Source organism: Megascapheus bottae, chromosome 15 (assembly GCF_031878675.1).
Source record: "Megascapheus bottae isolate mThoBot1 chromosome 15, mThoBot2.hap1, whole genome shotgun sequence".
Taxonomy (NCBI): Eukaryota; Metazoa; Chordata; class Mammalia; order Rodentia; family Geomyidae; genus Megascapheus; species Megascapheus bottae.
In genome coordinates this window covers 27,168,814-27,222,791 of record NC_143523.1, presented here as the reverse complement: position 1 = coordinate 27,222,791, position 53,978 = coordinate 27,168,814, and the positions used below count along the sequence as shown (strand labels likewise).

General features: G+C 41.1%; 1 protein-coding gene across 3 annotated transcripts; it reads left to right on the top strand.

The window, feature by feature from the left end:
- The first annotated feature begins 15,205 nt into the window (after positions 1–15,205).
- Positions 15,206–53,732, top strand: Lgi1 (leucine rich glioma inactivated 1). 3 transcript variants are annotated; one of them, XM_090346231.1, is made up of 8 exons: positions 15,206–15,533; positions 15,955–16,026; positions 35,410–35,481; positions 35,572–35,643; positions 44,556–44,627; positions 47,385–47,554; positions 48,377–48,541; positions 52,558–53,732. In XM_090346231.1, the coding sequence occupies exons 1-8, from the start codon at positions 15,319–15,321 to the stop codon at positions 53,391–53,393; spliced, it is 1,674 nt and encodes a 557-aa protein (XP_090202357.1). In that variant the 5' UTR covers positions 15,206–15,318; the 3' UTR covers positions 53,394–53,732. The 3 variants fall into 3 exon arrangements, with proteins under 3 accessions (XP_090202357.1, XP_090202355.1, XP_090202356.1); XM_090346229.1 differs by having other exon boundaries at positions 15,239–15,533; positions 47,367–47,554; XM_090346230.1 differs by lacking the exons at positions 15,206–15,533; positions 15,955–16,026 and adding an exon at positions 15,648–15,899 and having other exon boundaries at positions 47,367–47,554.
- The last annotated feature ends 246 nt before the right edge of the window (positions 53,733–53,978 follow it).

Below are 53,978 nucleotides of genomic sequence, written 5' to 3'. Positions count from 1 at the left end.
TCTGGCTGATATGAATGTATGGGGGTGAGTGAGGCAAGAAGGAGAATTTGGGGACGTAGAGGCTACAGCCAAGGAATACAGTCTAGGTTAAAATACCAATCCTCTCTGTAAATGTAACACCTGGAAGAGTCACTATCATTACTCGTAACGAATATTCTGTGACCTCATTACCCACTCTCTGAGAGGAAGAGATAGAAAAACAGGCTCAGAACAAAAGGCCCAGAATACAATAAAATGGGAAGGGAAGGAGTAGAGGATAAAAATTACCTTTACATTTTTCTTCAGCTGTGCTCTGCTTGCAGAAGGTATCATCCAATTCTATTTATCTAGTAGGCTTTATTTTTCCTTAAAGGGTAATCTTTGTAGTTTAGAAATATTAGCATTCTTTTTGTTTGTTAAATGATATTCTTCAGAAAATCAACAACATGGTTCTTACACAGACATAGAGTGAACATGCATCAGAGATTTGTTCAACTCATTAGTGAAGGATAGAAAGGTGGTTCAAGTTAGTGGCCCTGGAATCATACAGGCACTGGAGAAAGAATCTTGGAATAAGACAGCTGGATTAGATATGAAACTGGTTAATGTCTTACAGACGATGGACCCATAGCTTGGAAGGTTATCTTTTGCACCTTTCAGAATTCATTAACATGTATCCTGGTCCCAAGTCTACAAATTTGTATATAATTTCAGAGTCTGCGCCTTTGATCAGTAGTATGTTAGTCAGTGTTCTGGTCATCACTGGGGCAAAAAAAAAATTACCTGACATAACTTAAGAGATTGGTTTGTGGTGTAAGAAGTTTTAGTCCATGGTTGCTGACTCCAGTGATCTGGGCCTGACATCAGAGCAGAGCTGTTCACCTCATGACAGACAGGAAGCAGAGAGAGGGTCCAGGGACAAGGTATGTCTTTCCAGGGCACACCTTCAGTGACCCACTTCCCCAACCAGTCCAACTTCCATAGTTTTATTACCTCCCAATAGTCTAACCAAATTCTGAAATCATCAGCAGATCCATCCATCAACAAAAGCAGAACCTTCATGATCCACTGAGCCATTCCTAATCCCCTTTCTGGATACTGTTGACTTCCGGGACCAGGCCTTTAGCACATAATCCTTTTAAAGGTATATTCCATATCTAAACCACAACAAATAGTAAACAGGAACTCTCCCTTTCCTTGGCTTCGATAATTGAATAATCCTTGGCAGGTCTGTAATAGGTACTTCATACTAAGAAGACATGCCACTATCCATTTGCCTTCTTTCCACGTTTTCAGTCCTAATGACTCAATTTAGGCTCAAAAATCTTCCAGTTCAGGGGCCAGGAGTTTGGCCTAGTGGTAGAGTGCTTGCCTAGTATGCACGAAGACCTGGGTTCAATTCCTCGGTACCACATACCAAAAAAAGCCAGAAGTGGTGCTGTGGCTCAAGTGGAAGAGCTCTAGCCCTGAGAAAAAAACCCAGGGACAGTGCTCAAGTCCTGAGTTTAAGCCTAGGACTGGCAAAAAAAAAAAATCTAGCTCAAATTCTGTGTTGTCTTTAAACATGCAAGTATCTTCAACAGGAAGGAAAGAAAAATGAGAATGATGAACATTTGTAGTCATTTATTAGAGCTGCCATAGAAAATATGTATCTGCTCACAATTCTGAAAACAGCAAGTCCTAGATCAAATTGGCAGCAGACTTGGTTTCTGCTGCTTTCTCCTCGTCCGGTAGGAATAGTTTTCTTCAGGTGTCCTCAGCAGGTCTTCTGGGCATGTGCATTTCTGGTCAGTCTCTCTGTCTCTGTCTCTGTGTCTGTCTCTGTGTCTCTCTGTCTCTGTCTCTGTGTCTGTCTCTCTCTCTGTCTCTCTCTCTCTCTCTGTCTCTCTCTCTCTGTCTCTCTCTCTCTGTCTCTCTCTCTCTCTCTCTCTCTCTCTCTCTCTCTCTCTCTCTCTGTCTCTCTCTATCTGCCTATATCTCTGTCTCTGTCTCTCTCGTTCTCTGTCCCTCTCAATTTCTAAGGACAGCAATCTTGTTTCTTTAGTCTCACACCCTAACTTTAATTACCTCTTTAAAGGTCCTATCTCCAAATACAGTTGCATTGTGGTTTACAGCCCCAATAAATAAATTTGGGGGAGACACCATTCAGTCCACAACAATATCTCCATGGCACTTCTTTTTGTGCTGGAGTTTCAAATGTATACCTATTTTGAACATTCATCTCAAACCTGAAGAAATGGATGCATTTTATAGATGTGGTTTAGGAGACTAGATCTCTGCCTGAGATCATCATACAGGTAATGCATGACAAGACTGTGGCCTGCCTCTGGGGAGACTTACCAGCTCATTTGAAGAGGCACTTGGGAAGCTCCACAGTTTCCACAATTGCCTTTTATTTGCTACTTGGTGCAATGCCCTGGGCAATTTTCTTCCTAAGTGAAGCCATGAAGGCTAAGGCCCAGAAACAGCCAGTACTATACAAATAAGGATTTCAGAGACCAGAGGTAGTAAGGGGAAAGCCCACAATCTTGGGATAGCGGAGAAGATGGTGCCTGTGCCTGGGATTATAGCCCAGATGAGTTCACACCAGATGGGAAAGACATCTCAGCCAATCTTTGCACTCTCATATGGTCACTCACTCCTGCCACTGGAAAAAATAATTCCCTTCATAAGAAATTACATTTTCTTGGGATCAAGTCTTAGTTCTGTCATTACCTAGGTGTATGATCCATTTTATTTCACCTATTTTCTTCTTGGGGAAATGAGCATGTCAGTTATATAGACCTCGATCCAGATACTGGTGGCTTGCACCAATAATCCTAGCTACTCAGGAGGCTGAGATCTGAAGATCATCCTTCAAAGCTAGCATGGGCAGGATAATACATGAAACTCTTATCTGCAATTAACCACCAAAAAGCTTGAAGTAGATTTCTACTTCCAAGTGGTAGAGAGGTCAGCCATGAGTGAAAAAGCTAAAGGACAGAGGCCAGGCACTGAGTTTAAGCCCCAATTATAAGATAAAAAAGGAACAACTACTCATATAATAATAATAATATCTCATAATCTGTTATGACATATAAATAACACAAAGTAATACACATAACCATCCTCAGCACAATGTACAATGCTCAATACCTACCCAACACATGACATTTTTTTCCTTGTACTTTAAAAAAATTCTCATGATTCTCCATTTTCCCTAGGAAATCTGTCTTGAAAATCCTTGATGAGCTTTTGTGAGAATTTGGAGGGAAAAGGAGAAAGGCATTTCCCACCTGTCTTGGAGAACACAAAGGCTTAGCTGGAATGTTGCCCAGTTCCTCCATCATACAGGCAAACACCTGACATGTACAGGAAAGCCAGGACCCTGGGGAGGTTGGTTTGGCTGGATCAAGACAGAGGCAAGAGGGATTTTAGTGTGAACTTTCTTAACACCTCAGATTGACTCTGTGCTGCTGTTGCTATTCCTGCGGCTTGAACATCCCCTCCCCACTACTTTTTGTTCTTTTGTTTAATTTCTCCTCTCTTCCAGTGGATTGTGTGGTGTTTGAAGGCAGGAACACTGAGTCTTACTCTGTCTCAAATGCCCAAGGCCATTCTGTATCTCACATGGGGAACAAACATAGAGTTATTTACTGACTAAACTAACTATGCTCAGTAAGAGATAAGATTCATTTGATCACAGTAGTAATAGAAAATAATAATAATAGTAATAATAATAATGGTGACAACAGCAACAAGCAGAACACTGATGGCTCATGATCGTGGGGAAGCTAAGATCTGAGGATCACTGTTCAAAGCCAGGCTGCTCAGGAAAGTCTGAGATTCTAATCTCCAGTTAACCAGCAAAAAAGCTAGAAGTGAGGGTGTGTCTCAAGTAGTACAGCACCAGCTTTGAGCAAAAAAAAAAAAAAAAATGAAAAGACAATGCCCAGGCCCTGAGTTCAAGGAGCTAAGCCACCCTGAGTCTGGTTGTTTTTTTTTATATGTATATTTGTGTGCAGAAAAGTTTGTAAGACTCTTATCTTCAGTAAGCTACTCAGAAAAAGCCTGAACTGGTGCTGTGGCTCAAGTGGTAAGAGCATTAGCCTTGAGCAAAAGAATCTCAGGGACAGCTCCCAAGCCCTGAGTTCCAGGACTGGTACTATCCCTCCTGTGCCCCTCCCCCCACATACACAAAAGGAATCACATGATCAACAATTTGAAGACAGACAGAAGTTGATTTAAATACAAATTACATGGTATTGGGCATATCTTGAAACTTGGAGACAATAATCAACTGAGTCCCTTGCCTGCAGGAAGCACATGGAGTCTTTAGCTGCTTCCAACCTCCTGGCTCCACTACTGGAAGCTGAAGGCCAGCTGAAAGGCTGGAACAGAAGGCAGGATTTCCCCACAGTCAACATCCATCCTTGCTCTGGACCTCAGGGCACTAAAGCTATGGTCATAACCAGTTCTCTCACTCCTTTGCTATTTTCTGGGGTCAAATTCCTAGTTTCTCGGGTCATCCTTCCTACTGAAACCAATGGATGTAATGTGGAGTTAAGGTCACAGGCAGCAACGGAAAGCCCTTCGTTCTTCTAGAATGAGAGTACAAAGCCAAACCAAATGAAACAGAACCCCTCTCAAGAGAGAAGACAAAAGACAAAGCCTGAACTCCAAGCATCATCATAAAGTTCAAGTTTCCAAAGCATGAATAGTCTAGTCACATGACTTCCCTCTTACATTCACAGTCTTAAACCAAAAGACAAACACAAAACCAAACACAAAAAAGGCAATGGTCTCCTTGAAAAAAGGAAGAAAGATCTTTTTTTTTAAAAAAAAAATGACTGTAAGAAGAATCTTGGGAGTGACTCAGGAATCAAGTTTAAGAAGAAAGAAGTGTATCTTCTATGTTATATTTCTTAATAAAGGCTGTCTCTAGGGCAATGCCTCTTAGAACCACTTCTCTAAGAACCATTTTCCAAATACCTTTTTTTGGCTAATGTATTTTCATTTTTCTCATGAAAAGTAACTTAGAGTTATTCTAATTTATTCCTAATTTGGAATTGATTTTTGTGTTCAGCCACAGCCTATACAAAGGATGGGCCTACTATGATCTTTCTTGAATTGTTGGTGCTTAGTTCTGATAAAATTCAAATGAATTTCCATAGAAAATATAAAGTAGATATAATGATAGTTTATTTTTTAAAATTCTGGGATCAGCTGATTTTGTTTACTTCTTTTTTTTTTTTTTTGGAAGCTAAACAGAGTTTTATTCGGCATTTAGCATTGAGAATCATACTGACCTGTCAGGGCCTTCTCTAAGATGTGAGAGAGCCTTTTTGTTTACTTCTTAATCTTTTTTTTTTTTTAAGAGTTTTGCTATATAACCCAAGCTGGATTTGAACTTGATATACAACCAAAGCTAGCCTTAACCTCATGATTCTTCTGCCTTTGCTTCCAAGTTCTGGGATTATAGATATGAGCCTAGTAGATACATTTAAAATTTTTTACTTAGAAATACATAATATATACTTTTAAATGCCCAAATATCATTTATAAAGCTTGTCCATACGTTAAGATACAAAGTAAATTTCAATATATTCTAAAATATTTGGTGTTGCTATGAATTTTCTCTGATATATAGATCCATATAGATCCATATAGATCTGATATATAGATCCATTTCTCTGATTTGTAGATCCATTTTTCTCTTTTTTCTTACAATTTTAAAATCTCTCTCTCTCTGTCTCTGTCTGTCTCTGCCCCCACCCCATCGTATTACGAGTCAGGGCCTCAAACTCAAGAGCCACTGCCTCTGACTGGGATTATATATCACACCAGAACTATTATAACTGTTAATGAATAAAATCTGGATACACTGTGCTTTTCACTGTGTATAGCCACATATGCACATGGCCTGATTCTATTTACTTTTTGTTCAAATTTTATTATATGCATTTTAATTAATGTTAATACATGCATCTACCATATACAAATTTCCAGGCCTCTATTTTTTCTAGAGAGAGAAAATGGGAATAGAAAAAAATATTTCCATAAAAATGGAGAGATTGAGGGGCCGGGAGTTTGGCCTAGTGGTAGAGTGCTTGCCTAGCATGCACGAAGACCCGGGTTCGATTCCTTGGTACCACATACATACAAAAAAGCCGGAAGTGGTGCTGAGGCTCAAGTGGTAGAGTGCTAGCTTTGAGAAAGTCCAAGGACAGTGCTCAGGCCCAGAGCCCAAGCCCAGGACTGGCAAAAAAAAAAAAAAAAAAAAATGGAGAGATTGAGGGAAATGGGGACCAAAACATTTCTCAGGGTATCAATGTTTGTGAAGAAATGCACCTTCTATCTGGTGAATGTGATGCAACCCTTATAATAATTACAATAAAAATTATATGAAAAAATGGAGAGATTGAGGAAGGAGGGAAAACAAGATGATTGGGAGGGGGGGAGGGAAATGGGGACAAAAACATGAGAGGGGGTGTCAATGTGTGAAAAGTGATGTACCTTCTGTCTGGCAAATGTAACTATGACCCCTCTATACATTACAATAAAAAAATTCTTAAAAAAAAATGGAGAGATTGAAGCCTAAGGAAAGGAAATGCCTTGCCCAAGGCCACACAGCCTGTCTAGATTTCTCTCCAGAGCACTGAACATCTGTCAGCTTGTTTTGAATTCTGTGAGCAGTGTTGTTCAGGTTCCTTGGGCTAATGGATTATTGATTAATATCCAGGCAAAAAATGCACAAAGAGAACATTTCTGTATTCCCAGTGAAGACAAGCTCTTTTGCTTCTTTTTAGTGGGTGGTATAAGAACATTTGGGACAATCTTCTCTACTGTGTGTGGAGGTCCCAAGAACTATGGGGTGGTAGCAATTCTAGTCCAACAAGTGCAAGTAAGACTTCCTAGCTAGGGTGATGACAGAATTGCCCTTGTGATTTCTTCCTCCTAGGAAGGTAGGACTGCCTTGAATTGATAGCCAAAGCACCAAATAGAAATTATAAGATCAAAAGCATGAGTTCTCCCCCACCTTCCTTCCTAGCTGTCTGCCCAAGGGTCCTCTTTCTATATATTAAATATAAACAATCTTCTTCCTTTTGAAAGTGCTTCCGGTATCCAGGAATTGCCAGGAATTATGTTCCCATTCTCTAGTTCCAGACATATGATACAAAATGAAGTCAGCAGTTTTGATGCCCAAAGTTTTCAGTGTGTGTGTGTGTGTGTGTGTGTGTGTGTGTGTGTGGCAGTAATGGAGGTTGAATGCAAGGCCTCATACTTGCTAAACTGGTGCTCTGCCACATGAGCTATCCCTTCAGTTCTGTTTTTCTTTGGGTATTTTTGAAATAGGGTCTTACTTCCTACTTGGGCATGTGCCTGAGCTGTGGTTAGCCTACGTTAAGCTTTCTGTTGTTGCTGAAATGGCCGTGTTACAGTATCTAGCTTCCCTCTATAGAAATGAAGTCTCACTGACTTTTCTACCTGGGTTAACCTTAAGCTGTGATCCTTCCAAAAGATAAAGTGTGAGCACAAGTTTTTTTCTCTCTGTTTCCTGGCTGCCATGAGATGAGCTACTCTGCTCTGCCTTGTTCTCCCCACTAGGATGGACTGAAATCTCTAAAACTCCGAGCTAAAATAAACCTTTCCAGTCTTAAGTTGCTTTGTTAGACCTTTGATGGAATAAAATGCACCGACTCTTCAAGGACTTAGCTGGTTTCATATACAAACCATCTATCCAGGGTCCACGCTCCTAGCACCCTTCACAGCCATTACCCACCTGCTCCAGTCATCTCAGGGCCTATGGACAGCCCCAATGTCCCAAAGTACACTGAAGTTCAATCCAGACACTGCTTACCCTGCCCTATCTCTTCCTTTGCAAGAATGGCTGACTTCTGAGAGTGCTTTTCCCCTGTGTTCTGTCTGCCTCCTGACAACACTGGTGGTGTTCCAGGTGGGTTCTGTTTCATTCGTTTTATGAAATTCCTTAGAATTTCATGGTGATTTTTTTTTTGCCAGTTGTGGCGCTTGAATTCAGGGCCTGAGTATTGTCCTTGGACTTTCTCAAGGTTAGAGCTCTACCACTTGAGCCTCAGCACCACTTCCAGCTTTTTTCTATATATGTGGTACCGAGGAATCCAACCCAGTTCTTCGTGAATGCTAGGCAAGCACTCTACCACTAGGCCAAACTCCCGACCCCTCCTGGCAATATTTTTAAAGCCAAGTCAGTCAGAACCTCTAGGAATGGGAACAACGTATCAAGTGTTTTCATAAATTTCTCAGGTGACTCCAAAGTTCAAACAAAGTTTGAAATGGATGCTTACTGAGTCTTCACAGCAAACATTTCCAAGTTTAATAGTTGTTTCTATGGTAATCTCCAGTGCCTCCCTTTGAACAGTGACAAGTGCAGAGAATCTTAACCTATGAACTCACCTTTACACTATTGACTGCCTTTCACAACTGCACATGCATGCCTCCCCAATATATAGTCTGTAGGGAGATGGGATTTTTGCTATAGAAAAAGCTTTTACCCAAGGCAAAGAAGGGGTTAAGCTGAAAAGTAGTCCAGATGCATGCTGGGAATTGTAGTACAATAGTGGAGCCTTGCCAAAGAAGAGCTATTGGCTTCCAAACCCTCACAGGGAATCTCCTATTCATCATAGCCCATGAACAAGTCAGCGAGCCACAGTGACTAATACTATAGGACACTACAGGCAGAGAATGTCCAGCTTAGACCCTAGCAGCTGCTCTCAGCAGCTGCAGAACCTTGGGCAGGTTACATAATCTCCTGACTTCCTTTTCTGTAATTATGGGGAAAATAATAACAATACCTGGCCCATGAGGTTGTCAAGAGCATAAGTGAGTTCTTATATATGAAGTGCTTTCACTGTTAGCTGACATAAAACAGGCACTGTAGAAGTTTCCACCTCTCAATTCCTCTCTGCATCAAAGTTCTATTCTTTTAGACAAAAAAAAATATTAGGACACTAGAGTTTATCTGTCCTTTGAAAAATTACTCATAATGCTTTGCTTACATTGTCTTCTGCTCATGTCTCTGTAAAAATCATGTGCCAATATCAACAACAAAAAATGGAATTTTTTCCTACTTTATCAATGCAGAAAATGAGGCACAGAGAAGCTAAGCAACTTGCTCAAGGTCACACAGCTAGTAAACAACAAAAAACAATATTGTGACAGGTCCAATTATTGATCTCAATCAATAAGTAAAGTTTTCTGGGATCAAGATTATTTCCTGGGCTGGGATGTAGCTCAGTGGCAAAATATTTGCCTCATAAATGCAACGTCCTGGGTTCAATCCCCAGAACCAATAAAGAACACACATACACAGAATAGTTTTAAAAAGATTATTTCCTGACCAGTCGTGTGGGGGACAACAATCCACAGCATTTTCTAATGCGGTGTCTTTGTCTTTATCTTTTTGGGGGGGACTTTTAATTTTTTTGTCAGGGTAATGTATGGAGGGATTACAGTTACATTTGTCGGGTAGTGGGTGCATTACTTCTCACACATTGATACCCTTCTCATGTTTTTGTCCCCGTGTCCCTCCTCTTATCCCCTCCCAATCATCTTGCTTTGTTTCTTGTTTTCCATGGGTGGTTGTTTGTTCCTTTATAGTACTAAGGTTTCGACTTCACATAGCCTCATGCCAGGCACGTACTCTAAACCCATTTTGCTTCAGACATTTTTCAGATAAGATCTTTGTGCCCTAGACTGCCATGGACTATGATGTGTCTACCTATGCCTATGATGGCAGCTAGCTAGAATGGCAGGCTTATGTCACCATGGCCAGCTCGTTTGTTGAGACGAGGGTCTCATTAAGGTTTTGCCAGAGCTGTCCTTCAACCATGCTGGGCTTATCGGCATGAACCATCTCACTCTGTCTATTGTATCACTTTCCTTTTTTGTCCCCTCCCTCTCTCGTTCCCTACCTCTCTTCCTTTCTTCCTCCTTACCTTTTGGTTATAAATTAATGGTAAGGCATGCAATGTATATCTCCAGCATGCACTCACACACATGCATAATGCACATAGAAACAAAGGCATTACAAGGCAATAATTATCCTTATAGGAGCAATACACTCAATTTTGTATTCAAAACTGTTTCCTTTTTAAAATTCTACTTGTACCCACTATATTGATTTCCCAACCATCTATTGCATTCCAAAGTCTGGATCTACTGAGAAAGCTGCTTAAAATGACACCAATTTGTTTGCAACAGGAGTCAGGGCCAGGCTTGATCTTTGAAGGCTCCTAATAATGATTTGTTTACTTGTACAATGTGTGTTTCCTAGGCCACACTAGCCTGAGGGGAAACCTGGAATCAGACCCACAGCACAGGCTGTTCCTCTCTTACCATGCTAGCTGTCATCGGCTTTTCCAGAACTTTTCCAGAAGTGCCAACACTCCCCCCCCCCAACCCCGATCCCTCCTGTCTTTCTGAGAATGGCCAGGGAGTGCTGCATACATGTTCCCAGAGCCCTGTCCCTCTATGTCCTTCTTGGCCCAGGCTTGATGCTGGGATCATTTGCCAGTTCTTCTGATGCCAGTGGGGCTGTCATTATGGTTGGGCCACCAAAGTTGAGCTTCTCCCGGAGAAAACCTGAGTGACTTGGTGACTTTGCTTTGAGTGTGGAGGGGGTGCTGTTTGCTGCCCATGGCTCCTATGGCTCCTGAGGCCAGCACCACATGCCATAAGTAGAGAGAGACCCCTGTGACAAGACCCCCAAACTTACATATGATCAAGGGCAATGGACTGAGAAGAAGATTCACCCTACACTCACAAGCCCTTTCTATTTCTCCAGCTCTGGGTCTCATCATAGGATCAAGTTCAGGTACTATCACTCTCAGTCAAACCAGCACATTCTTTTCCCAGAAGGCAGTTTGGTTCCTTCCCATTATAGACTTTTTGTTCTGCTGATAAGTACTTGCTTCCTACTGTGAATATAGATTTCTGCTACCCCATATGTATTTGAAAGCTTTGCTGCCCAAGTAGCAAGAGTCATATGGTCAGAATTCAAGTTCTGTTGCAACTGAGATGATGATGATGATGATGATGATGATGATGATGATGGTGATGATGATGGTGATGATGATGGTGGTGATGATAGTGATGATGGTAGTGATGATGGTAGTGATGAGAATGATGACACATCTTTCATGTATCTTATGTAATTCAATAGCTCCAAATGTTCTTGCCATTGTCCTTATATGACAGAGGAGAAAATTGTGGCTGAGGAGGGTAAAACAGGTCGATGGTCACAGGGCTGGCAAGGTACAGAGCCAGCCCTGGACCCTGCTCCAGCTGCTCCTCTAGAACTCAGAATGGGCATTAGGCCTGCCTGGGCTGGACCTCCCAGCCTGCCTAGGCCTCCTGCCCACTCTGTTTTCATCCCTTCTAGGCCTTTTTCCCCAGGGTCATCATCATGATCTCCAGGTAGGTTGCCAGTCTTATCTGATGAGCTCCAAATTGGTGGAAGCAAGTCTTCATCCTCCCTCATTCTTCCATCACTCCCTAGTCCTGGGGAATTGGGGTAGGAGGCATTGCCTAAAATGAAGACCCCCTCTCAAACCCCAGGCCTCTTAAGATTTCCATGGAGCAACTCAGCCTTGTCTTCCTGGCCCCCTCTTCAGTTCAGTTCTGTAGCATGCTCTCAGAGAGGCCAGCAGCATCCTGCGTGCCACAGTTAAAATTGTGCCTGATCTTGTGGGTGTTTTCACTGAATAAAGAATTCAACTCTGGGCTTTAAATGCCATAGAGAAAGAAAAAGTTACTGTCTTCTCAAAATGCCCATTGTAATTTGTACCAAGAGCTGCCCCCACCCAGGGTTCTTTTTCTACTTGAACTGACAGCTGCAGAGTAAATAACAGGGGTGTGATTTCTTTTCCTCACTCATTGCCTTTCCAGCTCTACCACATCAGAAATGAAAGACTGATGTGTGGACTCAAAGCCAAGGTCTTAATAATTTGATATATGAAAGATGAAATGTAGGAACTGTGTGATAGAAGTTCTCACTTTTTTTTTTGTCAGTCCTGGGCCTCAAACTCAGGGCCTGAGAACTGTCTTTGGGCTTTCCCAAGGCTAGAGCTCTACCACTTGAGTCACAGCACCATTTCCAGCTTTTTTTCTATGTATGTGGTACTGAGGAATCGAACCCCGGTCTTTGTGAAAATGCTAGGCAAGCACTCTGCCACAAGGCCAAACTCCAGGTTCTAGGGTCTCACTTTTTGCATAAGCTACCCTAGATCAGACTTGAATCTCCTACTTTATACTTTCTGCCATAGCTGAGATGACAGGCACAGACTGCAGTACCCAGAGTTTTCTGCTGAAAAGTGGATCCCACTTTTTTTTTTCCTTATAGAGCACTGGCCTAGATTCATTTTAGCTTCCTATGTGACTGAGATTACAGGTGTGAGCTACCCTCAAGATGGAGTCTTGTGAACTTGTTATCCAACCTAGTCTTAAACTGTGATCCTCCTGATAGCAGACTCTAGAGGAACTAGGAATACAGATATGTCAGCTGGCCTGGATTCTATGGATTGTTTTAAATCAAGAATCTGTCATTGTTTCAGCTAGGAATACAGATATGTCAGCTGGCCTGGATTCTATGGATTGTTTTAAATCAAGAATCTGTCATTGTTTTACCCCACGTTCGAAGGCAGCTCTACCACTAACTAACCCTGTATCTGTGTTCTCCCAGTGCCTCAGTTTCACCATCTGTAATGTACAGGAATCAAATCTAAGTGTCCTAAGTTCCCTTCTTTTTTAATAACCATGGATACCATTTTGTTCAGGTCAGATAATTGAGGGGTGGCTCTTAGAATAAAAATGGTCCTCTATAAGATTTTCACCACAGAATTCTTTTCTGGAGCAAGCTTCTCCGGGCACTTCCAGAAGGATTCCATTTACAAAACATCTGACTTGTGGCCAGCTTGTAAGTGACAGTTTTACTGTTTAAAGCAAGGCTGCCCAGAGGTCACGGTTTCTAAAAACACAATCACCCACTCCCTCCTCCACAGATATGACAGTGAAGAAGTAGAGCTCTCTTGGACTGTTGTCCCTCCCTCGCCCCTCCTTGTTTTTTTTTCTATAAGAAATGTATTTGCATGATGTTAATGATAATAACTGACTGGACATTTGAAACATACTCCATGTGATATCACTCCTCTGCCTCAAACTTGTCAGTCTCATCCTGTTCCATTTTCTGGATCACACTGGTCTTTTCACGCTGTTCCCTCAATGCCTGGAACACTTCACTTCTGCACCCCACCCCCACCCCATCCCCTTCCTGGCCTTGTAACTCCGCTCACTTATCCGCTCACTTATCCTTTCTTCGGGGAATTGTCCTTTGACCTCCTTGATGGGGTCAGGTCCTTCTAGATTAAAACTCTGAGGTACAATTTGAGGTTGGTGTGGAGTCACATGAGCACCAGGAACACACTTTCAGTTCTGGCATTGTACACCCAGCCACGGTGGAGGCTCACAGCATTCAGAGGATCCAGGCCCTGGGTTTGAAGCTGTGTCTTTCTACCTTTCAAACACTGGGAGAACTAGATAGCTAAATAGTAACTCAATGAGAGAATGAACAGACCTGGCAGTGCCCTCTGTTCGCAGAGCCCATAGAGTCTGAAGGAGTAATTGGACCAGGCATGGTAGCATATGTCTGTAATCCCACTCAGGCAAAAGGATCATGAGTTTGAGGCCAAGTGAGACAGAGAGAATCTGCAAAAAGAAAAACAAGGGAGTGATTTCGGTTAGCATGGGATCCATAGAGTCTGCTACAAGAGGAAGAAGGCAAAATCCCTATCTTCTCTCATAAACGGAGCTTATGTTATAGCCACACATTTGTTTGAATCATCTTTGTCACAAACTCAGTTTGACAAGCAGCAGGAGAAAAGGCTTCACCCAGAGACCCCCAGACCACCTTGCCAGAGTCTGTGGGCTTCCACCATCTCCTAGGAGGAAGGATCTTCCTGAGGGTCTCCCATCTTCTAGAACCAGACCATTCTGTCCCCCAAGGCCAGGACCTCTCCATTGTTTAAATCCCCCCCCAAGGATGTGTTTTTTCTTCTGGGGTGTTTGTCAGTAACAGCGTATTTTCATATTGGTGGTTGCGGCACCTCTCTAATGTCGTCCTCATTCTGCACACAGGGGACTGTGAAACCGGCTCACCCCCAGCAGATGTGGGATTTCAAAGCCAAGGTCCGCAGTTCTTAGGCCAGCCTTTCCCCCAACTTATCACAGCCTCCTGAGCTGAGCCAGGCCTTTTTCAAAGCCCCAGTTGGCTGCCTCCTGCTGGCAGGGAGTTCCTTCCAGGCTTCAGTGCTACTGCCAAGGAAGGGGGGTGGGGTAGAGGGGGAGAAGGGAGGAGATCCGATTGTACACAGAGGGGGGGGGGTCTGTGCTTGTCCTCTCTCGTGATTATGCATGGGGAGGGGATTAATGAAGAGCTACAATTTGAGACACTTGAGACGTATCAAAAATGTATTTTGTCACATTTACTTCCCTCCCCCCACGTTGAAAGTCTCATTCTCCATGCATTTGTGTTTGTTTTTCAATCATACCACCAACCAGGTGGAGTGAGCAAGAAATAGAAATATCTCAGCTGAATCCAGAGAGAGAGAGAGAGAGAAAGAGAGAGAGAGAGAGAGAGAGAGAGAGAGAGAGAGAGAGAGAGAGAGAGAGAGAGAGAGAGAGAGAAAGAGAGAGAGTCATTTAACTTCATCTTTTCCCCATTCAGGGCTGGCTCCCCAAAGCTAGTTTTTCTTACTAAGGTTGTTTGCTACAAGCAAAGCAAATTCCCAGAGGTTTCCCAGAGACTGCTGCTATCCTGTGCACGATGGCTGCTCCCACCCTCCCGCCCACCCACCCACTAATAAGACAAAATGCCTGTCCTATTTTGGGCCTCCGGGTGAACGCAGAAAGCTGTTTATGTTTCTGTTACATCACTTTGCCTTCGAAGGCTGGTCTGGGCTCAGTGTTTGCCGGTGATGCAAGCGGCTCTGTTCCTCAGCAGTTGGATCATTCCCATCTCACAGCACCTCACAGGTCTCCCCCCACCCCCCACCCCAGCAGTGCACTGCTGAAGCGAGGAGCTGTTCACGAATCAGCTGCAGGTCCCTGTTTTGAAAAGCCAAGATACAGAGAGAGAGAGAGAGAGAGAGAGAGAGAGAGAGAGAGAGAGAGAGAGAGAGAGAGAGAGAGAGAGAGAGAGAGAGAGAGAGAGAGAGAGAGGAGGAAGAAAGGGTGGACTCCTATGTGACCTGTTCTGAGAACAAACCCATCTACCCTCTGAATTCCAGAAGATCTGTTCATGTGTGGGGCTATTTTTTCGACTGCATGGAATCAGAAAGAAGCAAAAGGATGGCAAATGCCTGCAACCCCCTGAAACGAATTGCTTATTTCCTATGTCTCTTATCTGCGCTTTTGCTGACTGAAGGGAAGAAAGCAGCGAAGCCAAAATGCCCTGCCGTGTGTACTTGTACCAAAGATAATGCTTTATGTGAGAATGCCAGATCCATTCCTCGCTCCGTGCCTCCTGATGTTATCTCACTGTAAGGCCCGTAAGCATTTTGATATCTAATTTTATGATTGAAAGAATTCCAGCTGGTGGATCTGGGGCTTTGTATATAGTGATGGAAAGGCATGGAGAGAGAGGGAAAGAGAGAAAGAGAATCCTCTTGCATGCTTGGCCATTTGACAGCCTTAGCATTTTGCTGCAATTCCAAATTTTTGATTTTTGATTAGCTGCAACTGAACATGCTTAGATACCCCCTCCCATCCCATAGCCCTGGGCATTCATAGGAGAAACCTGTAGCAGGATCATCTGTCTTTCTTACTTCATCTGGGAAGAAGCAGTATCGTACTTCATAAAATAGGGTCAAAAGAGTGACTTGGATGCTAAACTGGATTAACATAAGGTTTGTTCTCTCTGTGTGTGTCTTTGTTTTTCTCGTGTGTTTTGTTTTCTTTCAGATCCTTTGTGAGATCGGGTTTTACTGAAATCTCCGAAGGGAGTTTTTTATTCACACCATCGCTGCAGCTCTTGTGAGAAATATTTATATCATGACTATTTTTAATATATAGTGGGATAATGATGATAAATAGTATAACGTGACTCTTTTGAACAGAGTGGGATAAGCCTTTCTAGTAAAAACATGCTCAATATTAAATTTGTCGTATGGGATGCCTTTTACTGAGAAAGATCAGCTGAAAGAAAGGTGGTGGGTTTGCTGCTTCTAACTTCCCACCAACAGTGCAGGTTGCTACATGCCATGATAAATTTGCTAACCTGTGAGGCTGTCTCCTCTCATGGCTATTTATGAAGTTTCTAGAATGTGGTGACAAAAATATCTCAATCCCATAGCACTATTTGACTTTCATTTTTAACTTGGGAACTTTGGTGATTTTTGCCCTGGAGGGTTTGTTTTTTTTTTCTTCAACATTTGTCAATACAGAACCCAATATAACATATGCACTCAAGATGTTGCCACCAGGGGATCTGGTACAGGCTGCTACTCTGTGTGATTTAGCATGTAGTGGAGAAAAGAAAAACCTCAGTTCTTTCTAGGTAATTCCCTAAACCATCATTTCTCAAGAGACTGCTTTCTAAGCTCATCTGATTTATGGCTGGTCCCCTTACAGAGAAGGAAAGAATATATTTAATTTAGGGTTAATGCAACAGGACTCTGCACCACGATGTGTTTTGAGTTGATCACAGGGGAATCACATATTTAGTCTGTGCCTGCACAAATTCAAAATATATACAAGTGGCTGAGAAATCAGATCTCTTCACAGGCATAATGTAACATGTATAGTTTGTTTGGATGTGTAATGTCTGGCTATTGGAGTTTGGGTTCTTAGGGCAATAGGGGGTCAAGAGGTCCAGGTATCAAGCAACGTGTTGGGTGGGTAACTAGAGGGCTCCTCAGTGGGAGCTAGTCAATTGTTGATGCACTGAGTTTGGAGTGTTTTAACTGCATGCTTTAGGACTGGAGTTTTCTGCTTATTGGTTTTGTGGGGTTTTGGTTTGTTTGTTTTCTTGTCTTATTAGCCATTCTGGCTGTTTGAGATTGTATACATATAACTAGAACAGCAAGGAATTGAAATTGGAGAGCCCTCAGGGAACCGAACTCTCACTCCATCACTCACCAGATCTTAAACATGTAATTTTGAGCAAATTGCTGAACCTCAGAGAGCCTCAGGCTCCTTATCTATAAAATGGAGACAACACATATTTTGAGGAGTTCTTACCTGAGATGAATAAAACTCAACTCTTGGCATGATATATAGAAAATCCTTACAAAAAGTCTGAGTATTTAATTTTGATGCAAAGGTAAAAAAAAAAAACCAACCTAAAACTAAAGCTAAACGTCACTAGACCTATTGCTTGGACTATATGAATTCTCAAAGCTGGCTTGACTATTTCATTAGCTTTGCCAAATTGATCAGGTGTTTTCACCTTATGCAACAATTCTGGCTCTGCCCTCTCCCAAGTTAATGTCAACAATTGAGGGGTGGACAAGCCAGTGATGTGACTGCAGTGTTAATGTATTCAACAAATCAAAAACAGGACAGTATTTTGTAGAGGGAAACGTCTGTAATGTACAGAAAAAGAATTTGCTATACCTGAGAAAGTGATAAACTGATCTTATACTGCTTATTGGTTAAACAAATAGGTTGCTTAAAAGACATCTTTTTGATGTTCCCAGATACCTCTACCCCCTAGGATACATAAACTGATTAGGTCTTAAAAGAACTCTCAGTTATACAACTAACTACTCATATTGTGATGTTAGATGGACCTCAGTGAGAACACAGAAAGCCCGGGTGGATCACCGTAAACTGTTAGCTTTATTTTAGTTGGGTGGGCGCAGCCATGACAAACCCTGCTGGGCTGTATTGTAGAAATAGATCCCGGCTGCTGCATGGTAATGTGATTACATGTATTTAGAATCACAGAGGGAAGCCAAGGGATGGGTTTTAAATAGCCCGCACCAAGTGTGTGCCATGCCCCTCTGTCCCATGCTCTGAGTTCCTATGGAACATTCCAGCCCTTAGTTCTACAGCAGGTCAGGTTTCAAAAATAACAAAAAGGCAGGCAGTCTTGCGCTCCATGTCCTCAGTTAACTCCCTCTGGCCAACCTCTGCTGTGTCTTGCTGATCTTAGATAAAACTATCAGGGGTCAATTTTGGTCTCAAGTCACCAGAATCCTGTTCTAAAGGCCTTTTATTCTCCATCCATCCTGTCCAGCACTCCCAACCTACTTCCTCCTATCCTCAAGGACAGGTCAAGCAAGATCATTTTCATTAGAAGGAAATACATGATAAGGCTCTGAATATGAGCTATACCACCATATAATAATTGTGGGAAAACTTACATCATAGATAGAAAGGGTACATGTGTGGGACAAGGCCATCCAATGCCCTTGAACTCCCACTTGGGCTGCCAGTCTGCCACTGGAACCTGAAGAGCCAAGGGTTATCATTTTGGGGGCCTAGATGTCATCCATCATTGCTTAGAAGTTGCTATGAATTCTAATGGCATTTGTGTCCACAGATCCCCAAATGGGCCCCTCTTAGTTTGTGAAGAGAGAGACTTCAGAATCAAGTCTGGAGCCATGTGGAAGGCAGTTGGCTTCATCTTCTGTTTTGTTTTGGTTTTGGTTTTGGAAAGGAGAAAGAAAGATCCCATGCCTATCATTTACCGTATAGATTGTGTATAGATTGTGGTTATGGCCCCAAATGCATCCTCAAGCCCTTCTGTAGAAGTATTGTTAAAAAGTCAGCCTGGGCTACAGAGGAAAACATATACCCTACCTCATTCCACACAGTGTTTCAGAAGAGAGCCTGGTAGGCTGTGGCTGGCAGTTTGTGTTGGAGAACAAGGAAAACAAAAGCCCACACTGTGTGGAGAGGAGAGAAAGAATAAAAACAATCCAATAAAAATTTCTCAGATTAGTTGTGAAAAACCTTTTCTATCTCACTTATGGTTTTAAAGCATGCACACAGACACAGACATTGACACGCGCACACACACACACACACACACACACACACGACCAGTTCGGAAATGTAACTGTAGTTTGCTCTTAGGAATAAACAGTGGTTCTTTCAGCGATCATAACCGAGAGGCGTATACTTCACACAACTCAGCCCTGTTTCTGCTCAGCTATAGGCTGAAGTCCCCAGTGAAGCAGGATAGGCAAGACTTGGTGTCAGAGGATAAAATGTTGCCACAGAGCTGTTAGTTGATGGCATTTTAATGAATATGCTTCCTGCAACTCCAAAGAGGGCTCTACTTGCAGAGAGTGAATTTCAAGTCTAGTTTTGGTATCATACTCAGAAAATTTAACTTAGAAATTTAACTTAGAATATAAAGAAAAACAACTATTGGAATTGTTGGGGAAGGAGGGATGGAGAACTATTCCAGTGAGATCTGGTCTTATTTGAAACACAGAATTGACCTTTCTAGGGTGAAAATAGCAATGCTTTTAAAAATTAATCCACAATTGACACATAAATCCATAACCCATAGAAAATTAAAAACTAAAACAAATGAGAAAGCGTAATAGAACGAACCAGAAATAAGCCTGTCTTTACTAAGGCTTTAATTATTCAGTTCTTGCAAATGATTCTCCAGAGGAAAATGTCATAGCCTATCTTACCTTAATAAGACTGCCAGATAGGTGCTGCTGGCTCACTCCTGTAACTCTAACTACTCAGCAAGCTGAGATCTGAGGATTATGGTTCGAAGCCAGCCCAGGCAGGAAAGTTTATGACATTCTTATCTCAAATTAATCATAGAAAAAACGAGAAGTGGTACTATAGCTCAAGTGGTAGAGTGCTAACCTTGAGCAAAAGGAACCCACGGACAATGTACAGGCCCAGAGTTCAAGCCCCAGGCCCAACAAAAGGGAGAGAGGGGAGAGTGAGAGCAAGCGAGCGAGCGAGAGAGAGAGAGCTCCATCTTTCATGAGCCACACACCCCACTTCCAGCATTTTGTTGGTTAAAGAGTAAGAGTCTCATGGACTTTCCTACCCTTGCTGGTTTTGAACCATAATCCACAGATCTCAGCCTTCTGAGTAGCTAGGATTACAGCATGACCCACTAGTAACGAGCTCTAGCTTAAGAAAAACTGGATGCTCTTCAGTGACTATGGAAGCCATCCCTCTCAGCTGTGAGGCATTGGAGAAGTTGTTAGCTGGTTGTACATAGATTTTGCCTAGTGGCTTCTCCCACAATAATGGACTGAAAAGGAAAATTTCTATAGGTTTTTTTGTCTGCATTTTGCCCAGTGAGCCATAGGTTTGATTGATAACCTCTTAACTAATTGCGGTAGCTGTGTAAACTAACTCTGAACAATATATATATTTTTAATTTCTGAAAGCATGTTTCATCCTCCCACCTACTCATGCAAGAAGCCCAACTATCAGGCTCCTGAACCACCCTGTCCATCTCCAACTGGACAAGTCCCCTCTGCAGCAGCATGAAAGACTACTGCCTCTGACTCCTCCTCTTCCCCCAGCACCAAAGTTTACTGAGGGACAGTCACACTTCCACATGGCCTTCTCCACCTTCAGCTTCTGTTCTAGCCACCTCCATAACCATGACTCCATTCCTCTCCTGTGTCACCACTGTGCTTGGAAAACTTCAATGGTTCTTATGAACAGAGATTGGTGTGACTAGCATGTGGTATACTTCTGTTGATGAAGGGTTTTCACTCACAGCATTGACTACCTCTGCTCCCCACTCTCCCCCACCAGCCCCATCCATATTAGACTGAAATGGCTCATTCTGTGACCTGAACTGTCACATTCTATGGACTTTTCTGTTGTCTCTAGTACTCCCTGCAACGCTCTAGGACCTTTGTGCTTGTATCTGTCCAAAGTCTAACATGGAGGATCCTTAGTAGGCCATGGTGCTGGGAAATAGCCTAGGCCCGTCAACCCAGACACTGCACCTATGTATTTGCTGAACCCATGCATTGCCCACTAAAGACTATCAGTAGAAAATTCTGGTTTATATGTTCATCCTTCCTTACGTTTGGGATACCTATTTGGTTTCACATAGACTAATAGGGTGGGAAGAGGGAAAGTGAACCAAAGCCCTCAAATACAAAAACCTATTTGCTCTTGAAATTTGGACTTCAAATTTCTTCTGCAGACATTTCCAAACTCTTAAAATTAGCAGAATCTTTATGCCTTTCCTGAGACTCACTGCTTGAGTCCTGTTTTCCTACTGACTTTACATTTCCATTGCTACTTGCTGGTTGTATGCTTTGGGATAAGCTTCGTCAAGCCTTCTAGCTGTATGTACACATTGGGGACTAACAACTGATGCTGTGGTGCAGGATTACAGTAAGGATTAAAAAACAAGGCACAAACAGCCTGGTTCCTGTAACTCCATGAATGTTAGTTTAGTGTCTTGACCGTGTAATCTGTGTTTGCCTATCATCCCAGCTTTGAAGTTCAGGGCATCTTTCAGAAATCTTCCCTTCAAATAAGAAGTATTTATAATCATACTTCTCGTAAGAAATGTGGACTACTTACCTTAAAAAAATCATAACTCTCTCACTACTCCATAAATAAAATAACTGGTACCATATTTTGTAAAATGTCAGATTTTTTTTTTTGCCAGTCCTGGGCTTGAGCTCAGGGCCTGAGCACTGTCCTTGGACTTTCTCAAGGCTAGAGCTCTACCACTTGAGCCTCAGCACCACTTCTGGCTTTTTTCTATGTATGTGGTACCAAGGAATCAAACCCGGGTCTTCATGCATGCTAGGCAAGCACTTTAACCACTAGGCCAAACTCCCGGCCCAAATGTCAGATTTTTTAAAATAATGAACACTGGCTAGTCTTCAGCGTGTAGTCCTTTGTGGATATAAATAAGTTCAAACTAGAAGTCAAGCAACATGGCTCTAAATCTAGTTTGGACACCAATGAGCTATGTGATATTTAATAGGGCACAAAATACCACGGAGCCCCTGCTTTCATATGAATTAAATTCCAGAGAGAACTAATTATGGCTCTCAACTCAAATGCTAATGAGTGCTGGGTAGTAAGATAAATGAAAGAAGCATTTGGATATGAGACAATGGGGACTGGTGGTGACTGAGGTAAGACAGAGAATATATGTCTTACCTAAAAACAATAGCTTCAGCTCTTGCTGATTATTGGTGATAGGAATTTGGAACATGGAGATGGGGGAGTCATTATTTTCCCAATAATTTTCAGAATAAAGCATGAATCTGGAAGTAGGAGGAACATCTGTTGGCATTTGAGGACTTCATATTCAATTCTATCCATTATATCTGATTTTCTCTGGTCTTACCATTCCATTATAGTATATTCTCCTCTATAAAGTTACTTTATATAATATAGACAATGGATTGTGAAAGGTAGGACAAAATTATTCTAGCAATTCTAACAAGTATATTCGATTGGTAACTGAAAGAGCCTCCTGATATAAAATTGACTCTTGCTGGGTGTGGTGGCTCACGCCTGTAATTCTAGCTACTCAGGAGGCTGGGATCTGAGGATCATAGTTCAAAGCCAGCCCAGGCACTAAAGAATGCGAGACTCTTATATCCAGTTAACCACTAGAAAATTGGAAGTGGTGCTGTGGCTCAAGGGTAGGGTGGTAGCCTTGAGCTGAAGAACTCAGGGACAGCACCCAGGCCAAGGTCAGGCCCCATGACCCCCCCCAAAAAAAGATATTGATAAACTAATAATATAATGTCCAACCTTCAAAACAGTACAAAGGATCTTACAAGGACTCCCAACCGTAGCTGTTGATTAAAAAGTGTTTCAGTATCTCTTCCATCGAGCAAGTGTTGAGGGGGAATTGTTGGATCTATGGACATAGCAAATGAGCAGGCACTTGCTTTGTAAAGTGTGACTAAAAAACAAAGATTCTCTAAAAATTATAAACAAAAATGTACATGTATAAATCCATATCCTTCTTTGTGATTCTGAAGTTTGACCTCAAGACTTCATGCTTGCTAGACAGATATTCCACTACTTGAGTTATGTCCCAGTCCTTCTTTGATTTACTTGTTCGTTTAGATAAGGTCTTAGTTTTGCTGGGACTAGTCTCAGACCATGATTCTCTTACCCATGGCCTCCGACACAGCAAGGATCACAGACACCTATCACCAGGTGTTGGTGGAAATGGAGCCTTGTTAACTCTTTGCTCTTGCCTGGGATGGACTTGAACCATAATCTGAACCTCCTCTTGACTTAACAGAGAATTATTTGTGAATAGCATTGGCTTCTTCCCTTATTTCCATGGCTAAGATAGTTAGGCTCTTCTTAGATAGAGTTGTTGGAGAGAGTATAAACCACCCAAGGCGAGCTTTCACTATGGACATGGGTCATTTTTATATTGTTTGGTACTAGGCACCTGACTTACCTCCTTTTTTAATTTCATCATCATGATACCCTTTTGTTGTGCTCATTCCCTTTAGTGGTGGGGATCCAACTTAGGGCCTTGTACATACCGGAAACAGCTCGACCCACCAAGCCACACGCCAGCCCTCATCACCATTTGCAATGTTGTATATCGCCATCTCCATTTTCTAGATGAAGTACTGAGTTCTCGGTGACACTTCTCCAGTAGCTGTAGAGGTGAAGTTTAAGCCCTTGGCCTGCCAGTCTTTGAACAGTTCTGTTGACTTCCTTCTCCAGTAGTAAATCACTGGTCTTGACTTTGCAGAGTTTTGTTCCCCAGATCAAATTCCTCTCCAAGGGTCAGTCCTTTGCCATTGACAAGGGCAGTAAGAGAATGTGTCCTGATTCCCAGAGACAATGGTTGAAAGGAGCTTGGAAGCTCTTTGAAAGGGTTGCAGCATTGCTGGCAAGAATGTTTAGTTTCCCTAGGCTTCCACTCTCATTTGTATGTGTACGTTCTGGTCTCCTTGCTTAAAGAACAGAGTCAGAGAAAGAAAGAAGGGGGTGGGAGACAAAACAGAGCAAAATAAAAAGGCCTTATTTACTTTAAAGTTACACCTTAGACTAGTGTGATCCAAGTTTGTATCCTAGGAAACACTTGTTTCAAAAGAATAAAGTTCTGTGCTCAACTCAATTAGAGTTACTGCATATTCGAAACCCTGCCTGGTCACTTACAATGCAATGCACTTTGGTATCAAAAACTTTCTGCAATTTCATTTTTTTCAGTCCTACCATGGAATATCAGTTCTATGGAAGATGCTTTGAAAATGGATGTGTGTGATACTTTTTTAAATATATATTTATTGTTTAAACTTTTCTCTTGATCACAAAAGACTGGATAATGATACATAGGCAGATAATCTTTCCTATCCTAAAAGACAAATTCAACCATCGGTTGTGATAAGGAATACAAGTCAAAACAAGTTTGTGGGCATGGATTCATTGATGTAATATCTGAGGTTCAGATCTCAGCACCAGGTTCTCTACCTGGTTAAGAAGCTTGACAGAGACCTCTTTTAGGGATTCCCAGTAGATCCTCCTTTTCTTAAAGAGAAGTAGATGGGTCCTTGCAGGATCAGGAGAAAAAGGTTCCTGAGCCAGGCACCATGACTCATAACTGTAATCCTATCTATTCAGGAGGCTGAGGTCTGAGGATCATGGTTTGAAGTCAGCCTTGGCAGGAAAGTCTGCAATACACTTAATTAAATACCAAAACAAGCGAGGAGTGAAGCTATGGCTTCAGTGGTAGAGTGCCATTCATGAGTACGAAAGCTAAAGGACAAGGCTTTGAGTTCAAGCCTTAGGACCAGCACACGCACACACACACACATAAAATGTATACTCTGTTTTGATCTAAAAGAAAGTTTCCTCACAGCAATTTCCTAAGTGATTAAACCAACATTTCCCTGGGAATATTCATTTAGTGCACAGTTCAATGGTTACAGGATCTGGTTATCAATAAGATTTCAAACTTGCCTATTTCAAAGGGAATTTCCTTCTGAAAAGTCTAAATTTGCTTAAGGATAGAAGAGACTTGGGGGAAAAAAAAAGTCCTGGTAAATTTCCTTAACCCTCTTTCTTAAATGCATTCACTTTTTTTTTTCTCACACCCAGCTCTCAGCCCCTGGAAGGTTTTGTTGTATTCCACGGAATACATTTTTGGAAATACTGGGCAAGGCTGTTCTGGTTTGCAGCAGACACTGGGCAGAGCTGAGGAATTTGGCTTCACTCATGACTATTAGCCAGTCCCAGCCAAAAGAGTAGGCCTGAACCTGGAGTCCAGGTCTTGCCATTTATAAATGGCAAATTACTTTTTCTTTCTCACCTTGTTTTTCTTTGCATTTTAAGTGGATAATATAAATCCTATATTGGTACAGTCCTTTGAGGATTAAAGTGAGATGCTTGTAGCTAATGATGAGGCAAAGGAAGGCTCTAGATAAAACCCCAGCACCTTTCAAAACTAGAGAGACGGGAGACAATCTTACAAAAACACAGGCCAAAGCCGAGTGCCAGTGGCTCATGCCTGTAATCCTAGCTACTCAGGAGGCTGAGATCTGAGCCTGGGCACTGAATTCCCTGAGATTCCCATCTCCAATGAACCATCAAAAAATCAGAAGTGGCAAATGGTAGAGTGATACTCTTGAGCTGAGGAGCTCAGGGACGCACCTAGGCCCAGAGATCAAGCCCCAGGACCAACAAAAACAAATAACAACAACAACCAAAACAACACAGGCCAACTGAGCACATGTGTGCCAACTCCAGTAAAGAAGTCCTGATTCCTTGGTACCACATACATTGAAAAAAGCAGGAAGTGGTGCTGAGGCTCAAGTGGTAGAGCTCTAGCCTTGAGAAAGTCCAAGGACAGTGCTCAGGCCCTGAGCTTAAGCCCAGGACTGGCAAAAAATGAAAAAAAGAAATCCTGAGGCAAGATGTAGTACCCTACAAAACCAAGACATAGATCCATGCTCAGGAGATCCCTACAAATTTAAAATCTACATCCCAGTCCTGATCCACTACTGACAAAAGAAATGATTTTTGCCAATTTACCTACCCTCTGCTGACCTGTTTCTTCATCTGTAATTAGGGTGTTGGTGGCTCATGTCTATAGCTACTCAGAAGGCTGAGATCTGAGGATTGTGGTTCAACAGCCTGATCAGGAAAGCTGGTGAGACTCTTATCTCCAATTAACCACCAAAAAGCCAGAAATGAGGGTGTAGCTCAAGTGGTAGAACACCAGAGTTGAGAGATAAAGCTAAGAAACAGTGCCCAGGCCATGAATTCAACTCCCAGTACTGGCAGAGAGGTAGGGGGGTGGGGAAGAAGGGAGACAGGGAGAGGAAGAGTACAAATACCACCTCCACTCTAGATTTATCTGAAGCCAAATTACTCCAATCAATTCAGATTGAAGAGGTGGTAGTCTGCTTAAAGAGCAGTTGGATTACATTGAAAACTGTTTTTCAAGGATAAGAATCCAAAAATACCTATCAAATAATGAACTATTTCACTGATGCCTCCCATTTTAATGCCTCCCTGTCTGAAGAGCATATTTTAAAATAGTCAAATGTAAATTATTCACATGGCACATGCATTTAGAATATATGCATTTAGCCAAAGTGAATCATCAGCCTGTTATTAATTATCATTCAGCCAGCCCTATTCTTCTGGATAAAGAAGGAGATTAGTAAGAAGCAGAGGGTCTGAATCACTTCTGCAGTGTTCTACAGGGGTTGCCATAGATCCTCCAATACCTCTGTATCGTTCAACAGCTTGTACCCTATATGTTTTGTGCTCTGTCATTTATACATATATACCCATATATTCTGACCCATATACACTTTGGAGAGAACTTAGTGGTATTTGTACATACTACCCAAGGCTACCTAATAACAAGACTGTGTCTTCTTGGGTAGGTGATGACCTTGCTGAATCTGAGTTTCCTTAACAGTCAAATTAAGATTCTTTGCTAGATCCAAGGCTCTTCTAGCTGATATTTTATGCCTGCATTCTTTGCTTAGATGTTCTTTGGCAGAAACCCCAGGGTGATGCTTATGTATATACATAATATACATTCAGGAAGTTTGTTTTGTTATTGTGATTTCTATTTCAACAGACAATGGAACATATTCACCTACATAATGTCTTGACAGATAATCACAACTGACAGCTACATGCTTTATTCCCTATTTCATATCCATCAAATTCCAGTCTCTTAAATTATAAGTAGCTGCTGGCTGTTCAGTCTTCTTTATCCAGAATAATCTTTACAGCGGGTGGAATTGTGTGGGAGTCTCCCAAACCATCTTCCTCCATGCTCAGGAGAACCAGCTCTGTGAAAAGGAAGAGATGTCAGCCTTTCACGGGCCAATGACAATTCCAGTGGCAGTAAGGATATTATGCTGGTACCCAAGAGGGTCTACAGGAATGTCACTAGAGCTGGGGGCCTGATATAGGGCCAGATGATCAGCCTGGTTTGAGACCATTTGTTCAGTAGAGATAGCATTCAGCCATCTGCAGACCAGCCCCCGGGGGCCCCACAAGACTGCCGTGCCTGCTCTTTCATGAATGAGGCCTGCAATGTCTCAAGTGTAGACTTTTAAACCTAAAAGGGACCTCAAATACTATCCAGTGTAACCCCCTTATTTTACAATATACAGGATTTATGGCTTGAGCATGCCAAGCTTCTGCCAGGCCTGAGCGTTCATGGCTATAACCCTACCTATTTAGGAAACTGAGATCTGAGGATCGCAGTTCAAACCCAGCCTCGACAGGAAAGGCTATGAGACTCTTATCTCTAATTAAGCAGAAAAAAAAAAAAAAGCCAGAAGTGGGCCTGTTCCTCAAATGGTAAAATACTACCCTTGAGAGGAAAAAAAAAAAAGCTTAGGTACAGTGCCTAAGTCCAGATTTTTTTCTTTAATTAAATTTCTTGTTTTTTATTGATGAGGTAATGTATAGAGGGATTACAGTTATATTCATAAGGTAGTGGGGTTCATTACTTCTCCAACATTGATACCCCTTCTCATGTTTTTGTCCTCCTTTCCCTCCCCCCCCACTCATCTTGTTTTCTCCCTTCTCTTCACAATTTCAAATAAACGAACAGATATACAATATATTAAGTAACAAAGTCAGATACATTAACCACTTGAGATTAACCGTAAGGAGAAAAAAAGAGAAAAGAAATAACTGCACACAGTACATTTAGAACAACAATCACAAAGATAAATCTCTTGTATCCATATCCTAGAGTTCATTTCCTTTAGTCTCATCCTGTATGCCCATATGAACATAGCTTTTGAGCTATTGTGATCCTCTGCTAGGAGAATCCTAGATGTATACAAATTATTACAAATGAGGGAAACCACTGAGTCTATGTTCCTTTGGGTCCACAAGCCCCAGATTTCTTATTTCCTTTATAATGTTTCTTCCTTGGCTTCTGGGAAAGGCAGGAGAAGAAATCATTGTCAGACCCACAATAATATATTTGTATACCCAGTCCTTTCACTCCGTGGACCCAGTTTCTCACCTTAAAGCTGTACTTACAGAGGCCGTGAACCCTGTAGCCAGATCTTTCTTCATAGACTCTGTGCTCTTGTCATCAGTTTCCCTTTGAATTATGAGCTGTGTACTAACCCAGCTACCCACTTTTCAAAAGCCCCCTTGGGAATAAATTCATTCAATCAAGTTTTTATTTAACCAAGAACTGCCTCACAACCTCCAACCCTGGTACTAACGCCCTGTTCTTGATGAAGAGCTGTGCCCTGTCCACAGGCAGCCGTGTGTACGCAGCCAGAGTTAATGGATGTATTAGATGTCATGCCTTCTGATCACAATGCAATATTAATGATAAACTTACAAAAACTTTTTAAAGGGAATGTTGAAATCAAGTATACAACTTAAGATTCTTCTAAATCAAAATTGCAGGATTCTTTACACAAAGAACAAAAATATATGACTGAGTACTGAATTCATTAAATACACAAAGGAAATAAAGAAAATAAACAACAACAGAAAATTAAAATAATAGATTAGAAGCAATGTGAACAAAAGGGGATCAGAGGCATAGCTCAGCAAGTGCCAGGCACTGAGTTCAAACATGAGCAATGAATGAATGAATGAATGAATCAATCAATCAAAAATCTGATCCTTAATAAAACTTCCAAAACAACAGCCATTTGGAAAAGCAACACTCACAGTTTGGAGCGACATTAATTATTCAACTAAAAGCTATGGTGATAAATGTTTAGAAAAGAATCGAGGATGTATCTTACCTTACATTATAAATAAAAGTGAACCCCAGGACAAGGAGTTTGGCCTAGTGGTAAGAGTGATTTCCCAGCATCCACAAAGACCTGGGTTTGACTCCTTGGTACCACATACATAGAAAAAGCCAGAAGTGGTGCTGTGGCTCAAGTGGAAGAGTGCTAGTGTAGAGAAAGCCCAAGGACAGTATTCAGGTCCTGAGTTCAAGCCCCAGGACCGACAAAAAAAGTGAACCCCAAATGGATTAGAGGCCATGATTTCACAGGAAAAGAAGCAATGATAGTATTACATATTGGTAAGGATTTAAGATAGGTATTTCCATACTCAGCATCAGACATTTAATTTGGTAAAGCTTGCATGAAGAACTAGAGACTTAAAAGCCATCTAAATTTAGTTGGATACCATGGCTTATGCCTATAATCCTAGCTACTCAGAAGACTGAGGTTTGAGGATCATAGTTCAAAGCCAGCCAGGGCAAGAAAATCAGTAAGATTTTTATCTCCAATTAATAACCCCCCCCAAAAAAAGTAGTAGAGTGTCAGCCTTGAACACAAAAGCTCAAACGCTGAATTCAAGCCCCAGGACCAGCAGACACACACACACACACACACACACACACACACACACACACACACACACAATGATTCCTGGCAAGTCTATGAAATCTTTGGTCTCCGCTCAGGGTAACACAAGGTTATTCAACCTGTATATTTGGCTCCACAAATGTACATGATATTGTTATGAGGAGGGTTGTTACAGATGACTCACTGAGGGCTCTTTCTATGGGCAGTGATGGGTGTAGAAAAACCTACAGCCTTTCCAGGCCCCACAGCAACTGCTCTAGTCAAACTGCTATTAGAAGCAGAGGGGCCTTGGTGATCATGGTAAGAGAGTTATTAGAGCTGACCTGGGAGGTTGCCCATATCTCCAGGAGCTTTGAAATAGCCTGGGCCACCCTCCAGGTAAAGAAGTGAACAAGAATCCTTGAGGGTAGAAAGGGGTTGTCAGGATTTTCAATGCTTCCTGGGTGATTCCCAGGGTGGTCAAAATTGGTGAACACTGACTTAGAACCCGGCTCCGTTCTAGGCACTTCCCCTATACCAATACACTTCTTTTTGTGAGCTCTTCATGTTCTGTGTTCTCCTGTGTGTTCACTGCACATACCCCTGGCCTGCCATGGACCCAACTCAATCCTTAGGAATTTCTTTTTGACTCTTCAGGATATCATTTAGCCCAGCGTAGTTTTCTAAGTCATACTATTTGGGCCAATCTAAGGATTGACTACATCAGGAGAAAACTAAATATTTATTGCCAAAATAATCGATGGAAAAGGACAGAGGTTGGGTAGCATCAAACATAGCCATGCTGGTATGCCACAAGTCTGTTGTGTGTAACCATGACGTGAGAATGCTTGAACAGAATTCTGACTCAAACATGAATCATAGTATCCAAATAAAACATTTCTCTAAGCCTTGTGCCAAGAGCTCACACCTCTAATCTTATAGGAGCTTAGAAGGCTGAGAGTAAAGACTGCGGTTCGGAGCTAGGAGAAGCAAAAAAGTCCATGAGACTCTTATTTCCACTTAACCACTAAAAAGTGTGACATGAAGCTGTGGCTCAAGTGGTAGAGCGCTATTCTTGAGCAAGAGTTCAGGGACAGCTCCGAGGTCCTGAGTTCAAGCCTCAGGACTGGCACCAAAAGAAAAAAGATCACTAAATCCTGATTTAAAACTAAAGATTGTTGGGCCGGGAGTTTGGCCTAGTGATAGAGTGCTTCCTAGCATGCACAAAGACCCAGGTTCAATTCCTCCATACCACATACATAGAAAAAAGCCGGTAGTGGTGCTGAGGCTCAAGTGGTAGAGCTCTAGCCTTGAGAAAGCCCAAGGACAGTGCTCAGGCCCTGAGCTCAAACCCAGGACTGGCAAAAACAAACTAATAAACAAAAAACAACCTAAAGATTGTTGTTTTGCTCTTTTTATAGAAGACTATAGGAATCTGTGCTTTTATAAGAAGTTTTTATATAAATATAATTAATATACATGAAAAGATGCATATTCTGAGTACTTCTCAATATTTTCTGCTTTAAAAATTATTCTTTTATTAAAGAATTTATTAATATTGAATTCTACATCATATTTCAAATGTCATGTTCAACAAACAAGTATTCAAGCAGGAAATCTCTATATACAATCACTGGCACATAGATTTTAGAACATAATTAAAATTAAGCTGAGGGTTTGTATGTCATAGATACATATTAAAATATGTAATAAAATATTATGTCTATAGAGTATATAGCCCATCATAGATTTTTTTACTACTTCAAGTATATACTTTAATAAAGTATAAGTCTATTTACAAGTCTTATACACTTACAAGTATGTAAACATATAGACTTCTACAATGTATACATCTTTCAGAAATTCAATGTTAACATAGTTTTGGCTGCTTGTTTTTTTAATATTTTTATTGTAATTAATAGAAGGGTTACATTATATTCGCCAGATAGAAGGTGTATTACTTCACAAACATTGATACTCTTTCTCATGGCTTGGTCCCCATTTCCCTCCCCCCACTTCTGCCCCTCATCTTGTTTTTCCCCCTTCGCTATCCAATTTTAAATAATCAAATATGCATACATACAATATATCAGTTAACAAGGTGAAATACTGTAACAATATGAGATAACCAAAGGACAGCAAAAGAGATGAGAGATAACAGGACATTAAGGACAACAATCACTCATTATATGGCTTTTGTCCTTTCATTTAGTGTCATACTATATGGCCTTATGTATCTAGGTTTTGTTCTATTGTAAATCTCTGCTAAGAGAGCCCAAGGTTTCTACTGATCAAGACAAATGAGGGAAACCATTGAGCCTATGTTCCTTTGAGTCTGGTTTACTTCACTTAATATGATTTTTTTCTAAGTCTTTCCATTTCCTTACAAATGGGGCGATGTCATTCTTTCTGACAGCCGCATAGAATTCCATTGTGTGTAAATACCACATCTTGTTGATCCACTCATTAACTGAGGGGCATCTGGGTTGGTTCCGTATCTTTGCTATGGTAAATAGTGCTGCAATGAACATCGTTGTGCTAGTTGATTTCGTATGTCCTCCCATCATAGATTTTTATGTCCGTGTAGTTATGTTTATATCTCCAAGACCATGTCCATAACCTTGGGTACCCAAATATTGAATCATCGCTCTTGTACTGTTTGAATTTAATATCCACATATTAAGGATACCATGCGCCTTTTGTTTCTTTGGTCTTGACTTATCTCACTCAACATGATTTGCTATAATTTCATCCACTCCCCAATGAATGCCATTATTTTATCTACTTCTCATTTTTTTTTACAAAATAAACACATTTATACTCAGCATTTTGGCTTATTACCAGTTCAAGAATCCAACCATTTTTATTACTCCAAAGATATCTTGGTGCTGTTTTGAACCAGCCTCGAAGAATAAATATTACCCTTACTTCTGTCAGCATGGATTTGTCTTACTACTTTTTGTTTTCTACATAAGTATTTTTACATATAAGATGCAGCTTATTGCGCTATGGATTTTTTATTCACATAGTCACCCATATTATATTTGCATTTGGTTGTAGTTTTAGCTAGATTTCAGTAGATTTTTTAGCCCTTGAAATATAGTCCCACAAACTTCTGATGTTGTTTTTGGTCATAGGGCTTGACTTCATTACCTCGGTCCTGTCCTTGAGCTTTTTTGCTCAAGGCTAGTGCTCTACCACTTTGCGCCATATCTCTACTTCTGGTTTTTTTGGTGGTTAAGTGGACATAAGAATCTCCCAGACTTTCCTGCCTGGGCTGGCTTTGGGCCATGATCCTCAGATCTCAGCCTCCTGAGTAGGTAAGATTAGCATCATGAGCCACTAACAGGTGCGTGGCTCCAACAATTATTATTCTTTTTTACTTTTTTTTGCCAGTCCTGGGCTTGAGCTCAGGGCCTGAACACTGTCCTTAGACTTTCTCAAGGCTAGAGCTCTACCATTTGAGCCTCAGCAACATTTCCCACTTCTTTTTCTATGTATGTGGTACCAAAGAATGGACCCGGGGTCTTCCTGCATGCTAGACAAGCACTCTACCACTAGGTCAAACTCCTGGCCCCAACAATTATTTTTTAAGCAAGAACCGTGGTTAGACATACAAAAAAAATAAGGGTAAAGTTCCTGCTATAAGAAATGTTTGGTCTACTAAGGATTGGAATTTACTGTAAAATGACTTCCTCTTTGGTCAACAAATATTTATGCAATATCCATTAAGAGACAGGTGCTAAGGATAAGCAGTGAACCTGCAGGCGAAACTAGTGGAAATCCTTTCTTTGCTTTCCAAGGCATGCATGGGCAAGTTCTGCCCAGTAATAGCAATTTCCTCCTCGGTCTTACAAGGGGTTTAACATAGAGGAGCTGGGGTGAAAGCTCTTTCTTTGTTCTGACATCTTGGGTTTGGGGTGGAAACGACGGCATCCCCAGTTAATGGTAGAGCAGTTTTCAAACTCTTGAATATAGGAAGTACCTGACTGTCTAGATCAATTTCTACCTTATTCTACACCCGTAGAGAAGTGGGGAAAAAAGTCCTGGAGCCCGTGGAACCGTTTGCTGACAACTTACACTAGAATAAGGCTGAGCATCAAGTTGGCTTTTAAGAACCAAAGATAAACAGAGAAAATAACTGTGGTTATGATGACAGTCATAAATGCTTGAATTTGCTTTAATAACAAGATGCTTTGATATGCATCCAATTCATTAGTGTTGGCTTTTTAGGGTCTAGTGAATTACTTGAATATGAAATTGGGACCATAGAGGGAAGAGGAATTAGAAGTGAATCTAACAACACCATACCCATACATTTTGTTTGGCTCACCCCACCACTCCTATTTTTGTGGAAAATATTTCGGCTCTCTATAAAATTCACTCTATGTACCTATCTTTCAACTTCAAAATTATTAGTTCATACACAATGTAGCTCTAAACTCCTGATATCTCCCATCCTTTGATTATTATTTCTTTTTTGTACCAGCCCTGGAACTTGGACTCAGGGCCAAGGCACCATCCCTTATCTTTTCTCCTCACGATGGGTGTTCTACTGCTTGAACCATAGCTCAGGTACTTTCCTATGTGGGCTGGCTTTGAACAATGGTCATCAGATCTCAGTCTTACATGATTACAGGTGTGAGCCACTTGTGCCCAGCTCCTGATTATTTTAAAACAATCCCAAGTGTCAAATAACTTACTCATTTTGGTATAATTCAAGCTAGTTCAGAAAGCAAGATCTTCTAGTTTTAATCCCTTTCATTAGCAGGCCTAGACATGAAGTCAGTGAATATGATAGTTAATCACTAAACTTCAAAAGTAAGATTCACAGGTTTACCAACAGAATACAGAGTTATTACTAGATTAGATTGCTATTATTAATTTATCTATAGACAAGCCTTTTGTTCAGAAAAGTTGTCCAAAGAATTCCACATGGCTTGGGACAGTTGATTTTTCATCAGGGACTTTGAAAACAGATCCCTGTAGATTTTGAAATGACAAAGAAATTTGTGCATGTTAAAGTATGGGGATTTTGGTGTTGTGTGTGCAACTCATTCGTAATGAGATGATCTAAGACTCTTCCCAAGTCTTACTATTCCCCATCTTCAGTTTATCTTATTCTCAAAAAAATAAAAAGAAAAGAAAAAGAAAGGTTGCTGTTCACTGTTGATGGATATGATATTCATCGAGCCAGTGCCGATGACCTGTCTCCTGTGAGATACCACAGCACCAGTGGACAAACAGCTAAATTTTTCTGTCTCCCAGGATAAAGCCTTCAAAGTATCATTATTTTAGCCATAAATGTTCCATAGATTTCCACAGTCTTTGTCATGATGGCCTGCAAAATGTTGATTTGGTTGCATCTGCTAGCATTACCTGCTCTCCTTGTATCTTAGAATGCTTCCCAGGGCACCTGACAGCTGTCACTGGGATGTGTGGGGCCTGAAACCTTCAACGAGCCTTTGATGGGAAGATAATTAGGAATAAGAAAGGCTGCAAAGACATTTTTTATATAAATAGCACTGTAGAAGACAGACATTTCAATATTTTTCTGCATTCAGCTCCTATTCCTTTTTTTTTCTGGGACATAAAAGCAACAAAGACTGCCAATCTGTCACTTTAGTGGTTTTCATTGTGTGCTTTTTCTGGGCAGGTTATTCACATCGAACTCCTTTGATGTGATCAGCGATGATGCTTTTATTGGTCTTCCACATCTAGAGTATTTGTAAGTAAGGGGGGAAATATTCACAGATGATTCCATACAGGTGCTCTCAACTTCCTGCTGTCTAACCAAATGTATTATAACCTATTGCAGATTTATAGAGAATAACAACATCAAGTCCATTTCAAGGCATACTTTCCGGGGACTCAAGTCTTTAATTCACCTGTAAGTATGTCTGTTGTTATTATTGTTTAAGCCTGCTAATGCAGTAAAAGCCCATGCTATGCGTGTGCATGAAAATGGAAGAACCTAAATGATTTCTCTCTGTGCATACTGTGCTTTCTGTCTCTCTACCTCGCCCCCTCCCCGCCATCATCTGTCAGCATGTTCTCAGGAAATTGATCACTATTAATATTTTTAGCCTAAACTGCCATAATTAGAAAAGAGAGCTAATGCAGGGAAATTATATGACTGAAATAACTTCTTTATTATCTACATCATTACTCACTTCATAGATAATTATGGGTTGACTGTTGATATTAACTGCTAATTTGAGATTCTCTGGGTTTTTTTTCTGTATAAACTCTACCTTTATATACATTTAAAATGAATATAACCGAAGGCAATGTCTACAGAGTACCTAACCAACTTGTTTTATAAATGGTGCATTTATTAGTGGGTGATTAGTATGGCAGTCATTCTTTTTTTTTTTTTTTACCACTTCTGGGCACTGTCCTTGGGTTTTCTCTAGGCTAGAGGCCTACCACTTGAGCTACAGCACCATTTACAGCTTTGTCTTCATACATGCTAGGCAAGTACTCTACCACTAGGCCAAACTTCCAGCCCAGCAGTCATTCTTAACAGGGGGCAATTTATCTCCCAGGGACCACTGGGCAATATCTACAGACATGTTTACTTGTCACAACTAGGGAACGTAACTGGCATCTTGTAGGTAGAGATCAGGGTTGTCCCTAAACAATTTATAATACACATGACAGTCAAGGACTATCTAGCCTAAAATGGCATAACAAGGAGATTGAGACACCTCAGCATGAGCTTTACAATTTGCTACTATAGTTTCTTCTACTTTACACACGCACACACACACTGGAAGCATAACATCTTCCCATATAAAAGATAAGGAAAGAGGATCTTCATAACTAGTGAACTGATGAGTTATGGAACTATAAAAATATCAATGCAAAGGTTGGAATGTACTGGCTGTTCATCCACTTGCTTACTATTACCCAAGTGCCTAGTCTATGTCTCATTAGAATTAAAGACGCAGGAGTTCTAAATGTCATTGTCATTCTTCAGCCTTACCCTAATCCCTCACAGCATTTGATTCTCAACTGTGTTCTAGGCCTAGCATTTAGCAGAGGAAAGAGCATGCAGAAATCACTGTCCTCAAGAGAATGTTCCAATATTCCTCGTCATCCTACATGTATACTAGGCCCCAATCTCTCCTGCTCTTTGCAGAAAGGGGAAGTTAATGGCCTGGTTTACTTTATTAAATTGTATCTTTCATGACTTATATGTATACACATTTTACCATAAAAAAACAGCTTCTGCAATGCTACCCTTCATGCCAGTCATATAAAATGGTGCAACTAGCCTTGAGAAAGCCCAAGGACAGTGCCCAAGTCCTGAGTTCAAGCCCCAGGACTGGCAAACAAAATAAATAAATAAATAAAATGGTGTAAATATGGCTGTGTTAACAGGATGAATGTTGTAATTTTATCGCAGAACACAACACTGTCAAACTTCATTTTACAAACTTAAATGAAAGCAACAAATATGTAGAAGGAGAAATGGATATTGAAGTTGAGATCTGCTTCCTTTACATACATATAGCAGTCCTCTGACCCATGTGTGGCATCGGGACCTACAAAAGAAACACATGGCTCTCTCCAGGAATCCAGGCACCATGAATTCCAGGCACCCTTTTCAGCCCACAAAGGCCTGGGCCTTTAACTTGGCCTTCCTACAGGAAGCAAGAGAAAATGTCCTCCCTATCACTTAGGAAAGGAAAAGAAGAAGGGAAAAAGTCAAGGAAGGAAGACAGAGGGGAGGAAGGAAGGGAAATGAAGAAAGAAAATGGGAAAGGAAGAAAGAAAACAAGTTATACACCCCCATAGGGAAGATCATACATTTTGTTTAACTTCAGGGCATTGTTTCCTATCAATGAAAGGAAATATAAATGTGGTACAAATGAATTCCGTGCTTTAGTGGTATGGAGACTAGATAGCGAGACTGCTTGTACTTCCTATCTAGAAACTTTCAAGAGGAAAGGAACACCAAGGGGTGCCTTCAAAGAAAGAGAGGCATAAATTGTAAGAGTCATACAAAGAATGAAAAGGAAGTCCTACCTCTTGGAGCCAGTTCTGGAGGCTTGAAGGTACGGCGAGGGAACAGTAGCGGGGGCTGAACGAAGATCTTAGGTCTCCAGCATCTTTAATACTTATCAGGTTGATTTATATGGCACTGCCAATATTAGACCGTTTCCATCTACAAAATGGCAGCGTCATACGGCTCATTCTAAACAGTTTCTAGCCTGTGACTTGCACTTCACAAGGAATAGGACCTACAGGGATGAGTAAGATCCAGCCCCACCATGGAAAAATTCATTCTAGTGAGAGGAATTAGGCAAACAAGTGTTTTCTCGCTGTGTGTTTATGTTCATGCCTTATTCTCTTTCTAATTATGTTGCTTTCAAGGTACGTTTCATTCTTCCTTTAGCTTGCCTGCCTGTCTACCTTTCCTTCTTCCTGTTTTTCTTTCCTGCCTTCCTTCCTTCTTTCCTTCCTTCCTTCCTTGCTTTTCTTTTTTCTTCCTGCCTTCTCACCTTCCACCCTGCCCATTTTCCTTCCTGTCTTCCTTTCTCCTTCCTGCTTGTCTTCCTTTCTTCTCTTTAAGGAAAAGATGAAATAGACAGTACTTGAAACCCACAGGAACTCTGCTGCTTAGTATGTCAAGTTCATTTCCCACTATTTACGGCTGATAAATAAATCTGACATTTGTTTGAGCCATTGGTTTCCTTTTGAAGATTTTTAGGCAGCAAAGGGCACTTTTCTTCACTTCTGACCTCTTTTTCCCAAAATGAAAAGGAAATGGTCAAGCACAGAAGGATCAACCCACCCTCTAACCTGCATACCCGTCAGCAGGCATTTACAAAGCTATTTTGTGCTCTTCAGTCCATCATAGTTACAAGCTGACAGCAGGAAAGGGCAAGAAATAGTACCATCCTCACAGATGCTCCACTTGATGAAGGCGCCCAAGTATGAGCCCCTCCCCACTCAGTCAGCAGTAAAGCCAGACATTTCCCAAGGCAAGACATTTAATAATGGCTACACCATATCAGCTATAGCAGAAGCAGCTGACTAGATTCTTCACTAGGATGTGATCTGAGCAGTAAACAGGATTAGAGAATAAAAGAGATGTCAAAGAGACCCCCTCCTTCTTACTCTACAGACACCATAGGTTGGAATTCAATGTAACTTGTTTCCACTACAATCTAATATTCAAGCTGCTTTAAGAACAATAAACTTGTATCATTTTTAAATTATATCACGTTAAACTTATCTCACTTTTTTATATATACATCTGTTTCAGTATACTGATCTTCTGGAATGGTAGACTGCTTGTCTAGTATTGCAAGGTTCTAGGTTTGATCCCCAATGCTATCAAAAAAATTTATTTCAATATACTTATCTATAAGGTAAGATTCTTCTTCCTTAGAAAATTGACCCTCAGAAAACAGCAAGTGAGCTAGGCACTGGTGGCTCACATCTGTAATCCTAGCTACTCAGGACACAGATTTGAGAATTGTGGTTCAAAACCAGCTGCGCAGGGAAGTCCATGAAACTCTTATCTTCAATTAACCAACAAAAATCAGAGCTATGGCTCAAGTGGTAGAACACTAGCCTTGAGCACAAAAGTTCAGGGATAATGCCCAGGCCCTGAGTTCAAGCCCCAGAACTGGCACAAAGAAAAGGAAGGAAGCAAGGAAGGAAGGAAGGAAGGAAAGAAGGAAGGAAGGAAGGAAGGAAGGAAGGAAGGAAGGAAGGAAGGAAGGAAGGAAGGAAGGAAGGAAGGAAGGAAGCAAGGAAGCAAGGAAGGAAGGAAGGAAGCAAGGAAGGAAGGAAGGAAGGGGGGGAGGGAGAGAGGGAGGGAGGGAGAAGGAGGGAGGGAAAGAAGGAGGAATCTTTATGGTAAAGATCCTACAATTCTCTAGAGTCAGAATCTTGTCTTTATCCCCTTATTCTGAGTCATTGTCCTAATATTATTAATGTGTATTAGTGTTTTGTTACTATAATGAAATACCTGAAGTAGGCTAATTTCATAAGGAAAATATATTTATTTAACTCAGACTTTAGAAGGTTCAAAGACATGGCATTGCCATCAGCTTGGCTCTGACAAAGCCCTCATTGACAGAGTCCTGTGGCATTGGCTTGTCTCTGTTGCTTTTTTAATAAAGCCAACAGGACTCAGTCCTGGGGCTCATCCAACAACTTTATTTAGAATCAATCACTTTCCAAAGACCCCACCTCTAAGCACCATAACTCTTAAGAGCATTAGCAATTAAACTCCTTCCTGAGTTTGAGGGGGCAAACCATATTCAAATCACAGTACCGTATCTAACTTTAATGTTTGAATAGCTTGTGTATCTCAGCAAAAAATAAAAAAATAGTTTAGAGCCAAGGATGACAAAAATTCCTAAGCATTATGACTGGTTTTTGTTAATATTCATTGAGCTATTTTTCCTTAGGTGTCATGTGACACTATGGCTGTGAAGATTGTTGACATGAGGGGATAAAATTCCATGGGAAAAATGGTCATCTATCTACTCAAGTTATAGAGTAGCTTCTGGTTGCTCAGTGCCATGGAGGTGCAAAGAATATATGTAACAGTCCCCAAACATTGGATACCTGTGTCCCAAATCAACTGCCCTTAGCCTTAAGTCATTGCTTGGCCTGCATATGACGTCTGTGTGAAGAGCTAATATGAGGTAGAGGCTGAAAGGGGAAATCTCTCACCAGGCTGCCTGGGTTCAAATCCTGGAAGCCTTCTGGCAGACTATATTATTCTACTTTGTCCTGTTCGTTCATGTGTAAATGGGAAGAATAATTACTTACAAAAATGAAAGTGCAGAAGCCAGGCCTTAGTGGCTCACACCTGTAATTCTGAGTTCTGAGGACCATGGTTCAAAGCCAGCCCAGGAAGGCAAATCTGAGAGACTCTTGTCTCCTGGTGGCCAGGAAACCAAAGCTCAAAGTGGAGTTGTGGCTCAATTGGTAGAGTGCTAACCTTGAGAGAAGTAACTAAGAGACAGTGCTCAGGTCCTGAGATCAAGGCCTATTACCAGCACAAAAAGGGCTGTGCAAGGGGGGAGGGGACGATTGGAGTAGCTAGTTCCTAAGGTTATGAAATTAAATCAGCTAATCTCTGCATAGTGTAGAGCTGTTGCCTAGTCTGGTAAATACATTGTATAGGAAGAAACGAAAATTATTCACCTCCATTAGTCCTGGATCTGGATTCCAAATGCTGCAGCATATTCATCTCCTTCAAACATTTCATAGGAAATTAAAATAACTGCACTTGAAGTGCCGCAGGTTCAGTGAGACACAAACCCAAGCTGAGATTCCGCACTGCAGGGGTGCTGGGAGCACCCCAGATGGCTGTGGGTGTTGCTTTCTTAGCAGCACAGCCCTGTGGCACTGAAACAAATGTTCTGTCTGAGCCAGTCTGGTCTGCCTTAGAGACAAGACTTTCCAGTGACTTCCACTATCGTGATGAGAGGTTTGCTTGGGTAAACCAGCAGAACACATGGAGGAGGCATGTTCATCGTTATTGTTGGGGAAGGATGGCGGTCTGCCTTTGAGAAAACTTGTCCCCTTTGGGCTACCATCAAGTTGAGCCATATCCTGGGTGTCTTCTTAGACTCTAAACAGAAGTCACTCTGTGAAGTCTCTGCATGGCTGTGGAATTATCAGCCCAGTGAGGCAGGGGGAAGGAGAACAGTCATGGGACCAGGTCCTCATGACAGGGCACAGGTGGCCCCAGCAATGCACATGGCTCAGGCCTTGCATTTTCTCCTTAACTCCTTTCTTCCTGATGCCAGGTTCTGAGAGAAGCACCTACCACGCTTCCTCTTTTCAATATTGCTGCCTTTTACTTATTCATTCAGTGTCTATTGAAGGCCTACTCTGTTGCAGGGCAGATGCTAGGCATTGGATGTGCAATGGAAAGGAAAATATCCTTCCAGTGCTTAAGGCAGCAACATCCTGGAAGGAAAGGATTAACAAGAGGTGGGGGGGAGGGACAGAATTTTCTCCACCTCTCACGATCCTGTTGTCTTCTGTTCTCCATCAGCTCTATCCTCCTCTAATGAGATATCCTATGGTACCTTCTCCTTCCTAGAGAAACCTGTTGACTCTTAATGAGGTGGATTAAAGTATTACTTTCAGCGTCATCTGATTGGTATTAAAAGTGAAGCTATAAGCCTCTCGCAGTGAAAATGATGATGTAAGAGTGAGAATAAAACTTGCAGATCCTTTTAACTAAGGTGTCAAACGGCTCAGGAGAACAGCCAGCGCTCAACCCACATCTTCCCTTCCCCACCTGCGCCAGGTCCATGGTACTCTGGCTGATTCAGAAGCCCTTTCTGAGAGCCTGGCAAGAGGGGTTTGTTTGGGTCATGCCTGGTTTTCCTTAAATTATCTATATCCTCCTCTCTCTCCTTCATTCTCTGTATTCTTCCGCCTTTCAATCCTGCACAGAAGAAATTCTCATGCCCTGGACCTCATCTTTTCCAGAGTATCCCAGCTAGCAGACTTTTGAGGAGATTCCTAGACCCAGCTCATGACACAAATAAAAATAAAAAATAGTTGTCATTTTAATTTAATCTAATTTTTATTTTCTGTCTTGCATGGGCTTGAACTCAGGGCCTAAGCACTATCCCTGAGCTTTTTTATTCAAGGCCAGCATTCTCCCACTTTGAGCCATAGCACCACTACTAGATTCCTGATGGTTAATTGGAAAAAATAATTTTACGAAGCCCAGACTGGCTTTTAACAGTGACCCTCCAAGCTCTGCCTCCTGAGTGGCAAGCTGTGAGCCGCTAGTGCCTGGCTATTACGTTTCTTTTGTAGCATAATTCTCAGGCTAGGGCAGATGGATTCCTTAAATCATTCTTCGCCCAAGTTCCTCTGCCTGCTTTCTATTCATCCCAATGTGACCTGATGTTGATAGGGCCATCAGAGACTAGAGAACTAAAGAGACTAGAGAACTGAACTTCAGTTTCTAGGTCTTAGGCATCTGGAAGTCAAGCTGCCATTTCTGTGTCTTTCTTTTGTTTCTGCTTCTTCTGTTAAGTCCAACCTTCTCAGGCCCATCACTCACCAAACCTAGACATAAAGCTCCTATCCTATCACTTTCTAACAGTCTCCTTCAGCAGCATTTTCTTCAGAGCTGCTGTATATGGATGGTCATGACAGTTAACAGAAATGAGCTGTTTCCAAATACTGTTGCAGGACAGTTTTTACACAGGAGCCTTCCTCTTCCCATCTCCCCTCCCCCTCCCCGCTAGGCTGGTTACCAGGCATCAGCCTGAGGTATTTCTTTCTCTTTTCCCAACAGTTTCATATTATCTCCACTTCATAATGACAAAGCTGAGCTGTATCCATTTTCTGTCATACTTGAGATAACCAACTTAGAAGAGAAAAAGGTTGGTTTTGCTTCACAGTGTAGGAAGTTTCCATCTCTGGTTGCCTCTGAGGCAGCAGAGCAAGGTTGGAAGGATGGAATAAAGCAAAACTCTTAACCTCAGAGTCAGAAAATAAAGTGAGAAAGAGGAATATCCTGGAGTTCTGGAAGCACCTTCTGAGTGACTTCCACTAGGCCATGGGGACTAGAGACACAACCTTTAACCCATGGGTGTGTGGCAGACATATTAGACGCATCACCAAAATCACACAGCCAGTAAATGGTGAAATTAGGATTTGGGATTCCAACCCGAATCAAATTCCAGAACTGTGCCTTTCATCACAAAATCCACTGCTGTGGAGACTTGAACTTTCTGGTTCTTTCCCCATTCTTACATTCCACTGGTTCATTGAAAGACTTAAAGAACTTAAAAATAGATTCTAAAAATCCTCAATGTTCACCTTTGAGGGATCTCATGGATAATTAGAAGAAGTAAAAGGCATGAAGACTTCTGATGTTCTAAAAAGAAAAACTGAGAAGGTTTTCAAGGGCTTTGGAGACAAACAACAGAGACTCTTTGGTTTCCATTTCATTTTTTTATTATGAAACATAAAAATATATCACATGTGCTGGCTAAAACCAGAGCATTTCAGTGGCTTAAAGTAGCATCACCATTTGATTAAGTCAGTATTTCTGTAGTATGTGCATATATATCCTTCAGTATTATCAGAAGCATCTAGATGCCAGGAGTATCTAGATAGTACTTCCCGCTTGATGAGTATCATTGGAGTGATCTGTGGAAGAACAAATAGAGGTAAGAAGACCTGTGATAATAGAGAACAGGGAAGGAAAAGGAGATGAGTAAAGGATGGATAGGCAGAAGGCTTCTTCTGAGATGCAATGAATGGAGCTAGAGTGTACAAACCAGAAAAGGAAGACCCAATCATTGGAGAGAAGGGATATGTGAGCAGTGGTATGGAGTTATGAGTACAGTTGATTAGTAGTGTAGCTGCCTTCTGACCGTTACTAGATGGTTCAACTCCAGTAAGTGAGAGTAGAAAGGCCATTTGGATACAGCTTCTTCTACCAGCTTAGTGAATTATCATTTGGGAAATATCCCAAAAGGTAAATTTCATTTTCTAAATATGAAGAGCAATGCTCAGACATTATTCTGTTGCTGATTTGTTGTTATTGTCATTGCCTTTGTCAGATATGAATTGTTATGCACTGAGCGGATGTTGAAGCAAATAGGTCAAAAGGTTAAATAAAGTAACAGGAATCTTAGTAGTATCTTAGAAAACAAAAGCAAAGAACAAGTAATTTAGTAGGCTGGAAACGGCAAAAGGAACTCAGAATTCAACTTTGTCATAAATGCATTTAATCTGTCACCTAGTTTACATCATGCTCTTTTTTTTTTCATTTTTATTTTCCAGGAGTCTCGCAAATAACAATCTCCAGACACTTCCAAAAGATATTTTCAAAGGCCTGGATTCTTTAACAAATGTGTAAGAAGAACTAATTAATCACTGATGAACTAATTTACAGTAACTAATAAGGAAATCTGGTGTTGCTTATGAGAATTTTTAAGGGGCGTTCAAATTCTGTGTGAATTTTCAAATTTTAATTTTAAACTGGCCTAAAATGTAAATTGACAGTGTTCTTTGTAGTATAACATGGGACATTGTGAGTACAGGAGCCCCAGGCATTATTTTGACACAAGTGTGAGCCTGTCTGAAAGGGGTGATGGAAAAGGTCTCTAAGGAGGGGGTGGGGAGAGAAGACCTCTACAGAAATTTCAAGATCCCTTTTCTTTTCTTTCCTCATGAGATACAGAAAATGAGGTTTCAAAGAGAAAAAAAATAAAAATAAAGGAGTCTGAGAAACTGACAGAATAATCTGAAAAGGTTACACTCAGGAGTTGGGTGAGGCAACAGAGAAATGAGAGCAGGAAGTGGGGGAAGGGAAGAAAGTTTGCCTTTTCTCTCATTAAACTGAATAACAACTCTGGGCTTAATCCCTAGGAATTTGGCTTAAGCCCCAGGAAGGGAATGAATTTAATTATTTTTGACCCTTTTTCAAACAAAAGAGCTTTCAAACTTTGACTTTTAAGCTTCAGAGTGAAAGATCTTTTGCAAGGAATTTGTATATCTCGCTGTAAGCAAAGCAAGTACTATAGGCCTAACTCTCCCAAAAGCAATTTGGCTCCATTAATGCCTTCTAGAACATTAACAAGGTATTTGGATGTCACAAAGTAGACTATAAGAACAAATTAGAGGATATAAGAAAGAAATCAAGAGGGTTTTTTTGTTGTTTTTTGTTTTTTTTTTACTCAAGTGCTTTGCTAGAGACTATATATTCAAAACAACTTCTCTCCAGTAACAAAGCCTTCTGAGGCAAAAATTTTCCTTTAAGCCCAGTATTTAACTTCAAGTCAGAAAGCTAATGAAAAACTTTCTTTGTTCTTTGAAGTGGGTCCTCAGCCCTTCCCCCATGCCTGTTATTGCAATTCCCTAATGATAGTTTTATTTTCAGGAGTGCCAGAATCAAGGCACTTTCACCAGAAGGCCTCATATATCTGTTATGTGGTCCAGTTTACGTTAACCCTGAAGGGTTACGCTAGCCCATTATTCTAGGTCAGATGACTCTTGGGAGATGAGGTCAGTTCTGGGAATGTCTTGGATAGCAGATAATGCTCCATGCCAGACCTGGGTTACAGTTCATAGGGTGGCTTCCATCCCATTTTGTATCAATCTAACATTTGACATTGGCTCTGTCTCTCTAGCAAATCCCATAATGAGTTTGGCCTCATGGGCCTAATCTGATATGCCCAAATCAAGAATTGTCTTAGAAGTGTAAGGATCTGTGCCAACTTGCCTTTTAGTGGATTTCTTGAACGTGTCATCTAAAAAAAGTTCTTAAATGGGAATCTTAAAAATTATTTTTGTGCTGTGTGAAGAGTAAGCACAGAATTCCTATCTTAGGAAATCTATGTGACCAGAAAAGGAACTGGAATTCCTGAAGAGAAGCAGTGCAATATGACAGAGAATGGAAGAATTGTGATCCCATGCGGAAACTTAAACCTATGGCATGCAATTTATTACAGGCATAAGCTATTGTAGGTCTACACTAACTGTACTTATCAAAGTAATTTCCTATTGACTTGATTTGTATACCAGGAATATTTGTAAGCCAGGAAATTTGTAGACCTAGATAATGACCAGGATTGGGTACATCGGTAAAGAAGAAAAGCAAACAAATATAATTTAATACATTGTATTCTATTCTATAGATCCATGGTATGTAATATGGTAGTTATGAGACCCTTGTAGTCACATGACACCTGGTATGTTCTTGTAACTAAGGAACTAGCTATAAATTTTGCTTTTTTTTGGTGCTGAAAACTGAACCCAGGACCTGGACATACTAGGCATATAACACAGAACCCAGTACGTCCCCATTCCCTTAGCTTTTAAAGTTTAAACAAAAAAAAAAACTTGTTTCTTAATTCAATTACCAGGAAATTCTGGTTTATGAATGTATTGCTCACCTATATGTTTTATGAAATCTAAATACAAATCACATTTTCTGATGAAAATTTAGCATCAGAATGGAGATACAGTGTAAATATAAAATACACTGTAGATTTATTATAAAAATTATAAATATTGACTAGCTGTCCAAATAATAACATTTTGAATGTATTGGATTAAATAAAACATACTATTATAATTAAGCATATTGTTTCTCTTTACTTTTTTTGAAAATTCAGCTATAGGGTGGGGAGTTTAGCCTAGTGGTAGAGTGCTTGCCTAGCATGCATGAAGACCCGGGTTCGATTCCTTGGTACCACATACATAGAAAAAAGCCGGAAGTGGTTCTGAAGCTCAAGTGGTGCAGCTCTAGCCCTGAGAAAGTCCAAGGACAGTGCTCAGACCCTGAGCTCAAGCCCAGGACTGGCAAAAAAAAAAAAAAAATACAGCTATAGAAAAACAAATGACACGTGAATCACACCTTCTATTTACAGCACTGCTTTAGACTAGTCCTCCCCAAAAGAGAGTAAGTTATGAGTTCTCAAGGAATGGGGTGTCCTTTATGGGTGCTCTGTGGTCAAACTCTGAGCTTAAGTTGGATGGTTAGTAAAGTTTGAGGCAGATTATGGAGCATTCTATAAAGCCAGGTGAGGTTACTGCACATTAATGGTTAACAATAGAAGTCCTACCAAAGCCCTCAAACTGCAAAAGCAGAAGAGGTTTGTTTTTCAGGGACCTAAGAGGAAACTCATTTAATTGTGACTGTAAACTGAAGTGGCTGGTGGAATGGCTTGGCCACACTAATGCAACAGTGGAAGATATCTATTGTGAAGGCCCTCCAGAATACAAAAAGCGCAAAATCAATAGTCTCTCCGCCAAGGATTTTAATTGCATCATTACAGGTAATGTACTTAAAATCACTTAACAGCATTCAGTTAAAATAAGGATAACTGTTTTATTTGTATGTACAGGAACTGGGGAAGGGGCCTGTACTCAGCAGCTGGACTCAAGTGGGCTTGCAATCCTAGCTACACAGGAGGCTGAGATCTGAGAATCCCAGTGTAACCAGGAAAATCAATGAAACTTTTATCTCCAAGTAAGCCCCCAAAAGCCATTAGGGGAGCTGTGGATCAAAAAGTAGAGCACTAGTTTTGAGCACAAAAGCTCTGAAACAACGCTTAGGCCCTGAATTCAAGCACAAGGACCAGCATAAAAGAAAGAAGGAAAGGCTGGACGCCGGTGGTTCTTGCCTGTAATCCTAGCTACTCAGGAGGCTGAGATCTGAGGATTGCGATTCAAAGTCAGCACAGGCACAAAAGCCCATGAGACTCTTACCTCCAGTTAACCACCAGAAAATCGGAAGTGGAGTTGTGGCTCAAGGGGCAGAACATTAGCTTTGAGGTGAAGAGCTCAAGGACAAAGCCCAGGTCCAGAGTTTAAGCCTCATGGCTGACGGAAAAAGAAAGAAAGAAGAAAAGAAAGAAAGAAAGAAAGAAAGAAAGAAAGAAAGAAAGAAAGAAAGAAAGAAAGAAAGAAAGAAATTAACAATTTAAATTAAAAAAATTATGAACCTTTAAAACTTTATTGCCTTCATAGCAAAGTATTATGCCATTTTCTTATTTCTCTAAGATAAATGTATATCTTGTGGGGTTTTTTTTGAGATCTAGCCAAGAAACAAAGTGTTAATATTAGTTCACACTTATCCATCATTATTTTTTTTGCAGAATTTGCAAAGTCTCAAGACCTGCCTTACCAGTCCCTGTCCATAGATACTTTTTCTTACATGAATGATGAATATGTAGTTATTGCTCAGCCTTTTACTGGAAAATGCATTTTCCTTGAATGGGACCATGTAGAAAAAACCTTCCGGAATTATGACAACATTACAGGTAGGAAACCCTAATACAATGCTGAGTGGAAAGTGATTGCTTTGTCCAACAAATGGTACCAGGAAAAGAAGAGTGGCATTAAGGAATGCTTTCAGGAAGCTTAGTCATCCTAATTCCATTTACTAAGTTATTTAAGATTATCTTCTGGAGCCGGGAGAGTGGCCTAGTGGTAGAGTGCTTGCCTAACATGCACAAAGCCTTGAGTTCAATTCTCCGGTACCACATACACAGGAAAAGTCAGAAGTGGTGCTATGGCTAAGTGGTAAAATGCTAGTCTTGAGAAAACTGAAGGACATTGCCCAGGCCCTGAGGTCAAGCCCCAGGACTGGCACACACACAAAAAAAACCCAGTAAGAAAAAAAGAAAGAAGAAGGGGCTCGGGGAAGTGGGGCTGTGGTTCAAGGGGTAGGATGGTAGGCTTGAGCTGAAAAGCCCACGGTTCAAACCCCATGACACCCCCCCAAATAAAAGCAGGGGGAGCAGAAGATTGGCCCAGTGGTAGAGTGCTTGCCTAGCATACACAAAGACCCAGGTTCGATTCCTCAGTACCACATACATAGAAAAAGCTGGAAGTGGTACCGTGGCACAAGTGGTAGAACTCTAGCCTTGAGAAAAGCCAAAGGACAATGCTCAGACCCTGAATTCAAGCCTCACAAATGCCCTCCCCCCCCAAAAAAAAAGAAAGAAAGAGGGACGGGAGTATGGCCTAGTGGTAAAGTGCTTACCTAGCATGCACGAAGACCCGGGTTCGATTCCTCAGTACCACGTACATAGAAAAAAGCCAGAAATGGTGCTGAGGCTCAAGTGGTAGAGCTCTAGCCTTGAGAAAGTCCAAGGACAGTGCTCAAGCCCTGAGCTCAAGCCCAGGACTGGCAAAAAAAAAAAAAGGAAAAATGGTATGATAATGATCATGTATTTAAGAAAATTAGGATACGACTCAACATATTAAACATACATAAAAAGGCAAATTTCTTGTCTCAAGAGGAAATACTGAACTCTGATGAAACCTAATTCAGATTCTGACATAATCTAGCTGGACAAATTGACTCACTTTCAATACTTTCTTTTGTTTAACTATAAAATGAGGTTGATTGATTGATTGGTTATGCCAGGACTGGGGTTTGAACTTGGAGCCTCCCAATACTGCTTAGCTTTTGCATTCAATGCTGGAATTCCACCATTTGAGCCACAGATCCACTTCCAACTTCTTGGTGGTTTCTTGAAGATAAGATACTGTCCAATGTTGGGGCAGGGAGTTTGGCTTAGTCATAGAGTGCTTGTATAGCATGCACGAAGACCAGAGTTCAATTCCTCGGTACTACATACATAGAAAAAGCCGGAAGTGGTAGACAGTGCTCAGGCCCTGAGCCCCTGAGCTCAAGCCCAGGACTGGCAAAAAAAAAAAAAAAATTATCTGATGTGTCTGCTTGGGCTGGCTTTGAACTACAATCCTCAGACATCAGCCTCCTGATTACAAGATTATAGGCATGAGCCTGTTTTTATGAAACTATGTCCCCATATGTAACTAACCTCAAATAATCCTCCTTCTTAGACCTCCCAACTACTGGGATACAGGTGTGTACAGTACATATATCTGGCTTACAAAGGTTATTTAAAATCTGTAAGCCTCCAACATTATTACACATCTTAGAAAATATTCATGTATGTCTTAAAAAATAAAATGTTACCAAGACAGGTGGAAGGGTATCAATGTATGTGAATTAATGCACCTTCTCTCTGGCAAATATCATGTAACCCTTCTATTAATTACAATAAAAATATATGAAAAAAATAAAATGTTTCACAGTTTTAAAACGTCCATAAGCCATATCAACCCTCTGGAGATTCATAAAAATATATAGGTGGTCTGGGAAATCCAACAATGAGAAATCAAATCTCAGTACTTTTCATTATTAATTTAGTGGAGAACCCAGTGTTTTTTTCCATGAAGATCTCCATACTTGGCTCATGTCTTAAGATTTTTTTCCCAGTTCAATAGCCTTTAAAATTATGTCATAAATCAAAATCATTCTAAAATGTTTATATCACCTTACTGTCTAATTCCTTAGAACTGCTCCTCAGAGCACTCAGACCTCCCTGTGAAAGGTCTGTTGGTAGACAAGATTAAGAGAGTCACAGTGGAGAGGGTGACAGAGTCTGCCAGCGGCTATCCATTTACGAATTCATTAAAGGATTGAGAGAATCCAGGCTTGCTGGGTGAAGACTGAGGTTGCCACGTAAAGGGATCCCTCCAAACTGAGACCCCTCTAGATTCTTTCTCAAGGAAGATGGTCATGCATCTCTCTGCCTAACTTTTGCAGTGGACCAGGCAGGACTTCGTAAAATGAAACAGGCTCTTCCCACCCGTGTGTAACCTATCAGTTTCTCTAGATGAGTCTTTTAGAAGAGCACTTTAATGAGAAATAAGTCATTCATTTGTAGGCTACAAGGCATGCATAGACTTTGTCCTACCTAAAATGATGCCTTCGTTTGTTCCGCTACTATACCAAAAACGCAGCAGACTGCACAATTTATAAACAACCGAGGTCTACTTCTTACAAGTCAGTGTCTTATAAAGTTTACTCTGCTTCAAAAATGGTACACACTTTGTCCTCACAGACAAAGAAAGGACCAAAAGGGACTAAATAGATTCCTTCAGGTCTCATTCATGAGGCTCTGCACTCATCACAAAATCACCTCTTCATCTTGCACTGGAGATGAAGTTTTAACACAAGATTTTAGAACTACACAAATACTCAAGCCCTAGCAGATAAGGAGTATGTCAGATACAAGATCACTGTTCACTTCATCACAGACAGACATGGCTACACAATCATGTTACCCTTTCTTGCAGAGTGCAGACACGGCCATAGATGCCTCTAGGCAATCACAGTCAGCTGGTCAATCAAGACTGGCACATATGGTGAAATCAAGTGGCCATCTCTTCCCACCTACTCTGTACAGAAGAAAAAAACTGAATCCCAGAGAGGTTAAATGATCCTCCCAAGTTCGCATAATCAGTTCAGTTCTGAAAAGAATCACATACAAAATATTTTTAAGGGCCAGGATGGGTGAGAATATTGAAAGGGGTGAAGGTATAGTGTGTTCAAAAACTGTTTTGTGAAATGGCAACTCCTTTGTATAACTACTTAAAGATAATTTTTTTTTTAACCAGTCCTGGGGCCTGTACTCAGAGCCTAGGTTCTCATGCTAACTTTGTCCAGGTTAACCTCCAACTTTGATCTTCCTACCTTTGCTCCCCAAATAGTTGGGATAATAGGTTTGCATAACCACATCCAGCTTCCTCATGCCCCCACCCCGCCTTCTCTCTCTCTTTGCCAGTCCTGGGTCTTGAGCTCAGCGCCTGGGCTCTGTCCTTGAGCTTTCTCAAGGCTAGCGCTCTACCTTTTGAGCCACAGCACCATTTCCAGCTTTTTTTTTTTCTTTTTCTGTGTATGTGGTACTGAGGAATCAAATCCAGGGCTTCCTGCATGCTACGCGAGTACTCTACCTCTACGCCATGCTCCTGGCCCTCAGTTTCTCTTTGAGATAAGGTCTTGCTAGCTTTGGTTCAGGTCATGCTCCAGCTGTGATTCTACTATCTCTGCTTCCCAAGTAACTAGAATGATAGGCAGGTTACCACTGTGTCCATCCCCTAAACGACATACATTTTAATCAGCATTACTGGAATTAATTTATGAGGGGTCAAAGAAAGCAGTACTCTCTGTTGCAAGAAATGAGACAAGAAAATGCAGGCTCTGTGGTCTTACCATTTAGAGGCAGTTGGAAGTGACACAATAACTTCATGGTTTATAACAAGGTTCTAGGAGGGCAAAAAAAAAAAATGTTCAAAACCTTAGAACCCTGTCACCATTGGCTTTAGAAACTGGCCTTGCTTAGCCAATCACAGAAATCACTGTTTCAGCCTACTTTTAGCACAAGTTGTTGATGGCTCCAGTCTGCATGTTCTCTGTGTTTCAGGCCACACAACTAATCTCTCCTTTGTCTTTTCCCAGGCACGTCCACTGTAGTATGCAAGCCAATCGTCATTGAAACTCAGCTGTATGTCATTGTGGCCCAGCTGTTTGGTGGCTCTCATATCTATAAGCGAGATGGTTTTGCAAACAAGTTTATAAAAATCCAGGATATTGAAATCCTGAAAATCCGAAAACCCAATGATATTGAAACATTCAAGATCGAAAACAACTGGTACTTTGTCGTGGCTGACAGTTCCAAGGCTGGTTTCACTACCATTTATAAATGGAATGGCAATGGATTCTATTCCCATCAATCCTTACATGCCTGGTACAGGGATACCGATGTCGAATATCTAGAGATAGCCAGAACACCACTGACACTCAGAACACCTCATTTAATCCTGTCCAGTAGCTCCCAGCGTCCTGTCATTTACCAGTGGAACAAAGCCACCCAGCTATTCACTAACCAAACTGACATCCCTAACATGGAGGATGTGTACGCCGTGAAGCACTTCGCAGTGAAGGGTGACGTGTACATTTGCTTGACCAGATTCATTGGTGATTCCAAAGTCATGAAATGGGGAGGCTCCTCATTCCAGGATGTGCAGAGGATGCCATCACGAGGATCCATGGTCTTCCAGCCTCTTCAGATAAATAATTACCAATATGCAATTCTTGGAAGTGATTATTCCTTTACTCAAGTGTACAACTGGGATGCAGAGAAAGCCAGATTTGTGAAATTCCAGGAATTAAATGTTCAGGCGCCAAGATCATTCACACATGTGTCCATTAATAAGCGTCATTTTCTGTTTGCTTCCAGTTTTAAGGGAAATACACAGATTTACAAACATGTCATAGTTGACCTAAGCGCATGAGACACCAAATTCTGTGGCTGCTATCGAAAACTTTCTACAGTATAAGACCTTGATGAACTCAATGCATGATGACTCTTCTTATCACACTTGCAAATGAATGCCTTCCAAACACTGAGAACCAAGCACTACCACTCTCTCCATCTTTTAACTGTCCAGTCCAGTGGTGTGGGAAAGTTACTGTGTCTAAGACAAAATTTAATTGTGTAACTGTTCTTTGCAGTGAAATGTGTAAATAAGCGTTTAATGGTATCTGTTATTCCAAAAAGAAATATTAATAGTACTTTTCCATTTATTTATTCATGTGTTCAGAAACAACTGCCAAATAAAATGTTTACATTTTCTTTCATATCCCAAAGGTAATTTATTTACAGGATTTGTCTTATTTGGGTGGGTTGTGGATGGAGGAAATAGCAATAGGATTAAGTTTGCATGCAGGGTTAGTGGTATGGATAATGAGTGAAGATAAAAACAATAAAAATCATTTCCCATAAGCAGGCTTATAAATAAGCTGTCTTCACTGATTTCCAACCACCAGAGTATTTCCTGAAGTCAAGACTTTCTAAAGAGCTGACTATAGAATCACGT

Coding starts and splice junctions, on each gene's coding strand:
- Lgi1 (XM_090346229.1), top strand. CDS start 15,319: ATGGAATCAGAAAGAAGCAAAAGGATGGCAAATGCCTGCAACCCCCTG. Junction 35,482..35,571: donor CTTCCACATCTAGAGTATTT/GTAAGTAAGGGG, acceptor AACCTATTGCAG/ATTTATAGAGAATAACAACA. Junction 44,628..47,366: donor CTGGATTCTTTAACAAATGT/GTAAGAAGAACT, acceptor CTGCAAAAGCAG/AAGAGGTTTGTTTTTCAGGG.